Genomic DNA, 71,874 nt, shown 5'->3' with positions numbered 1-71,874 from the left:
TCTCAAGCGAGAGGGGTCACCATTTTGGTGCACGAATCCATACCACTCCAGGTAAAGTCACCAAAGACAAATTTGGACGTTACCTTGTCATTCAAGGGAACTTACTAAATGAATAAATTATCTTGGCGAACATCTATGCACCTAATACAGACGACCCTATCTTTTTTCAAAACTTATTCCTCATGTTGTCCTCTTTTCCTGGTAAATGTGTGGTGGCAGGTGATTTTAACTGTGTACTAGATCCGGTGAAAGATAGGAGCTCGGGAACCGAAGAGTCTCACACCCGTAGTAGAGTAACTATACGGCACTTTATGAAGAAATTAAACTTAATAGATATCTGGAGGGAAGAAAAGAATTCAAGAATTGACTTCTTTTTGATATCTGCAGAGTTGAGACATAAAATCAAGGAATGCTCCTTTGAGGCGATCCTAATCTCAGATCATGCTCCCAACTCATTGGTATATCAGGACGCAAAGCTTGTGAAAGATGCTAGAATTAGGCGTTGCAAACAAAAATGGTCGGCGGACCCTGGTTTGGTCTCGCTTCTGGATGAACAAATTAGCCTCTATTTTGAAATGAATAAAACAGAAACTTCTGCAACCATAAGATGGAAGGTTTTAAGGCTTTTATTGAGGGCCAAATAATTAGCATCACTAGCTCTAAAGCAAGATTGACTTTCCAAAAGGCAAAAGAGTTAGAGACAAAAATAAAGGAATTAGAAAATGAATACTATCAAACAAGGTCCCCTGAAATACACCAAAATGTACAGGGAGTGCAGAGTTATTAGGCAAATGAGTATTTTGTCCACATCATCCTCTTCATGCATGTTGTCTTACTCCAAGCTGTATAGGCTCGAAAGCCTACTACCAATTAAGCATATTAGGTGATGTGCATCTCTGTAATGAGAAGGGGTGTGGTCTAATGACATCAACACCCTATATCAGGTGTGCATAATTATTAGGCAACGTCCTTTCCTTTGGCAAAATGGGTCAAAAGAAGGACTTGACAGGCTCAGAAAAGTCAAAAATAGTGAGATATCTTGCAGAGGGATGCAGCAGTCTCAAAACTGCAAAGCTTCTGAAGCGTGATCATCGAACAATCAAGCGTTTCATTCAAAATAGTCAACAGGGTCGCAAGAAGCGTGTGGAAAAACCAAGGCGCAAAATAACTGCCCATGAACTGAGAAAAGTCAAGCGTGCAGCTGCCAAGATGCCACTTGCCACCAGTTTGGCCATATTTCAGAGCTGCAACATCACTGGAGTGCCCAAAAGCACAAGGTGTGCAATACTCAGAGACATGGCCAAGGTAAGAAAGGCTGAAAGACGACCACCACTGAACAAGACACGCAAGCTGAAACGTCAAGACTGGGCCAAGAAATATCTCAAGACTGGTTTTTCTAAGGTTTTATGGACTGATGAAATGAGAGTGAGTCTTGATGGGCCAGATGGATGGGCCCGTGGCTGGATTGGTAAAGGGCAGAGAGCTCCAGTCCGACTCAGACGCCAGCAAGGTGGAGGTGGAGTACTGGTTTGGGCTGGTATCATCAAAGATGAGCTTGTGGGGCCTTTTCGGGTTGAGGATGGAGTCAAGCTCAACTCCCAGTCCTACTGCCAGTTTCTGGAAGACACCTTCTTCAAGCAGTGGTACAGGAAGAAGTCTGCATCCTTCAAGAAAAACATGATTTTCATGCAGGACAATGCTCCATCACACGCGTCCAAGTACTCCACAGCGCGGCTGGCAAGAAAGGGTATAAAAGAAGAAAACCTAATGACATGGCCTCCTTGTTCACCTGATCTGAACCCCATTGAGAACCTGTGGTCCATCATCAAATGTGAGATTTACAAGGAGGGAAAACAGTACACCTCTCTGAACAGTGTCTGGGAGGCTGTGGTTGCTGCTGCACGCAATGTTGATGGTGAACAGATCAAAACACTGACAGAATCCATGGATGGCAGGCTTTTGAGTGTCCTTGCAAAGAAAGGTGGCTATATTGGTCGCTGATTTGTTTTTGTTTTGTTTTTGAATGTCTGAAATGTATATTTGTGAATGTGGAGATGTTATATTGGTTTCACTGGTAAAAATAAATAATTGAAATGGGCATATATTTGTTTTTTGTTAAGTTGCCTAATAATTATGCACAGTAATAGTCACCTGCACACACAGATATCCCCCTAAAACAGCTAAAACTAAAAACAAACTAAAAACTACTTCCAAAAACATTCAGCTTTTTTTCTAAAGAATTTTTATTCATCTTCAGTCATGAAAAGATGAAAAAAAAATACTGATTGAGGTCATCAGAATTCATGCATGACAGGGTTAAATGACACGTCATACATCTGTAGTAACATTAAATGACCAGTGGGTGGCAGAGTATGGAGGGACACATCAGAGTGTCAAGTTTGTTCACTTTTAAATAGGAGGTTAATAAAATCTATTACTAATTACTTTTTATTGAAGATCTTCAGTGTTAACTGTAAATGGAACGACATCATAAAGAGACTATTTTTTCCTTTCCGCTGACATAACAATAACATGGAAGAACAAAACGAGCAGCTGTGGCTCAGGAGATTGTCGGAAGGTTGGTGGTTTGATCCCCGGCTCCTGCGGTCTGGATCTATCCATGAAGCAGAATACTGAACCACTGAAGCATTTATCCGAGTGTGAATGTTAGACAAAAGCACTTAGGGACAGAAAAAAGTGCTTGTGTGATGTGTGTGAATAAGCTGAATGAGCCTCATAATAGAAAGTGCTTTGGGGCTTAAATACAGTAGGAAAGAGCTATAAGTACTAGGACCAAAATGACACACTGCTACAATGAACTCTGTGTGTAGCAGCCTAGCAAGTGTGTGAAAGTGAAGCTCGTGTGTGCATTTGCTTGTCTTGTTGGGAGATTGGGGGAAGAAAAAAGTAAAGAATGAAAGAAATAGGGGGGGGGATTGCAGTGGCTCCATTCTCTTTTGCTTCTTTTTATTCTGCTGCTGAATTCACCCTCAACCAAAAACACCTCACATTCTGTAATTCCCTCCCCCTGTTTGTGCCTCTCTCTCTCTCTCCTACTCTGCAGCAGACTACAGCACAGTCAGCTACTATGGGGACTGCAGTCTTACGCTATAGCACAAGCAGAGAGCTGGGGGTGGGGGGTTGAACGAGGTGGGGGAGTGAGAGCATATTGGGTGGAGGGTTGGTGAGAAGGGACTGAATAGCAATAATAAGCAATATAGCACTCATCTCTGATTATGTAGCACAGTAATAAACCACAGTGAGCTGTCGGTGCGATGACACGAGAGAACGAGATCGGAGATGGACCATGTAGATTGTGAAGCAGAAGACAGACAGAAATGGGCAAACCTGGCACCTTTGCAAATATAATACACATACTTAAGGACAGACGCCACAGGACAACAACTCATGCCGTCCTGCTTTTCTTTGTCAAATATCTTTGTGAAAAAACATTTAAACCTTCATCCTGAAACAAGCTAATCGGCTAACAGAAGCTGGACTTTAGCTTACCTGAGTGTTGCTGCTGCGCTGACCATCTACCTTTCAACCCAACCTTTTTGTCCCAGTGCTGGCACCAAAACTATTGACTGCAACACTTTCAAAGTCACTTCCACTGTCACACTGATGCTGTCCTAACCCCCTCAACCATGACATCAGCTTGTCTTTTTTTGTACTATCACCCCTCATTATTCAGTCACTCGTTTGCTGCCATTTACATTGCAGACCTGTCCATTTTTATGGTACTTCATGCTTCCACAGGTCCTCATTCCTGTGATATCTACATATGGACGCAACACTATGGTTAAGAAAAGATCTTGGTTCGTATGAGGTTTTTGTCTGCACAAACTGGGGTCCCCTGTATAGACACGAGGACCATCTACAGCCAGACTGCCTGCTTTTCTGCATAAAGGGCATTCTGTGTCCTGCACTTACACTGAAAGTTGCAGCATCATTCTATTTGACTGTATTTTGTGAGGACACTGGGTTGGAACAAGCCTCTCTGAACTGCAACACTTGCATAAACTGAGTGAGATCCTCTTTGACCGATACAGCAGACATGCTGATAGAAATGTTCACCTATATCACTGTTGACGTCTGATTGCTGTTTCACATGTGGATGAGGTGCTGGGCCACAGCTTGGTTACAGTTTGATTAAATTAATCCAGCAGCCTTGTCTTCAGCTTGAGAAAATAACGTCTGAAAATTATTTATTTACTGTAGTAATTTAACAAGTTTACTTGAGTTTTTCACAAAAACAACACCTGTGGTTTTTACAAATTAAATCTCACCCACTTTGGTTTGTGCACTGGTGCATTGCAGCATTTGTCAGAAGCTGATTTGCCTTAATTCTACTAAAAGTTCAGAGTATCAATCATCACAACGCAGCTCTCCTCGAAATGACTGTTGTTGCATTGACACTATAAAAACCAAGAGAATTCCATCAGATAGCTTTGCTGACATCTTATAGTTTTCTCTAATCAGCAGAACTTTCAGTAAACTTAAAGTGGGTAAAAAAGCAGCATATTTAAAATACCATACTCTAGATAGTAAAGCCCACTTTATGGTAAATAGCCTGGTTCTTATTCAGCATCCTTCTAGTCACCACTCTGTACAAAATGCATCATTTACCCAAACACTGTCTACATGTAAGTGCTTTCTGCCTCTGATAAATACACCACAGAGCAGACTGGGCTTCAGTATCTTGCCCAAGAATACTTTGGCATGCCGACTGGAGCAGCCAGGGATCACACGCTTAACCTTCCAATTAGCATGTGACCTAATCTAGTCCTGAGCTAGTACAGTTTCTCCTCTGTGTTGAAAAGCAGACTGCAGACCAGCTGCACATAAACATCTTCAAACTGCTTTGGTGCCAGCGAAAAGGTTTAACATAGTCTCACCTTCCACAAAATATTCTCATGCAACCAAGAAGCTCGTTACATATCAAAGCCAGTTCTTGTCACCATGATGTTGTGATGCTGTACTGTCAAACAAATCACTTTTTTCAATCACTGGATCTAAGAACTGCCCCAGATTCAACAGGAGGCAGTTTAGATGGAATTTAATTCAAGAATAGTGAAACCTGAAAATGAAGGTGAGCTCCTGTTCTCTCGTGGAGCCCCGTGGACTCTGTGTCCACACAAACACCAGCTGCAAGTTCAGGTTAGAAGGCCATTTGTTGTTAGTGGTCTCTTTGCGCTCCTCTTTCCTCTCTTCTCCTTCCACTTACTCCCAGCCGCAACTTGGAACAGGAACTGCCCAAAAAGACTCATTGGCTGTCCTCTGCCACCCCCCGAGGCCATCGCCACATCCTGCTGCTTCAGGGCCCAGGGCCATCCCAGGTGACCCATTGCACTCCCCCTACCACCTGTTTGACCAGCAGGTCAGCAGCTCAGGCCAATCGGGTCCCACACCACCAAGCTCACTAACAGCCTCTTCCCCTGGACCATTCAGACTGTTAACAAGCACTATCCCCCCACAGCCCACCCCTGCCCACCCACCTCACCTGAGCCATGGTCTCAGAAACCTTCATCACTCAGGCTACTCACACATGGACTCTATTTAGACCAAGTCCTTTCTCCGGACTTCTTCAAGCACTTTACAGCTATGTTGTTCTAAATGTGTGCCTTTCTCGTCTTTTTGTGTATGTCCCTCTTCATTGTAAATACTTCTCATGTTTGTTATTTATTCCTGCTGTCTGCTGTGTACATTTTATTCTGGCACCGCTGGTTTTGTTGTACATGTACAATGACCAAAAAGGGCTATTCTATTCTATTCTATTCTATTCTATTCTATTTTTGCATTCTGATATTTATCTTTCTATTAAAAGACAGCTCGGTTCTTGCTTGATTGTAAGGGCATACTTTCCTATTTTCTAGGGCCTTTGACTTCTGATTGTGATAAAACTCCTACATATACACAGCATGCTGAGATTACTGTTGTAGGTCATTGGTGTTATATAGTATAAATAAGCTACAAAGCTGATCTTCTGACTCATTATAGTCAGGACAGAACAGTTGAATCATTTTGAAGTGAGTTCCTGGGAGGCAACAACATTTAGAAACAGACAAAGCAGTTGTGAACAACATTGGAGCAAGAGCAGTACCTAACTAAAGTCTATGTAAACTACATGTACACATGTACTGAGACAAACCTCTAGGATGAAGTGTGAGGATGCACAGCTGACGTTCCTTTATTACATTTTGATCACTTTACTCATAGAGGTGACCTCTAGACTGTTGAATAATTTTCACAAAGTATGGATTGACAAGAAATAGATATGGAAAAAACATGTCTGGTGTACGATAGACATTCAGGATGGATGCACACTTGTGAAACATTTGTGAGATGGATGGGCTGATGCGCACTGAAAAAAATGCCATCAGCAGGAGCCACAATCCTCCTGCAAAATGATTCATGAGAAAGATCAAACGTACACCACTGTGGCTTTTTTTTAACCCGCAGAGAACTGAACGTCCTTTCATCCTCCAACAGTATCCGGAGAACATTTACGCGCAACAATGCGCAGTGGCCAAAACAGTGCCAAACGCATGAGTTGCAGAGCGCGCACGAGAAAAAAGGGAACACAGATTGAACGTTACACTTGCCACTCACCCGGGCATATTTGGAGGAGTAGGGATCCTCAAACAGTGCCCACATCCAGGGCTGCCACACCTCCCACCGTGTCGCCCTGCGGCCGTCCTCCTGCATGCACAGACGTTTCAGGTCGCCATCCGCTCCGCCGGTGAGTGCAGGGTCGTCCTCGGGTGGATCCGGTTCGGGGGTCTCAAAGCTGTCCAGGGCTTCTTCTGCATCACGGTGCTGTCGGTAATTCATCCAGCAGCACGCCTCCACGTCCGTCTCATCGATGCCCCAGAAGGCAAGCTCTTCCTCGAAGAGCGGCCCGCAGACATCGTTGGGGCAGTGGAGCTTGCCGGTACGGTAGTAGTTGAGGATGAAGGCGAAGGTGGCCGGGTGGCGGTCAAAGAAGAACTCGTCGGACTTGGGATCGTAGTCGAAGTTGCTGTAGGCGTCGGGCTCTGTCAGCCAAGACAAACGCGTCCCCGGCAACGTCTTTAGGGTGCTCCGGTAGGTCTCGTGTCGAATTCCACCGCAGTTGATGACGATCTTCTCGCTATCTGACGCCGAGCAAGTCATGGTGCTGGAGCATCCTTCGGTCGGTACGTCCGACTGCTGCTGCTGCGGCTACTGCCTTTCCCCATCCACCGTCGGTCCCCGATCTGTATGCTTGTGTTATACTGTACCGCCAACAAGGAGACACAAGTGAGAGAAGGAAAGGAAGGAGGAGTCAGCCTCTCTGCCTCTCTAAGAGAGAGAGGGGGGATCTGCAGGCGCGTGTATATGTACGAAAGAGAGAATGTGTGGGATGCGGATTTTATGAATCAATAGGTTTCCCCGCTGATTGACTGCCTGCCCGCGCGATTGATTTACTGAGTTCGTGTGATTCAAATCCTTTGACGATGTTGAATTCGCGACCTCCACATGAATACCTGAACATGAATACATTTGCTCTTATTCTCATCCCGTGGGTCTCTGCAGCCCGTACTTGTGCAGAGAAATCAGATGTGTTGAACTAAGCAGTAGAGAGCGAGAGCATGCACGTGATCATTTGCTTCTTTTTTTTTCCTTCTGGAAATGCTGAAATACTGATGCGCATCTAGACATTAGCATCTCTATGCCTGCTGAAACAAACCTTATTCAGGAATTTCATTTATTTAGTAGGTTTCGCTTTCCTGGTGTCCAACTTTCTACCACATCCTTAAAACTGGCTGCAGGAGAATGCACTCAGTAACATTAGTGGCACTGAATTATTGTTGCATGGCTCTTGTTTTCTCTCTAATTTACAGTTCTGACTTTGAGAGGAGGGGGTAAACCTCACTCTGGCTGACGGATCACAAACCATATATTTTTTTAAAAAAAACTTGTGTGTTTCTCTTGTTTTGGGGTTTTCCTTATTTGGAATTCTCAGCCAGGAAAATCTGAGCATCAGCCCCTTCCATACCTGAAATTCTGTTGCATTTCTATGCATCCATTTACAGTAAAAGTATGTATTCATGTACAGTAAATGAAAACATGTGTTGGAATATAACCCAGTTAGGATCGATGCCATTCTTTCCCACTTTGAAATAATTATTCTCAGTGGATTTAATTCAGTATTGTCCCTGCCAAGTCACACATGAAGAGTGGAACAAGATGATATGAATTCAGGCTGCTTTTGTCTCCTTTGTTTGTGAAGTAACCTAATTAAATTTGTACCAGTCACTTGTTCATGTCAGTTTAATCACCCACGTGGGTTTCAGCAAAGGTTTGTAATGTTTAGAACTTTGCACATTCTGAATATTCACATGTTAGCAGTTTCTTTCTTTGGTGTGATGCATGAATATCCATAGACTGCATATAAAACGGAGCCTTCTGTTCCTCGTTTCAGGTTTCAGTATTGGGGTAGATCACCAATCCATCACAGAGCTTACACACAGACAATCATTCACTCTCACATTTACAGCTATGGGCAATTTGGAATCGCTGGTTGCCCTAACCCCACTGCACGTCTTTGGACTGTGGGAGGAAGCCGGATTACCTGGAGAGAACATGCAAGCGCCACACAGAAAGGCCCAAGCAGGGTGAGGCAACAGTGCTAACCACTGCACCACCATGCTCACCATTCCAATGGACATAACTTCCAACTGTGAAAAGTAAAGCCAATGCTAACGTGCCCTAACACTGAGTTCTTTCTGCCAGCAGGAGGTGACTATTCTGGTGTCAAAGACGTGTGGTTGAGTAGAAATCCGTTTGTTCCCTTGATCTATAATAATAATAATAATGGATTGGATGTATATAGCGCTTTTCAAGGCACCCAAAGCGCTTTACAATGCCACTATTCATTCACTCTCACATTCACTGGTGGAGGCAGCTACGGTTGTAGCCACAGCTGCCCTGGGGCAGACTGACAGAAGCGAGGCTGCCATATCGCACCATCAGCCCCTCTGGCCAACACCAGTAGGCAAGTAAGGTAAAGTGTCTTGCCCAAGGACACAACGACCAGGACAGAGAGCCCAGGGATCAAACCGGCGACCTTCCGGTTACAGATACGCTTCCCAACCCCCTGAGCCACGGTCGACCTTAGTAAACACTTTGCTGAGGATTTTGTGGGGGTAAAATGGGTATTCCTCTTCACATAAAAACTTTACTAATAACTTGTAACTGACCATATCCAGTTAAGTCATAATTCACATTTTGGGAATAAAATTAAATATTTCTGAAGGAAGGCAACAGTTGTTTATTTCAGTATATATTTTGGCCTTTTTTCATGTCGTCTGGCTTTGAGAAATGCACGTTTTCTACACGGGCAGTGGTGCAGCGATTAGCACTGTTGCCTCACAGCAAGCAGGTCCAGAGTTTTATTCCACCACCCGGCTGGGTCCTTTCTGTGTGGAGTTTGCATGTTCTCCTCGTGTTTGCGTGGGTTTCCTCGGTTCTCTGGCTTCCTCCCACAGTCCACAGAAATGCAGTTAGTGGAATTAGGTTAACTGGTCATTCTAAATTGCCCATAGGGGTAATTCTGAGTGTGAATGGTTGTTTGTCTCTATGTGTTAGCCCTGTGACAGACTGGCGACCTGTTGGGAAAGGCTCCAGCGACCCTGAAATGGTGTTTTCTACATACTGCGATGGGCGTGTCCCTCTTAAAATCTAAGCCTGTGCATGTCTGAATATATTGATGGCAGATTTGGAAAATCTTTACAGTAATTCTATAACTATTTATCTTTTATGGCGTGGTCTGCTGGGGCGGCAGCATCTCTGCTGGGGACAGGAAGAGACTGAACAGGGTGATCCGAAGGGCCAGCTCTGTTCTAGGATGCCCTCTGGACCCAGTGGAGGTGGTGAGTGACAGGAGAACGGCGGCTAAGCTGTCATCCCTGATGGACAACATCTCCCACCCCATGCAGCAGACTGTGACAGCACTGAGCAGCTCCTTCAGTGGGAGACTGCGGCACCCACGGTGTGGGACGGAGAGATTTCGCAGGTCTTTCCTCCCCACTGCTGTCAGACTCCATAATAAAGACTTTAACTGATCAAGCACACACATCCACACATGTGCAATAACACTAAGTGCAATAATCCTTTCTGGCATCGTTGTATTTTTACTCAGTTGTATATAGTATTTGTATTTGTATTCTATTTTTATCTTATTGTATATTTATTTTTATTTTATTCTACTGTATATAGTATTTTATTTTATTCTATTCTGTACAGCTGTGTACTGTATTTATTCTTATTGTATTCTAATTTTTGCCTCATAACTTTTGCACTGTCCACTTCCTGCTGTGACAAAACAAATTTCCCACGTGTGGGACTAATAAAGGTTATCTTATCTTATCTTATCTTATCTTATCTTATCTTATCTTATCTTATCTTATCTTATCTTATCTTATCTTATCTTATCTTATCTTATTTCTCAGCATTGAGTGACTCCATACTGGTTTCCCTCTATTTGATCTAAAAAAATCTGTATAATTAATAAAAGTAATATTTTTGAGGGATGTTTCGTGTTCAATTAATAAACAAAAATAGTTGCTACAAAAATGTTTGATACAAAATAAATAAGTTGAATGAACATTCTCCAAATGTGGTGATTCCATAGTTTTTGACTGGGTTGTAGAACTCAGTGTGATGTTACATCGCGTCCTATAGGTGGGGCCATGCTGTGGACGTTTGAGGCACCGAGTATGTTTGCTGAAGACTCTGTGAACGATCGTTCTAGCGCTTTTACGTTCCAGGGAGTTTTATGGTCACGATAGTTTTTAAATACTTTAGCGATGCTGTAACTAACATATTAACATTAAATCTGTTCAATGTAAAATTCTGAATTATTTGTTGCAGTTTTATTAAGGACGCAAGTGATAATGCTCTCATCGTCTTTCTCTGTCTCAGCTTCATCCACACTTTTTTAATCTACTAAAACACTTGGCTCAATTAGGAAGAGCAGGAGGGACATGGTGCTGCCTCACGCCCACTTCCCTCTCTCTCTCTATCGCTGTTACTCTCCAAGACTGTCCCCCCACCACCAACGAGAGGGAGAGGGAGAGAGACAGGCCAGAAGCAGAACAAGTATTTGCTGAGATCCACAGAATGTGGAGGGAAAAGACTGCAGACCATCAGATCATTAGTGCTCTCCCATTTTCTCTCTCTCTCTTTCTCTCACACCGAGTATTCTTTCCATTCCTCTCTCCACCTTTCCTTATCATCTCCACTGCCTGTCGGCCCTCCCTCCTCTCTCCCTCAGTGCAGAGCTAATGTGCTGCGTTGGCCTGTTGAGAACAGTCTGCAGCACTGTGCTTCATTCTCCACTAATACGTCATGGAAACACACGCGTCTACAGAGCTATGCCCTCAAAATATGAAATACAGTAAACCACCCAAATACACCAGACCTAAGGTTCAAGCTCTTATCACAATCTGACCACCTCTACACAGGATGTGTTAAGGTTTTAGTACATGGACTGATATTTGATTGGTCGTGCAAACTAAACAAATGGGTTTCCTTTGCCTTACAGAAACCTGGGTACAGCAGGATGATTGTGTTCGTTTTAAACGTTCACCATCCCTGAGTCAGACTAACTGTCAGAATCCTCTAAGCACAGGCTGAGGAGGGGGTGAAGGAGCAATCTTCCGATCCAGCTTATTAATCAACCAAAGATCCAGACAGACTTTTAATTCATTTGAAAGCCTGATTCTTAGCCTTGTTCACCCCAGCTGGAAAACCAAAAAACAGTTTTATTTGTAGTTCTCTATCATTCACGTAGGCGTTACTCTGAGTTTCTGTCTAATTTCTTAGATTTTTTATCTGGTTTAGTGCTCAGCTCAGATTAAATAATTATTGTGGGTGATTTTAACATTCATGTAGATGCTAAAAATGCTGCAAGCATTCTGCAACTGAACATTTAACGTCTCCTGTCTGATCATTTCCTGATAACATTAAATTTACAATAATTGATTACACAGCAGTGGAGAGTAGACTTTATCAAAGTAGATGTCTTTCTGAAAGCGCTGTAACTAAGTTTAAGAATATAATCCACCCACTGTTATCATCTTCAATGCCCTGTACCAACACAGAGCAGAGCAGCTATCTGAACGCTACTCCAACAGAGGTCGATTATCTTGTTAATAATTTCACCTCCTCACTACGTACGACTCTGGATAATGTAGCTCCTTGAAAACTAAGGCCTCTAATCAGAAGTACCTGACTCCGTGGTATAATTCTCAAACACGTAGCCTAAAGCAGATGACTCGTAATCTGGAGAGGAAATGGCGTGTCACAAATTTAGAGGATCATCATTTAGCCTGGAGAAATAGTTTGCTGCTTTATAAGAAAGCCCTCCGCAAAGCCAGAACATCTTACTATTCATCACTGATTGAAGAAAATAAGAACAACCCCAGGTTTCTCTTCAGCTCTGTAGCCAGGCTGACAAACAATCAGAGCTCTGTTGAGCCAACCATCCCTTTAACGTTAACTAGTAATGACTTCATGAACTTCTTCACAAATAAAATTTTTATCATTAGAGAAAAAATTACCAACAATCATCCCACAGATGTAATATTATCTACAGCTACTCTTAGTACCATTGATATTAAGTTAGACTCTTTTTCTCTAATTGATCTTTCTGAGTTAACTTCAATAATTACTTCCTCCAAACCATCAACGTGTCTTTTAGACCCCATTCCTACAAAACTGCTCAAAGAAGTCCTGCCATTAATTAATGCTTCGATCTTAAATATGATCAACCTATCTCTAATAATCGGCTATGTACCACAGGCCTTCAAGCTGGCTGTAGTTAAACCTTTACTCAAAAAGCATCTCTAGACCCAGCAGTCTTAGCTAATTATAGGCCAATCTCCAACCTTCCTTTATATCAAACATCCTTGAAAGAGTAGTTGTCAAACAGCTAACAGATCATCTGCAGAGGTTTATTTGAAGAGTTTCAGTCAGGTTTCAGAGCTCATCACAGCACAGAAACAGCTTTAGTGAAGGTTACAAATGATCTTCTTATGGCCTCTGACAGTGGACTCATCTCTGTGCTTGTCCTGCTAGACATCAGTGCAGCGTTCGATACTGTCGACCATAATATCCTATTAGAGCGATTAGAACATGCTGTAGGTATTACAGGTACTGTGCTGCAGTGGTTTGTATCATATCTATCTAATAGACTCCAGTTTGTACATGTAAATGGAGAGTCCTCTTCACACACTGAGGTTAATTATGGAGTTCCACAGGGTTCAGTGCTAGGACCAATTCTGTTTACATTATACATGCTTCCCTTAGGCAGCATCATTAGAAGACATAGCATACATTTACACTGCTATGCAGAAGACACCCAGCTCTATCTGTCCATGAAGCCAGATAACACACACCAATGAGTTAAACTGCAGGAATGTCTTAAAGACATAAAGACCTGGATTGTCATGATCCTGGGTCATGTTGGCCCTGTATTCTTAGTTTTCATGTATTTTTGTATTTTGTTCTTTATTTAGGCCATGGTTCCTGGGTTGCTCTGTTAAGTTGTTTCTTATTTGATTTCCTCTTGTGACTTTTACCCCCTGTGTGCCCCTCTGTATCTGTGAGCCCTCGTCTCCCCTCCTTGTGTTTTATTCCATGTTTCCCCAGCCCGCTATGCCTGTGCTCTCCTGTCTCTCTCTCTCCTCCTGTCTGCACCTCTGTGTACTTCCTGTTTTACTTTGACAGTCTCCCGTCAGTGTTGTGTTACTCCTGCCCTGTTGTTATGATTATCTGTGTCAGCTGTGTTTCCCGTGTGCTCCCACTTCCCTCGTTAACCCTCTGTGTATTTATGTGCATGTCTCCCTCAGTTCGGTGTCGCGTTGTCAATGTCTCCTCCCCGAACTTGTGTGCTTTTCTGTGTTCCCTCGGTCCCCAGTTAGCATTCCCAGTTTAGTTCTGTTTCTGTGTGAAGCCTGCAATAAAGCAATGATTTTGAGTTCAGCTTTTTGTGTCCGTGAGTTTTGCATTTGGGTCCTCATCTGCCTCCACACAGCCAGTTCATGACATGGATGGCCACTAACTTTCTGCTTCTTAATTCAGATCAAACTGAGGTTAATGTACTCGGCCCTGAAAATCTTAGAAATATGGTATCTAAGCAGATTCTTACTCTGGATGGCATTACCTTGGCCTCCAGTAACACTGTTGGAGTCATTTTTTACCAGGACATGTCCTTCAACGCACATATTAAACAAATATGTAAGACTGCTTTCTTCCATTTGCGCAACATCTGAACCTGTGACTGAGGTTTACATTGGTGCCGAAACCCAGGCTCGCCATATCAGACTTGCAACACACACAGCCGCTCCAACTGCTCCCCCAAATGCTTGCAGAGATGGCAGAGAGCAAGCGCCAGCACAGATGGGGACCAGACAAGCATCTACCACCCCAAACTGAAGGGTTGATGGAGCAGCTCAATAAGACTTTAAACTCCATGATTCATAATTTCATTCACGGGGATAAATGCAATTGGGATCACTGGTTAGACCCTCTGTTGTTTGCAGTGCGGGAGGCACTCCGCACTTACAACAGTTTTCCCCCTTTCACTTGCTGTTCGGCAGGAAGTCGCGGGGTTGTTGGACCTGATTAAAGAACACTGAGAGGACCGTCCAGGCCCAGCTAAAAACAAGATTCGGTATGTCCTGGACCTGAGCCCAAAGCTACACACAGATTGTCACAGGAAAATTAGCTCTAGGCCCGGGAACGTCAACAGTGCCTATACAACAGAGGGACTAGACTCGGGCAATTTTCACCAGGGGCCAAAGTGCCTGTATTACTCCCTTCTTCAAGCTCAAAGTCACTCGCCAAGTGGCATGAACACTTTGTGGTTCTTTCATGATGGATGGGAGTGACATGGCAGCCAGGATGTTGCAGTCTGCTGCCACACAGAATGGTTGGTGAACATGGTGGTCCTGGAGGGGTTTTGTTGATCCTGGCAGAGGATCAGCTGGCAGTGGGGCCAGGAACTCCATGAGAACGCTTGCAACTGGCGGTGGGGAGCCAACCAGTCATGGCCCAGAGGAGGACGCTCTGTGGCATGTCTCCATCCTGGTCAGTGGCGGAGGAGCAGGGCATATTGGCATTGATTTCATTTTCCACTGCGATCTCTCTGCAGGTCCCGGCGGCTACAGGTCCTGCATTCCACTCACCAGGAGCTGCATGAGTGTTGGGGCACGAGTGCTGGAGGTGCAAGTGGCTAGGGCACCTTCGCCGAAAGCGGAACAGCTGTTGTGTGTGGTTGGCCCTATGATGCTCTCTCCTGTTCTTAGAGAGACATACAGCATATTGGTAAGGTTCCACAGGGGTCCCCACCACTTTCCAGTGCCTCATGGACCGGGTGCTGCAGCCACATGCTGCACATGCTGCCACTTACCTGGATGATGTCATCATCCACGGTGACACTTGGGCAAAGCAGGTGGCCACGGTCCGTGCAGTCCCTGAGGCTGTCAGGACTCACAGCCAACCCAAAAAAGTGTGCAGTTGAACAGAGGGAGGTAGAGTATCTGGATTACCTTGGCAGGTGCGCCCACAGGGAAAGAAAACGACGGCCATTGCATCCTGGCCGCAACCCAGGCCAATCTGTTCCCAAAATGAAGGGGTGTATCAGGCATAAGCTAATCAACGTGTTTTGCCCATTTACTTAATGTCTAATGGCACTACAAGATATTTATGAACATCCCCATGCACACATCTAACCTCCACCCACTTTGCCTGCACCACTGACCCTGGCTGAACCAGGGTTTTTGTTGCAGCCCAAGTCCACCAAAGCCTGGTGCATACCCCCTTGGCACCTTACTGGAACACCTTACATCCCTCCCAGGATAGTGTTACGGGGCCGGCGAAATGAAGTGCCCCGGTCACCTGCACCTTAAACACGAAAGTCACAGGAAAAGAAGACAGGAAAGAATGGGTTAGTAGGCCTTATCGGAGGGGGTCAGGAGGTCTCCTTGTAGCTGGGACTGGTGGATTTTCTTGGTTTACTTGATGTGTTCTCTTTATTTACAGTGCAGTTTCTCCGACAGGGCATCTTTCCAGCCACTCTCTGTCGTCTCCACACACGTTACTGCAGCACAGCTTCACTGTCCGTTCTTCCCCTGCAGGTCTCAGCGCCCTACTGAAATAGGAGGATTAGATGATTGCTGCCAGCTACACCAACCTTTCTTCCAACACCACAACCAAACCCTCTACTCCATGTCAGACCCTAAAGCAGAAAAAGTGCTGACTTTGTCTTTGCATATAGGTATATTCCACAGGAGTTCACTGGCTTTTCACCTATTGAGTTGCTATATGAGCGCGAAGTGAGAAGGCTTCAACCTTTCCAAGATGGCGGCGCGTGAACAACGCGAGGCTCAGTGTCTCTCCAAAATCTGCTATTTAGCGGTTTTTATCTACTTTTAACCGGATTATTCGTCCAGAATTGCTGTGCGTTGCTGACCTACAGCAAACAAGAGCTTCTGGACATCTGGACTCATAACTCCAACAGTTTTATCGCCGATCTCCGACTCATCCCAGAGATCTCCAGAACACCGGAGGCTGCCCACTCTCCCCGGCCAGGCGGAAGTGCACGCAGACAGCACCGAGATCGTAAACAAAGGCGAGGTAGGCGTGGAGGGCTACGGGCTTAGCTAAAGCTAACACCACACCAGCTGCCTTTACCCAGTATTTTCCTCACCAATGTCCGTTCTCTGGCAAACAAAATGGATGAGATACAGCTCTCCATCACTAACAACAGACGGATTATGGACTCAAATGTCATGTTTTTCACCGAAACATGGCTGAACAAAAGCTGTCCGGACAATGCTATCGAGTTAGCAGGACGCCACACACACCGAGCCGACAGGCTAGCAGATGACTCCGGCAAGACCAGAGGTGGAGGTTTGTGCATTTATATTAACAATGCTTGGTGCATGAACTCCACTACTACTGAGAGTCACTGCTCACCTAATGTGGAGTTTTTAATGGTCAAATGCAGACCTTATTACCTCCCCAGAGAACTCACTTCTATCATACTCACTGCCGTGTATATCCCCCCCGACGCTAATGCTAGGTTGGCCATGAAAGAACTTTCTGCAGCCATTAACAAACACCAGAATAAACACCCCGAGGCTGCTTTTATTGTTGCTGGCGACTTCAACCACACCAACTTAAAGACAGTCCTCCCCAGATTCCACCAACATGTCTCCTGCCACACCAGAGGGGACAAGACTTTAGACCATGTGTATTCCAACCTGGCTGGAGCCTACAAAGCCACACCCCTCCCCCACATTGGACAATCGGACCATCTCTCTCTGTTCCTCACACCTCGGTATTCACCACTCATCCAACGTGTGAAACCTGCTGTGAGGACAATTAAAGTGTGGCCAGAGGGGACAGACGCAGTGCTCCAGGACAGATTTAAAAACACAGACTGGAATATGTTCACCCACACAGACCTGGACCAGTACGCCTCATCTGTACTGGATTACATCTCCGAAACCACAGACAGTGTCACCACCCAGAAACGGATCACCATGTACCCCAACCAGAAGCCTTGGATGAACCGGGATGTTCGTCTCCTCCTGAAGGCCCGCAACATTGCCTTTAGGTCAGGAGATGCACACGCCTACAGCACAGCCAGGGCTAATCTAAAGAAGGGCATCAAAAAAAGCCAAACACCATTACAAAAAGAAGGTAGAAGAACACTTCTCCAACTCCAACCCCCGACGCATGTGGCAAGGACTCCAGACCATCACAGACTACAGGACCACCAAACCCTCTCCCGCATCCTCTGATGTCTCCTTCCTCAACGAGCTCAACAACTTTTATGCTCGTTTTGAGCGAGGGAACCCCACAATCACAACCAAAGCAGACGTGACGCCAGACCACCAACCTCTGACTCTCTCCCCCACCGATGTAGGAGTGGTGCTGAGCAGGATCAATGTCCACAAGGCTGCAGGTCCCGATGGCATCCCCGGGTGTGTTCTCAGAGCGTGTTCTGGGGAGCTTGCAGGAGTGCTCAGAGACATATTCAACCTGTCCTTGGCCCACGCTGTGGTACCGGCCTGCTTCAAATCCACCTCCATCGTCCCGATACCCAAAAACTCCAACCCATCTAGCCTCAATGACTACCGCCCAGTAGCCCTCACCCCCATCATCACTAAGTGCTTAGAGCAGCTGGTCCTAGCACACTTCAAATCCTGTCTCCCCCCCACCCTGGACCCCCACCAATTCGCATACCGCCAGAACAGGAGCACAGAGGATGCAGTCTCCATCGCACTGCACTCTGTCCTCTCACACCTGGACAACAACAACACCTACGCCAGAATGCTGTTTATAGACTTCAGTTCAGCATTCAATACAATCCACCCCTCACAACTCATCAGGAAACTGACAGACCTGGGCATCAGTTCCCTCATCTGCAAATGGTTACTGGACTTCCTGACCAACCGCCCCCAACATGTCCGGCTGGATAACCGCTGCTCATCTACCATCACAATGAACACCGGTGTACCACAAGGCTGTGTGATGAGCCCTTTCCGCTACTCCCTCTTCACCCACGACTGCAGACCTGCTGATGGTTCCAACACCATCATTAAGTTTGCAGATGACACCACGGTGATTGGCCTCCTCAGTGACAACGATGAGGCCGCCTACAGGGAGGAGGTGGATCGTCTGGCTGAGTGGTGCGACACAAACAACCTGCTGCTTAACACCGAGAAGACCAAGGAGCTCATCGTGGACTACAGGAGGAATGCTGACCCACATCCACCCATCCACATTAAGGGGACGGCTGTGGAGCGTGTGAGCAGCTTCAAGTTCCTGGGAGTCCACATCTCCGAGGATCTCACCTGGACGACCAACTGCTCCAAGCTGGTCAAGAAGGCTCACCAGCGCCTCTTCTTCTTGAGGACTCTGAGGAAGAACCACCTGTCCTCAGACATCCTGGTGAACTTCTATCGCTGCACCATCGAGAGCATCCTGACCAACTGTATAACAGTCTGGTACGGGAACTGCTCTGCCTCGGACCGGAAGGCGTTGCAGAGGGTCGTGAAAACTGCCCAGCGCATCGCCGGAGCACCACTTCCTGCCATAAAAGACATCTACAGGAAGCGGTGTCTGAAAAGGGCTGGGAAAATCATCAAAGACCCCAGTCACCCATCACATGGACTCTTCACCCTCCTGCCCTCTGGGAGGCGCTACAGGAGCCTCCGGACTAAGACCACCAGGTACCGGAACAGCTTCTTCCCCACAGCTGTCAGACTCCTGAACTCTGCCTCCTGACATCTGACCCACGTTAACACATGGACTGAACACACACACACCCACAATGGACAACTGTACCCTCAAACACAATAATAACATGGACTGAACCACCACTCACAACCACCAGCACTTTATATAGCCTCTGTAGAAATTATATCTCACTTATCTTAACTGCACTACTGTATAGCTCTGTGTAAATAATCATTCTGTACATACGATAATTTTTAACCCTACAACTGTTTACAACTTGCATAGTTCCCATTTCTGTATAGCTGTATATCCCAGATTCTGTAAAGTTATTTATTTCATATTCTGTATAGTTTTTCATATTTATATCCTGTTCATATCCTGTACATAGCTTGTACTCACTACAGCCTGTACATACTTATAGTTATAGAATATTCACAACATACTTCATACCGTGTACATTATAACATAATAGACCCATTTCTGTAATATACTTACATATCTATATTATTGCTAATATATATTGTAATATATCTATATCACTAAAGCACTTCTGGATGGATGCAAACTGCATTTCGTTGCCCTGTACCTGTGCATGTGCAATGACAATAAAGTCAAATTCTATTTTATTCTATTCTATTCTTCTGGATCTCTTAAGAGATTACTGGGAGAATCCCCAGCTAGGAGAGAACATAGTGGGAGAAGCTGGTGGAGATGGCAGCATTTGCACAGGACAACATAAGGTCAGCCCAAGAACATCAGACGATTTGGTATGACAAGAAGGCAGAGTCTTTAACCTGGGCCAAAAGACACTGTTATTTTATTCCACCAGTGATCATTTGACAGAAAAGATACAAGATTGTACGATGGGGATCTGTAGTTAGAGGATTACAGATCTTTATTTAAATGCTGTCGCCTAAGAGACAATATTAGATAAAAATGACAGAGATTATTTGATTTAGGAAAGTGTGGCTAAGTGCAATTATTGTGTATATGGGTGCTGATTATAGCACAGCCTGGCTCATGAGCTACTTTTTCTTTAATATTACACATCTGTTACTTACCATTTAGTCCCAAAGAGTTTAAATTTAAATTTTAGTCCCAAAAGTTTGAAAAATAAGAGTAAAACATGACAGTTTTGCTTTTCACATTCTTCACAGTTGTGTGTGCAATTTGCCATTGCAAAGAACATGCTGCATTTTTTGGGCCATGTTGGCGCTCTCCATGGTCCTCACAGTACAGAATTCCAGCTTTCAGCACACCGGACAGTGACACTACTGCTAAGCTGTCTTGATGCATGCTCAATCATCCAGACAAGTCAATTCTGTTCATTTTATCCCACTGAAGACAATATGTCCAGATGAATAGAATCAACTTCTTGGAATTTCCTTACCTGGTGTTTAGGCAAGACATTTCAGCCCATTTTGGCTAGCATGAATAGGAGTAAACGGTGCGTAAGAAGGCTGACTACAACCACCTGAGATTCAGCCTCAGATGCAGACACAACAGGATTACTCCTACAAGTCTGCAAATAAGCTCTTCAGCTAAGGGCCTCCGAGCAACTAAAATGCCCCAGAAGGCACAGCACCAGCTGCTCAATGAGTGGGTGAGACAAACAAATTTTACCACCAATGTGCTAAAATCAAAATGGAAAAGGACCCAACACAGACTTATTATGGATTTAGTTGAGAATACTGAGAAGGCTCATCTAGCACAGCACGAAACGTCTAAGACCAGGCAACAAAGGAAGTTGGACCTACTTGTTGTGCATCAGAAACCACAGCAAAATACGGAGAGTGTCCTCAGTGGCCAGGAGAGAGAACGATGCCATATCGAGGATGTGAACAAGTGGGTGAAAAATCTGTCTGAAACTCACCCAAAAACATCCTTGCAAACAGATTGAACTTTGCTGTGATGCAGAGACAAATCCCGCTAGTGAAACTGAATACAGCCACAAGAAGAGCAATTCAAAACAACAACATTGCAAATGTAGATGCAGAGCAACGTCCCCCAGCAAAGTCCCCAGCATCCAACATCGGGAGGAGAGGAGGGCACTCGCATCACTTAGTAATGACAACATCCTTCCGGCAGACAAGAGCAGGTGCACAGTTATACTAAACCAGAAAGACTATCACAAGTATTTTTGTCACTACTCAGTGACAAAAATACTTGTGAGCCCCTGAAACGAGACCCAGGAAAGTGGTTACGGGAAGAGGGTGATAGACTGTCTGAAGCAGTTAGAACAAGACAAGGCTATTGACCCGGCCTCATACCACAGGCTTTACCCAGGGGAGTCTACACCAAGTCTGTATGGTTTACCATAGATACATAAACAGGGTGCACCTTTAAGACCGATTGTCTGTATGATCAACTCGTCACCTGTAACATCTCCAAGTTTCTGGCTTCGATCTTCAACCTGTTGGTAGGAGGTTCTGAACACCACATCCAGAACACCTTGGATTTTGGAGGGAGGCAGATGAAACCATGGTCTCGTACGATGTTACTTCTCTCTTCACTTGTGTTCCAGTCACTGAGGTAGTTCATAAGAGATGACAGGATGACTCCAACCTCAGCAACAGGACCACTCTCAGCATCGACTAACTGTGTTTGCTTTTGGAACTGTGTCTTCATTCCACCTATTTCACATACAAGGGTCAGTTCTACAGGCAGAACCATGGGTTCCCCAGTTTTAAAGTTGATGCATACCATAAATGAACGCATACAGATCAGTATTTAAAGTTTGATTCTCGTCATCCACTGGAGCACAAACTGGGTGTCATCAGGACGCTACAACACAGAGCGAACACCATCCCCACAGACACAGCAGCCAGGGAAGCAGAAGAACATCAAGAAGGCCCTGAGTAAATGTGGTTATCCCAGCTGGACTAAAGAAAGCTCCAGCCGATCCAGGAGAGAAGGACAACCGCTGCCCAAGAGAAAACCTGTAGTGATCCCGTGTCAGGAGTATCAGAGCAGCTGAGACGCATTTTTTCTAAACACTGTGTCTCTGTGGCTTTTAAAATTAAAATTAAAATTGGTCCACCCCAAGGATCGGGTCCTCCGACACAGAGTAACATAGTGTACGCTGTTAAGTGCAGGAGGATTCAATTCAATATTATTCAATTCAATTTTATTTATACAGCGCCATATGACAACAACAGTCGACTCAAGGCGCTTTATATTGTAAGGTAGACCCTACAATAATACATACAGAGAAAAACAACAACAATCATATGACCCCCTATGAGCAGCACTTTGGCGACAGTGGGAAGGAAAAACTCCCTTTTAACAGGAAGAAACCTCCGGCAGAACCAGGCTCAGGGAGGGGCGGGGCCATCTGCTGTGATTGGTTGGGGTGAGAGAATGATTGCCATGAGTTACACATCGGGGAAACCAAACAACCTCTGGCTAAGTGGACAACACAGAAGAATTAATTCATCAGGCCCCTCACACCTACAGGCCAGGGAACGTTCTGGCTCCGTTCCTCTTCACAGTAACAGTAGCACTCAGTCTTTTCTGAAGACCAAAACATGGTAGACAGGTGGCACAGAGGAGAGATCAGGCGGATCAGGCAACGATCCCCCCACCCAGACACCCAAATCTTATAAAGTTTATTTTCTTCAATAAAAGTTTCCAAAACTTTGCACGTCACAGTTGCTGGTCGTTATACGACACCGTCAGCTGTCAGCGCAGTGCTAACCTGCGGGGGCTCTGGAGCCTATCCCAGCTGTCGTAGGACAGAAAAACTATTTTGAATTAATCTAATTATCACAAATGTTCCACATAAACACACAGCTGCTTCAGTGTTTACAAATGACAGTAAATGGTAAAATGTCTGTTTGGCAGCGTTTTTCTTATTGCTGGTGTTTCTTAAGTCACAGTGCATTTGGCCTCACAGGGCCATAGTGTTTTATCTGTTTTTGCTCTTAACTGGTTCTGTGAAGCACTTTGGCGTACCTCTGGTTTTTAAATGTGCTGTATAAATAAAATTGCATTTTATTGTATTGTCTGTATATGTTCTAAGTCACCCAGAGTGACTGGACTTCTTTAAAATTAACTGAAGATGTTTCACCTCTCATCTAATACCAAAGGGTGGAGAGTCCCAGATTTGAAGCCCCAGTGTGTGTCCTCCCGTCGTTGACCCACTATTCATCATGTGCCTCGTTACATGAGCCAAAGTGGGAAAAAGGCGTGGTCATTGTCAGCAGAGGTTTTGGATGAAACCATTGTGACACCTTGGCTCACCCTATCATGTGACCTACTGAGATCACCTGATGCAAGATGCAAGTGGGGTATCGGGGGGGGGATCTCAAAACTGCATTATAGCTTGATAGTTGGTGTCATAAGCCACCCATCTGTTTAAAGATGGCCGTTCACCTTTTTCTCACTGCAGTAGTCACACCCTTTTTGCACGTGCTGAGTCAAATGTCAGTCATATATATTCCACGTCTGTTTTATTCTTGTCGATATTCTTTACATTTATAATTGAGTGATTTGTTTATATTAGTGCTATTCATTAACTTTGTAAACTCTGTAACATATTGTATTGTTTAAGTAGCCAGCTTAAAATGGCGCCAAGTATGGCAGCCTTGTCGCGACAGGCAACCGCTGGTTTTTGTGTTTATTTGACTTTTCCTTTATTTTTTCCCAAGTAGAGTGTGTTAGGATGCCTGGGTCGTTGGCCCAGAGTTTTGAGTTTATTATATTATTTATCATTTCTAGTCTTTGGTTTCTTTGTTAGAGTTCTGTCTTGTGGTTTACGTCTCTGTTCCCTCTGCAGTGCCTGCCTGTGAGTCTGTCTTTAAGTTCAGTCTGTGTTATGTTTCCTGTTTTACTTTGGAGGTGCATGTCTGATGTTAATGTGTCTGGTTTTGCTTCCTTTGTCTCGTTAGGCCTGATTTGCCCCAGCTGTGTTTCCCTCCTGTTGCCCCTGATTGCTCCCTCTGTGTATTTAAGCCCTGTGTTTCAGTTTGTCGGTGTTGTGATCTACGCGTGTCTTGCTGTGTGTGCCGTCTGCCTAAGTTTACCTCGGAGTCTCAGTTTTGTTCCTTTTTGGAGTTCAGCGTTAAAGCTGTATTTAAGTTCACCTTTTGTCTCCGACTGTCTGCACTCTGCCTCAAACTGCTGCCGTCAGGGCAGCGCTGTGTGGAGGCACAGGTAGGACCCAAATGCAGACTCAAGATGGCCTGAAAGAGGCTGCTTTTATTGCTGTAGGAAACTCAAACACAACAGACAACAAAATAAACTGGAAACTAGGAGCAGGAAGTAGCAAGAAAAACAAGCAATGTGGGACAATGCACGATACACAGTCCTCTGTCGGGATGAGAAACAGGAGGGAAACACAGCTGGAACAGATCTGTGATAATGAGACTGGGAGGAAGCAAAAAATACACTGAACACAGGACAAGCGACTTTCAAAATAAAACAGGAAACAGATTTGTACACAATGAAAAGGCTGGTAATGGACAGATGCAAGGTTATTGATGGTTACACTCTCATGTGTGTATGATGTGATCAGTTTGTTTTATCAAGTTATCTACACAAGGCATTTTGTAGAGGGTAGCAGTTTGTCTTCAAATAACTGCTACCTGCACATTTTGTCTGTTTCTCAAAACAGAATTATGACTTTACTCTTGAAATTTCAACTCTAAGAAAAAGTGAATATTATATGTGGCCCTAATATGACTTTGTAATATAAATAATTTTAGAAAAAACACACAAAAGGACTATATACTAACTAGCTACAGATACAGTTATAGAACACCAGTAGCACTTTCCAAAAAGCTCGGTAATAAAGTGGTAATAGTCGTGTGATCATCTCTAAGTTATTAGCACTTAAGTACCTTTGGTAGTTTCTGTGTAACGAGCAGGAAACAGAGCTGCAACTGCAAACTAGGTTAGTCTAGTTGTCTTGAAATAAACTGACCATTATGTTAGGAGCTGGGATGTTGGGTGTTCTGTTCAGGTGGGCGTGGCCGTGATCCTCAGAGTTCCCCCAACACACCTGCGGTGTATCAGACGCCATCAGCCCGGCTACTTAAGGAGCGGCATGGCAGATTTCTGCTGTCAGATTATTGATTTAAACTCAAGTAGTAATGAGTCGGGCGTCTTTCGTGTACGACTACGATAATCGAAGTTCGCTTTGCACAGAAAAGGAAAAAACTAATTAATGATTATATCTTTTTCTGACAAAGTTGTATTTTTACTCAGTTGTATAAAGCATTTGTATTCTATTTTATCCTATTGTATATTTTATTCTATTTCTTCTACTGTATATAGTATTTTATTTTATTCTATTCTGTACAGCTGTGTACTGTATTTATTCTTATTGTATTCTAATTTTTGCGTCATAACTTTTGCACTGTCCACTTCCTGCTGTGACAAAACAAATTTCCCACGTGTGGGACTAATAAAGCTTATCTTATCTTATCTTTGTACACAAATTATAATGGTGCATTTTTTAATAGGACAGCTTTGTTGCTCAATGAACTGCCAATCACATGCTTGCTTTAACATGGTTTTTATTTATTTTTTTCAAAACTTTAAATCATTCAGTATGCAAGTGTTCAGCTCGGTGCTACTTGCTGCAGGAGAGGCTGGATCTTTGGATGGTTAGGGGTCAATCATTAAGGCGGAGCAGGGTGGTGGTGTTGTGCCCCCACCAACCCTGAACTGGACAAGCGAGAGAACATGGGTGGCATCTTATTTTTATGTACTGGACTTTGGAAACATGTGTTCCACTTTCTTTGCTACCTGAAATATTTTTATCATATTATGTATCCAGATATAACTTATGCTGCTATAGAGGGTCCTTGTCAGGGTTTCCTGTGTTTTGCATTTGGGAAAGCAATCCATCAAAGCACAAAGCTGAACTTGTGCTACACCCATAGCCAATGCACAAGAAGCCTCAGTGCCAGTCTCCTCATAGCGACAGCAGCTAAGCTACACACAGTTGGTGAACAGCTGTGCCTGTTAGCCAAAGAGTTCACAGGCATCACATGTGAGGAGAAGGCTGCCAAACAGCTTGGTGACGCTTACCAACGACACAGGTTGGTGATGAACAGGATCCATGACAGATGATAAAAGCGCACACTGAGACTACAGATGTTGCAGATATGGCCAATTTGCTTGTTTATATTGGATATGAACATCAAAGTGCAGCTCGAGAGGACTTTGTTCTGTAAGTCACTTCAGACAAGAACTACAGCTGAACACGTTTCCCAGCTCCTGAGTGCATCCGTTCAAGAGAATTGGCTGGATTGGAAAAGGTGCACTGGAGTCTACATGGATGGTGCTAAAGCCATGACAGGTCGCCACAGCGGAGTAAGCTGAATTTGGCACCAGAAATGCAGTGGACTCACTGCAGTATCCATGGTGAGGCCCTCGCAGTGAAAAAGACACCTGGAGAACTTAAGGCTGTACTAGACTCAGCTGTGGAAACTGTCAGCTTCATAAAGAGCAGGCCGATGCACTGTTTCACGTGCTCTGATGGGCATGTCCAGCTTCTGCTCCATGCAGAAGAGGGAAGGCCTGTTCTAGGCTTTTTTGAATTGCACAGAGATGATCTTACAGCACACAAGCTTCCCTTATCAGATGTCTTTGAAGACACTGTGTGGCTCAGTCATTTAAACGAGCGGTCATAAGGGTGGTAAGATGAAGCTGGGGAGGAGCTCTAACCGTCCATGCTGCTCCCTGTGAAGGTGTGCTTGCCAAGACGGCCCTGTGGCCAAACACTCACCTGTTATCAGTAACTAAATGTGTGCACTTGTAACTGATTGGGTTAGAATTGACTGGCCTGGACAGGTAGGCCTCAAAGACTGGAGCAAAAACCTGTTTGAGTGATGTTATAAAAATATGCAGGTTTTTACATCTTACAAAAGGTTTAAACGTCCACAATTTAGACTTTTTAATTGCAGGACTGAAGTGATGTAGCAGGAGCAAAAGCCAAATCAAATTACTGTAATTATTAGGTTACTTTATCACTGCATGTTCCTCTTGTGTTGTCCTCTTACATTGACTCCATCACATAAGAACATTCAGTCACGAGTTTACACTTTCCTCGATGCTTCGTTCACTTTATGCTGTTTAACAGGATTTATCATTAGACTCTTTGTGGTTCCACCATCATCTCTTTTTAATTCAAAGAAATACTTCATAACTCTGTTCATCACAATATAACTACATGTTAAAGTCAGATTGTCTGAGGTTAGTGCAGCCTCAGTGTCTCCTGCTCTTCCCACGCAGCACCAACACTGAGGCCTGTTACAATCATTTCATACGTTTTCTGATTTATGTTTGTTACATTTATTCTATTCAGCAGAATTAACTATTTGCAAAATCACATATATTCTGATTCTCAGTTATGAATTACAACATACTTAATCCATTCATCCATTTGCTTTTTTTTCTTTTTCTTTTTCTTTTTTTTAGGGTCACAGGGGGGCGGAGCCTATCCCAGCTGTCTTAGCTGTCTCCGGAGTACCCGGAGGGAACCCACACAAACATGGGGAGAACATGCCAACTCCACACAAGGATGGTGGACTTGAACTCAGGACGTTCTAGCTGTGAGGCGACAGTGCTGACCGCTGTGCAGCAAAAATGCTACTGTTATTTCTCTTATTTAAATCATGCATAACAGGCCAGACATGCATTTCTTATGGATGTTAAGTACTTTTACCTTTCTCGGGTGTAATGAGAGCCAATCCCACCTCTTTCAACAGGCTGCCAATAGTTTGCCTTTTTCCCTTTTTTATTTATTTTACAGTGACTTTTACTAAAGGTATTGTTTGTTTCTGTGTTTTCTCTTTGTTTGCTCCTGGTCTGTGGTAGTGTTTGGATTTGTATGTGTATTTGCTGAAACTTATGACTGCACCACTGTACGTCTCGGCCAGCACACTCTTGAAAAAGAGATTAATCTCAAGAGTTTTTCCTTAATAAAGGTTAAATTTAGAGAAAACGTTATGACAGATTGAGCTGTTTCATCTTTAAACCACAAAGTATTTGATTATATGTCATTATAGCATATAGTATTATCAGTGTGTCAGTGTAGTTGGATAGAGCTTTTTTTTAAATAACAACAGAAATAGTCATCTTTATGATTATTTACAGTTACATATATAATTTGGCATCTGTATGAAAATCAAACCCGTCTTGCTCAGCGCCTCTCAGGTGACTGAAATATTAACTTTAATATATTATGTTGTGTATTTTGACATTTTTCTTCATAGAGTTTGTGTCCAATAAGACAACTGTGTGCAAATATTTCTCATAAACTGCATCAAGCGCCTGTAGATTCTTACAGGGTATTTTTCTGGAGCACTCAGTGCTTTCTGAAACATGCCTAAAATCTTTCTGCCTAACATCCACAGCAGAGCGTGGTGAACAGAGCATGAGCACATTTAAACACAGTCACTCAGTTAATTAGGTTAGCTCACTGAGTAGCACTGCTCACAGTATGGAAATTACAGAGGATGATATATGTGCACACTTACTCTACATGTACAGTATGCGTGTGGACAGGATCCTTGGATGAGGCATGCATGTGTGTATTACTGTTGTGAGGATGTGTAGATACATAAAACTGCCCCTCAGCAGCTGACAGTTGCTGGGAGTCCCTCCTCTACTGCTTTCCCCTGTAAACAGGCCTTTCATTCAATTACAGCATGTCACCAGCAGATGGCGCTTTCTTCACAAAAATCTTCCTCGGTATTATCAGACGACTGCTGATTTAGCACTATAGGAGTGAAACAGAATTTACTTGAATGTCACATTATTTTGCTCTGCTATTGTGCAGAGGTTAAAGTTTGAAGCCAGGAATCTCCCAGCAGTGTGATCTGGACCAGCAGCTTTCCATGTGTTAACTCTGCAAGGAGTTTTCCTCACATCAGCGGAGGTCAGACACAGAACCCGGATGTGTGAGGGGGTTGGACTTCCTCATCACCACGTCATTCTGAGCTTCAAACCGTGCATAGAAGTTGTTCCGTGCGTCTGGTAGGGAGGCGTCACCGCGGCAGGCAGGTGTTGATGGCCTGGATGCCCTGCCACATGCACCACATGTCGCCGCTGCTCTGATGGCTCGAGACAGTTTGTATATAAACCAATGATGTTAGTCCCCCTCAGCACACACACACACACACCAGAAATTGGTTTGTTGCCTCAGGACAATAAAGTGTTTTAAGTGTAACAAAATGTCAGTAAATTTATGAGAAAACAACTAATTGGTTCAAAATTTTTATTTTAACAAACAAGCTGGTTTTCATATAAGTGTTTAGTAACAATGAAATAATAGACTGCTTTTTATAGCACTTCCTACATTCACACTCCAGTGAAGCAAACTGGGTTCAGGAATACTTTGGCACACAGACCACCAAACACAACACTAACTTTCCCATCAGCAGATGATTTGTTTATGAATGACTTGGCTGTGGCTCAGGTCTGTGCCTGGGCTAATACACCTGTGTGACACCACGCATGACGCATACATCCGTATCTGCAGTTGTACAAGTTTCTGTGTGTCTGTGTCTGACGGCTCTGCGTGGAACGACATCCTGGCTCCTTACATCACAGTGTCCTCTAAAGACACACACAGACACACACGATCTCCTAACTGTTCTTTAGACATCATTCTGGGATCTTCTCTTACTCGCTGTCACTCTCATCCATTTGACATTCCTCACCAAGGGAGTGACCCGAACTATATCAAACTCTTTCCTCCCTTAAACTGTTCTTGTGCCCATTTTCTGTTTCCACATGAAGCCAACAGCATTCTTGCTTATGTATTCTTGTTGTCCAGGTGTGAGAGTACACAGTGAAGCGCTGTGGGTACAGCATCCTGTGGGTACAGCACTGGTGAGGATCCAGTGTGGGGGAAGCATGTCTTGAGGCTTCTCGGATAAGAGGTGAAACGTCTTCAAGCAACTTAAAGAAGCCCAGACGCTTTTCTTTCCAAGCTCCTTAGACTACGATGACCTGGATGACTGAGAACCTTCACAGACATATTAGTTCACTAAGCCACTAAGTTAAGCTTAGCGAACAGAAAGTTCGGATTGGTCCCAGTAGAAACTAGAAACAACCACAGCCACAAACCACTTCAAAATTATTCTTCTGTAGGGGAAACCAATCTAAAGTCAGCTTGGCCATCGTAGCTGTGAGAGAAAGATGGCAGATATGTCTGAACATATAGTACATGTTTGAAAAAGGATAACTAAGGATAAAAATGTATGCATCAGTTGATCTGAATACCTTTTAGTTTTATATAGATGATCACTTCTATGGGCATTTTAACCCAGGAAGCACTCTCAGTCAGTCTTTCTTTCAGCTCTGAAATGTCAGTTACAAATGACAAACACATCTGTTTGAAAAACAAAAAAACACTAATCTTCCCCGATTAGTCCTGATGTCACCAGCCTGCTCACTGAGACAGGCTCCACACATGAGAAACTGCTTTACCTTTAAATCAAAGTATTATTATAATAATGTAAATGAGTAAAACTAATGTATAACCCGTCAGAAATGTATCCTGGTTTTCTACATTTAAACTAAACTCAGATATGAAAGATTTGAATACATGTGCAAGCTTCTGTTTCCACCACCAGTCACTGTGCTTGGAGGCTAAGTTCTGACTCCAGCTCTATACCTCCCTGATACAGAGCTCTGTATTTTTCTTCTTCCTGTTCTCCCAGAAACAAAACATGAAAGCCTCCCTTTAACTACACAGGAGAAAGAAAGCAGGGAGGAAGTAGGAAGAGGAAAATGTAGAGAAGAGAGGATGGATGCTCCTGATTACCTCTCCATCTGTCCCACACTTTCCCTCTGTGCAGCACAGCGTCTGTATCTGAGCTTTTACTGCAGTGTGGGGAAGTCTGCCTGCAGGGGAGTAAAACATGGGAGCGTCCCTCCCCTCCACTTCTCCTTTAACACCTGTAAGTTGTCTCTGTGCCCCCACCAGTCTCCACTGTTAGAGGCTACAAACAGTGGTGAAACATCCAAAATGTTGTTTCCTTGCTGTTTCCAAAGTCGGTACATGGATATCTGTCATTTCTCCAGTTTACCAAAAGAATCCAGCTCTCAACCCCCCAGTCACAAGTTCACTGAACTCGAGAAGATGCACCTCTCGTTTGTACACGTGTAGACCGTTGTTATGGTGACACTTATACAGACGTTGAAATGCATTACAGTTGTAACGCACTCACTCTTTCTTTTGCCACGATGGTCTTTATGTCTCTGTGTGTGATTATGGATTAAACACACCTTGTATTTTAGAGGTGGTCCGTCTCCTGCTCCCAGCTCTTGCAGATGATTACCTCACCTGTGAATACCTGTGAGTAAGACACAACGGCTCCACGTTAAGTGCTCAGCTAGTGCTAAAAGTGCCTGTCTGTTTACAGGTTTCTGTACATGAACCACAGAAGAAACACTGTAGACAAACAGCTTTGCAGTTTATACGAGGATGTTGAAGCTAGTTGAAGACTAACATCTAACCTTAGTAGAGCTTGACTGTTAGAAAAGCACTTTCTGCTAAGCGATCGTCGTTCTCACTCGGATTCATTCGTCTTGAAAAGGTGTTTTATTTTTTTCCTGCTTTACCCGCCTTTGACTTCAACACTGTGAATGACCTTCACAAAGCCTGACTAACTATTGCTCACTTAAATGGCACAGTCTGGCATCTTTGGATCCTCTTGGAGCGATTCACGACTGTGTTTTCTATGGAAACTTGTTTATTAAATCCGCGGACATCCCGACCATCAGTCCGCCTGCTCTCTCTGAAAATAACCTTGAAACAAATGTGCCATCAAGATCACAGCGAGGTGTATGAATGTGAATGCGAGACATGTGACGGAGGCAGGTGAGCCTCGCAGGTGATGCTAATCCCCCAAGAAGAGTGAATGCAAACGTCCCCTCGCTCTTACATAAAATCTCAGCGCACTCCACAGGACTTCACTGTGACCTCCTCCCGACTCAACTCTCAGGACGAGGAATGTCGCCGCATTGACGCTGCGTCACGTCCAGTTTGACCAACTGTCAGGCGTGGGTTGCGTAACGGCGTGGAAAACGCCAAGCGGAAGTTCTTAAGCCAGATATGGATTGGTGGGTGGCGCCACTACGCCAGAGCCGTTGGATGGGAGGGCTCCGCACTAAACACGTGACTAATTTGATGCTGCATTCAGGTGGTTGTCATAAAACAATACAAATGTAGCTTCATTCTCTCAAACTAAATGCAGCAGGCGGAAGCTAAAGAGAAGAAGCATCGTCTGTGTGTAACGACAGCACACAGGTAGTCCGGTAGTATACAGACTCTATGGACTGCAGTAGTGAATATAACGTCTGACTCACATGATCACAGGCCGGATTATAAACTACTGCCGTGACGGAGCATCGTGCCGTGGTCGCTTTTGTTTGGTTTCTTATTTCAACTTATCGCCGTTTCTTTGGGTGCTCAACTTAACTTAACTTGTATCCGACGTCAGTGAAGGCAACACAGCTTCCAAAGGCCACCGTGAGACGGCGTCACCCCGAGCGAGAGAGGCCGGTGTTTGTTTGTGGTGCCAGGACAAAATGCTGAATCCGCAGAGGTCTCTGTCGGAGCTCCCGAAGACGTCGACGGCCAGTCAGGTGGAGCGCGTTGTGCTGGTAAGCTGCTCAGCCGTCGCGTATATCGCACCATTGCACTAGCAAACAGCGCTGTGACTGAAAGGCTGCTGGTGCTTCGCACTGAGTCGTCTGTTCTTGCACAGAGCTGCCCACGGTAGCTGTTAGCCCCGCGCGCTGTCATGTTACTGTGACATTGTGGTTGACGGTCAGTGGGCCCATGGCAACGGCTCACTGACCGTCACCGTGAGAGCGACAGCTGAGCCCGAGCCTTCTGTTTGCTGCTGACTACCGATGACAAACTGGACCTAAACGTTTTCCCTGCAGGGCGGGGGTCGTACTGTTAAACACGGCATCAACACGCGTGTAAATGTCACAGAGTGTATCTCTACGACAGCAGGAGGGAATGATCTAATATGGCTGTGAACAGATTCAGCCATGTACTGGTAAAACCGTCTGCTTGCCAGTAACAACCAATCACAAGTGAGCTCCCAGTGTCACAGCTGGCTGACGGTCCACAGCTGGCTGACGGTCCACAGCTGGCCTGTCCTTCAGTAATGAGACGCGCACAGGAACAAAGTCTGAGCTGGACACACGGGGCAGTAACATCACAGCTAATAATGTCAACACTTTTGTGAAAGAACATTAGCAGTGTGGTTTTAATGCTTTCATACAAACCAGTAGGGTGTAAGGTCTACTGTAGCGAGCCTCTGCACTGAGCCCCACTGTGGACACGCGGCACATTACCACTGCTGCTTAGTTCCACGTCACAGCCTGTTGGAGTCATTAGTGTCCAGGATCAGACCGTTTTAAGTGGCTGAACCTGGACCATGAAACAGTGGTCTGTGTGGGGACGTTAAAGAAACAACGGCTCGTTGGCAGAACGGCTTGTCCCCTTGTAGACCGGTGCTCCCCCCAGTGGGCCACACCCCACAGTTTGTTCTAGGGTTCCCTGTGTTCATGTGGATGTTACACCGACATTAATGACACTGCTAGCCAGTTAGCTTTTTAAAACGGGCGTAAATATTCCATTCAAACCCTTCAAGTGCTCAATTTCAGTCTCACATTAGTTGAATTATTTGAAAGAGGCGAGACTACAAAAGGTCAGATAACAGACCTGACCTGACTGCTGCCTGTGTTGCAGCAGAAATCTTCCATAGAGTCAATCAGTCTAATCAGATGAAGTCAAAATACACCTTTATGGGTATTGGACACAATGTTGCAGATTATTAGGTAATCATGTAAATTACTGACATATGAGTAATTTGAAGTCTCGTATAGTTATTGATATGTATTATTGATCAATAATGGGTGGTGGCTGTAGCTCAGGAGGTAGAGCAGGTCACCTACTGATCAGAAGGTTGGAGGTTCGATCCCAGGCTCCTCCACTCTGCATGCCAAATATCCTTGGGCAAGATACTAACCCCAATTTGCTCTCCGATGTATGAATGTGTGTGAGTGTAGTTAGAAAGCACTCAGTACAGAGGTAGTGCTTGTGAGAATGGGAGTGACTGGGTGAATGAGGCATGTTGTATAGAGCGCTTTGAGTACTCCGGGAGAGTAGAAAAGTGCTGTATAAGAATCAGCCCATTTACCATCAATAATAGTAATTGTGTACGCGTGCAGGGCGAGCTGTTATCTTTGTCTCTCACTAACAGGAAACTGGTTCACTGTGTTTGGCAGGAGGAGGAGTTCAACTGGCTGCTTAAAGAAGAAGTGCACGCTGTCTTAAAGCAGCTCCAAGATGTTCTCAAGGTAAACGATGAGCTTTCATGTGTTAGAAATAGTTGCATAATTACGTGGCTGAAATGATACATGAGCTTTACCCATGGAGCTCTTTGCTGGTCACGGTAAGTCTTTGCCAGGCTGACAGCATCTGGCAGGTCACTATGACAGAGCGCTGCTGTTTTAACTGAAAGGCTGGGCAAACACAAGTGTCCTCAGCATCATAAATACACAGTCCTCTAACAGGACTCCACAGCAGAGCAGGAAGAAGCTCTCAGGTCGTTTCAGCACATGAAGAAGTCTCTGCTGTGTTCTTGTCACCAGGAGGCATCCAGACGTTTCTCCATGCCGACACCAGGCTTTGAAAATCAGCTGAAGCAGGAGAACTTCATCCTTGGCAGCTCAACGTAAATGCAGCTCACACTGCCGTACTGTTACCGTGGTAATCATTTGTGACATCACGTTACATGTAGCGCTGTCGGCATTATACGTGATAGGGTCACCTTTCACATCCACTTCCTTCTGTATTTGTTGTCCTGTGATGATTCCAAAGGTAAAAATGTGACTTTTTCCAGCAGCATGGATCAGGTGAAGGGCGTGCTGACTCTGCAGGGGGAGGTGCTGACTCAGGCTGTGAGTGTATGACGTTCTCACCAAGGCTTTTAACGACACTGCTTTAGGCTGAGCATCTTTAATGTTTGACTCTGTCTCAACAGGATATCAACCTGAAGGTTGCAAAGAGCAGCCAAGTGTTGCACTTCCAGTTTAGAGAAGACAAACAGTGGAAACTGCAACAGGTATAGAAAACAGCGCTGCACTTAATACAACACGTAGCTGCTTCTCTGACTTTACAGCTACAGAAGTTTGAGGATGAAACCTTAGAAAACAACGAGAAAGAAGGCAGCTCCTCAGCTCCCCAGTATAACGCTCACCATGAAGCAGCTAACGTGCAGGCTGCAGAGGCCGTGCACGACATGGTTCACACAGAGCAAAGCAGCAATCTCTTACTGTTTGTCAGAGTGCAGCCAGGCTGAGGCAGAGCGATGTTAGGTCAGATATTAACTACCAATGAAACCAGTCTCACGGCGTTAACGGTCACTGTAACGTTTGTGTGGGCCCTCTGCTAGCACGCGTGTAGTGTGACATCACAGAAGTATTACCTGATGCATCCATGTAACTATAAGACTGTCAGCATGTGTCTGTTCAGAGTTTAATGACAAACGTGAGCAGGACTGTGGTCAGAGGGGCGGGGCCTCTGACCAGGGAGGCCTGACCACATCACAACCAGCGAGCTTCTAACATGACTTTGAATTGAATCAACACTTTGCATTAATTATACCAAACACAGTTTGACATTCAGAGCATTATGAAAATATCACTGAGCCCAAAGCAGCCGAGCTGTGGGCAGGTGTGGGTGGAGGCAGACGCCTCGGTCTACTTTGGAAACGTGACACTGGTCACATGTTGTTCTCATGTTAGGGACATGTTATGCCACGAGCTGAAAACAAAGCAGCAGATTCTTTCACATGTCTGATGTTTGGTAACATCCAGGAGGGGACAGTGGATCCAGTTCTCCTCTCTACATGTTGGTCCCACAGCCAAAGCGTCCGTGATCGGCTGCAAACACTACGTTTGTCTTAATGTCTGAGCTCTGCAGTGATGGAAAGACCCCAAGCAGCACATTGTTTGTAGTTAGGAATAATATCTTTGTCATTGTGAGGCCGTGTTTATTTATTGAAGTTCTCTGTACAGACTTTACCAGTTATTCAGGTCCTGCTTTCATTTGCATGATTATGTTGTCAAACAGAAGATTGCTCCTCTCTGTAGTAGCTCATGGAAAAACCAAGCTGTTAAACATGTTCACAGTTAAAGCTTTACTTATTATCCGTACGAGTAGCTGCACCTGATGACTTACAGGCGACGGTCTGTAAGTCATCAGCTAGTCTATGGCGTTATTTATGTGCCACTATTCTGAGCGCACGTAAAAAAGGTTTGCAGGTGTAAGTGTTGCATTTTGAGGAGAAATTTATTTTGAGTGAAGAAAATTCATTGCTGCGTGCAGAAAATATATTTCAGTGTTTGCTGTTATCCACACACACACAACAGCAGCCCCTCTCGCTCGCTCAGTTTTTGCACTTGCGCTTGTTCGCAATGTGTTGCTCGCGCTCTCAACATTTCAAACTCCGCCCCTCTGTGTTCCTTCGCCACTGCCTCGTTTGAGTTTTGGACGAAATGGATTCTGGGATATTGCATTTCGTCATTTCGAGCTGATTGGAGACCAAAACAGCCAATCAGATATTTTTGCATCCAAGTCTGTGATTGGCTGGTTTTGTGGCACAAATATAACGGTGTACAGAAAGAGTTGAGCGCACACGGGCAAAAATGTTGAGAGCGCGAGCAACACATTGCGAGCAAGCGCAAGTACAAAAACTGAGCGAGCGAGAGGGGCTGTTGTTGTGTGTGTGTGTGTGTGTGTGTGTGTGTGTGTGTGTGTGTGTGTGTGTGTGTGTGTGTGTGTGTGTGTGTGTGTGTGTGTGTGTGTGTGTGTGTGTGTGTGTGTGTGTGGATAACAGCAAACGCTGAAATACATTTTCTGCACGCAGCAATGAATTTTCTTCACTCAAAATAAATTTCTCCTCAAAATGCAACACTTACACCTGCAAACCTTTTTTACGTGCGCTCAATTTTTTTTTACGTGCGCTCAGAATAGTGGCACAAAAATAACGCCATACTAGTCTAGCTTTTAAAAGTGAATGCAATGAAGCCGAGAGGTGATGCTGGACAGTTTTCTTCAGGAACTTGTGTTAACATATGACCCCCACCCTTCACTGGTCCTCGTTTCTGTGGCCCATCAGATCCAAGATGCCAGGAACCACGTGAACCAGGCTCTGCAGCTGCTGAGCAGCCGTGACGAGAGCTACCACTTCAAGTCTGGGGCTGAGGTCAACAAGGTGTGTCCCTGTTAGCACAGAGCTGCCACTCTGCTGATGCTGCTGATACTAACATCACGTTTGTGTTCATGCTGCAGCTCATGGATGGAGTGATGCTGCAGCTTACACGAGCTCGAAACCGCCTCACTACCCCGGCCTCCATGACGCTGCCTGAGCTGGCTGCCAGCGGTTTGATGGTAAACACGCTGCACTCAATGATCTTACTGAAGAATAACTGTGTAAAGATGCAGGTTTTAAAGAAAACATGACAGCAAGTTTAGTCAAATCAGGTTCCTCGTGAGAGCAGGGTTTCTCAGGAAGCTGTCCTGCTGTAGGTCAGTGCAGTGTAAACTGTTCCAGCCCTCTGACTCTGGGGGGAGGCTCCCGCTGACAGACGAGGGCGATCTATGGCATCAAAAGCAGTGCTGAAGTGGAACAGTCGCAGTGAGTCATAGTTAGGTCCTGTAAAAAGCCCAGTCTCAGTGCTGGGCTCTGAATCCACAACTGTTCTGTGAAACCAGCGCCCGCAGTCTGGGTTGGCGTTGACTAACCTCGGTCGACACTCACAGGATCCGAGATTAACTTCAGGTAACCTGTAGGAGCTATTTACACCTTTGCTGTCCACACTTTAGACCTGTGTAATGCAGGATATGTTATTAGAGCCACGTGGCAGTAGCCACATCAAGTATTACTCGTTATATCGTTACCCAATGAACCTGCTCGGAGCCCATGCTGCTCTGATGTTAGAGGAGAAAGGTTGGAGAAGCACTCATGGAGGTGGTGTGGGTGGAAATAAACTCCACCAGGGCAGAAATACACCAAAGCAATCTGCAGGTTGTTCCTGGCTCTGATGATGAATTTTAAAGCAGGACTTGATGAGCTCTGAGTGCTGGCTCAGTGAAGTCACTGCAGAGAAACCCAGCAGAGTAATACTGCTGAAGGTTAAACCTTCCTGTGATGTTTCAGCCTGACTGCCTCACACCGGCCTCTCTTGTTTGATCACCAGAAAATGTTCTCTCCTCCCATACCCGGGGATGTCATGGTCAACTTTTACATCAACTTAAGCAAACTGTGTCTGACTGTGTACCAGCTCCACGTGCTGCCTGCTAACACCACCAAGGTTAGACTCTGTGACACCGTGCACCCGTCTGTGGAGCCGCCCTCTGTCATGTGACCAGTGTTTGTGATCCTTCTCATATCTGCAGAATTTCAAGCCTGCTGGGAGCTCAGTGCTGCACAGCCCTGGAGCGATGTTGTAAGTCCTTCAGTCCTCTGATGAAGCTTAAACATGTTGTAGGAGGTGAAACGTTTACACAAAGAGCCATCAGTGTCATTGCAACTATTCCTGTACATGCTTATTATTAGAAAACGACATATTTCCATTACCAGATGATGCAGCCTTATTCTGTTGTGTAATATTACTGAAACCTGGCTCTATGAGTAATATTTAAATATGACTGTGGCCAAATGGCCTCTTACTCAACAGCTGGGCTCCTGCCCCATGATGCTGGCTTGGATGGAAACTGATTTACTATCTAGTTACTGGTAACACACAGTAGTGCTAAAGTGTACATGGTGGACAGTATCTAAGCTCTCTTTACATTTTGCTAACACAGTGAGCTCAACAACAACCGGTTTGAGGTGAGCCATGTTCACAAAGTGGAGTGTGTGGTGCCTTGGCTGAGCGACACGCTGGTGTTCTTCACCATATCCCTGCAGCTCTGTCAGCAGCTGAAGGACAAGGTCAGTCCCTCAAACACTCGCACATTATTAATCATGATGTGAGAGACGTGGAGGAGATGGAGCATTCATTCTGGGAGCACGTGCTGTCTGTTCGGCAGTGTTTGGAAGGTTACTTTTAAAATGAACTGTTACTCGCCACACCAACACCAGCTAGATGTTTAAATCTTCATATAAATGAGTAACAGTAGGTGGACATTAGGTAAGGCTGCACTTTTTTTGCAGCGATCTCATATAGAAAACTATCCCACGCGTATATAAAACAGGTCCGTGGCTCCGAACCGTAGTAAAGGGACCTCTGGCTGATACGTCGGGCTCGTAGCTGAAAACTAGCTTTACTTTGTTGTGTGGGTCAAGTTTGCAGTGAGAGACAGAGAGAGGCGTTGAAAGGCTGCTGCAACAGAACTTATTGTTTCAGAGGAAAACAGGAACACAGCGTACAGTCGAGTCTTAACAGCTTACTTACAGCTGGGCTCGTCAGGCTCTCTGTTTGGCTGCAGTGGTTATTATTATATTTACATGCTTCCAGCTCCCGTTTCTGCTCCGTGACAGCTCCTACTGTAACACCTGTACTGATTTTTCTGTGCCAGCATGACACCAATGTGACTAAAAATGTTCAAACATGTAAATGAAATATGAACATTTACTCTGAAAACTGAATTAAAAGCTAAAAGTGAAATAAAAACAGAAACTAATTAGAAAATATGAACTTTTAGTAACACCACCATTCAGTGTAGCGAGGCTTAGCCTAACCCCTGATGCTGATGGTTCTGGAGCTTTCATGGGGGGCGGGGGGTCTTTTTGTCACGCTTAAGTGTTTCGGATCAAACATACAAAAAGTCAGTTATGATGAAGGGCACGAACACGTCTCCACACCACTGTAACTAACCTGGGGTGAACCGAGACGTTAGCCAGGGTCACGTGACAGCTGTATGAGCAACGTTGGATAACAAAGACTTTGGGTTTGTTTCATTTACTTTAGAGAAGCAGCCTGAGTCTTTACTGTGGGAACAGATCGGGATCAAAGAGCTCTGGCTTAAATGATCACAGCACAGTTTGCCTAAACGTGTTTCTACAGTGGCGTGAAGTATTTGACCGTTTGGCAGTTTGTTTCATAAAGTGACCTTTCCTTTTGGTCTAGACAGTTCTTTGTTTTTCACCATTAAATCTGTTACAGTGAGCAGAAAGTGAAAGGAAGTGAGAACTGTTTCATCTTTGACTGAATCCCAGCTGCTTCCTTCCCTGCAGATCTCGGTTTTCTCCAGTTTCTGGAACTACAGACCTTTTTAATCCTGCAGCCCGTCATCCTCCAGGCTCCGCTCGGACTCGCACTTAGCACTCTGTTGTAAAGGAAGTGTTCATTATTTTAGCTATTTGAAATGCAGTGTGATGTCAGAGCGCTAAAGCTCCGCCCCCAGTGATGTTAGCCCAGATAGCAGACAGTCCCGTCAGTGCGTCTCAGTACTGCCGTGTGGATTCATGTCATTTGGTTCCCTTTAATAGAATTATTTATTACCCACACTCACATTCCTGATTGTGTTTGAGTTGTTTTGTAGAACACTAATTTTGTACTAAAAGTACGTTTCTTGTACTTGTTCTGTCCCAGCATGGTGATCGCTTTGAAAGCTTCCTCGTAGTAAAGTCCTGCCCTACTACTGTGGTACTGGTACTGTGGTACTGTGGTACCGTAGTACTGTAGTACTGTAGTACTGGTACACAGGTGGACACCACAAGCCTGTGACTGTGTAAAATGCTCAGAGTCAAACAGTCTGCTGCCACTAACAGCATCATCTATTCACTCTGCTGCATAGCATTAACCTCACATGCAGCAGCAGTGCTGCGTGACAGTGCCTGTGCATTACTGTTATGATGCACATGGAAAAGGCAGTTTCAGTGGCTGCCAAGCGCATCATGTTGGAGTGGGAACAGGAGGACGAATCTGTGATGAAGGTAACAGTTTTCTGTATTTTTGATGGGACCAAGAACGTAAACAAAGGAGGAAGGTCTTTGAAGAAGCTCCTGTTCTGTTTCTCCTGCCGTAGCACCTTTCTAATCTTCCCACAGGAAACAAACCTGCTCCACAGTACGTCGAGGACGGGGCTCTGCTGGAGGCTGTCATCACTGTACCAGGTCGTTTGGGGTGTAATGAGTGGCAGTTTGGACATAGATGTCAGCTGCTCAGCTCATTTTACCTGTCACTAGCTGATTGGCTGACCTGTGTATGTAGATACTGAGATGCTTCTTCACAGAGCTGAGCTCTAATTGATCCTGTTTCCAGTTTTATAAGGTGCACAATCAACAGAGGAAGTGTTGCTCTAGCTCAGCCTCTTCCTCCGAATTATTCCCTCATTCAGTATGTGGGTGTGTGGGACACAGTAAGAATCAAACGTTGTTGTAATGGGTAAAACATCTGTTAGGAGTGATATCACGAACATGCCACAGTCTCCCCCTGTGGTCTGCTTTACAGAGAACCACGCACGGCGTATATTTACACGTGTCATGGCTCCTCCAGTCTGCTTTGGTTCAGATTGTCGCGCAGTCCTGATGTGCTGTGTTTGTCTGCTTCTGCACACCGGCCTGAGCTCAGTACAGATGGCAGCACGTTTGTTTCAGAACAGCAGAAGCTGTAAGAAAACCCGACGAGCAGGATGAGCAGAAACACATTTGTGCAAACTGATGAACACAAACGTGGCTGGAGCAGGGCCCTTCATCCCTCGACCTCACATTCCCTGTTTGTTACTACATGGATTTATTTAAATAAGCTACCTGTGACATCATCTGTTGCTGTTTGTATTCGTCTTGTGTTGATTTTCTTTGAACCAAATACTATTGTAGACATGAACAAATGACTTCTTTCCACTAAGTATTAATGTATTTAAAGATGCCTGTCATGTAAAATGTGGAATGTGTGCAATTAAACTTTCGTCCTGATGAACTCTCTTTGGTGATCTTAAGATGCATGTAATAAAAAAGTCATCACTGAACTTCATTTGTATTATTGGAAATGCAGTGCCACATTGTATTTGTCACATTTCAGGTTGTCAGATTTAATATTAGACAAAAGATTCATGCAAAATTCATTTTTGTAATGATGTCCTACATTAGGGGGGGAAAGAGATCCAAACCTACCCGACCCGGTTTGTTTGTTTGTGGTAACACCAGCTGCACCTGATTTGCAATCAGAATTCTGAAACATCCATCAGTTTGTTCCATGAAGCTCAAGTTCATGTACTTGGTTATACAGCAGCACAGTGAGATGAAACACCAGGACCTTTACTTCTGAAAGGCTCAAAACAGACAAAATGATATTGGAGTTGTGCAGTCAAAATCCAGTTGTGATGCCTTGTCATTGCCAAGAATAAATGCTGAGGGAAGCAACAATGGTTGCTGACTGAAGTAGTCGCACTCGAACGTCAAGGAAGGTGGAAGGAAAGCAGATTACGCAGACATGTCAGGTTTCCAGAGGTGAGCAATTTATTTACAGTGAGCTTAATTTAATGTGTAACATGGCTCTGGTGACACAGCTCACCTCTGCTCTCTGCTGCATCTGGTAGAGACTGGCTTTAAATAGGGCCATCAATTTCCCTCCAATTGCCCAGCCAGTACCACTCACACTGAGGGATCTAAAACTACACAGATGATCTAAAACACAAAACCTCTACACACTTCTAACATGCACATTTACACAACTAAATGGCAGTATTGATGAAAAGAAAAACATTCAACAAATCCCTTTAAACCTTAACACAAACAAAAGGAAGCATCTCTATGGACAAAGAAACCCCTCCACTTGGTTTGACCTGCTGATGTCATGTGTGACATCATCAGGACTTTAAAATGAGGAAATGCCAGGTGGGCGTTTCCCCACACCTGACCCTCATGAAGACTGAAAAGACAAAGTATGAACGAATTACTTAATGTGTAACATAATAAAATATAAAGAAACATGTACTTGAGTATTTGTCTTAATTTGCAAAATGTTTGATTTGCCGGCAACAAAACGCTTCCACAAACAAACCCGGGATAGTGAGTGAAGCAAAGTTACATGACAAACAGCAAATCATAGCAAATACATAGAAACAGAATAATGTGCAAAAAAAAAAAAGGTAAACACATGTGGGACAAATGGAGAGCATTGCAACTGCTCCTCCACTTTGTCACACTGACCAGGAAAAAACAAAGCGAGCAACTTGTGTAAATCAAGGTAAAAAAAACGGTTTCCCCTCCTCGTCAACACTGACGAACCATCGAGGTCTGCAGAATGATCTGACCAATGGCTCAGACGGTTCAGAGTCTCTGAGGTCATAGTGCTGCCGGGACTGCCCTTGACCACCAGCACTGTCGGTGTCAGCGCTGGAACACGACCATGAGGAAGACCTTGATATAGTTTGGGGCACCATCTTTCTCACTAGAAGAAACAAGACTTGTCATCACTGCAGTCTCAATACTGAGAGATATTGAGATGAGATACTGCAACCACTGGCACTCCCATATTTTCATATTCTGAGACCGAACTCTATATTGCTCGTTCCCATAGAGCAGGGTTTATCAGAGCTTACCTCCAAAATATGGGAATGGACTGTCTGCAGTCCTCACACTTGCTTCAGATGTTATCAGTCCATTCATTGGACATTATTGGTTGTAATCAGCCCCACAGATAGGAGCCAGGAGAGGCCCTCTACCCCTGCTAATCGCTCAGGTTTGTTATCCATTCACACAGAGGGCCACAAAGAAAAGGACGGGAACAGCCCAGAATCCATTTTCCTGACTTCATGCAAATAAGGCAGTGCTACCAGGTAAAAGGATTGAAATGGACAGCAGTGATTTTAATGAGTGAGTTAATGTGGTGTTGATATACCAGCTTTGACATGTATTTGTAGACGTTATGTTTTCCACTGTCTTTGTGATGCTAGCTTAAAGTTACTGTGAAAGGTTCATGTATACTGTGGTTGGTACGTCTTCGTCTTGGCTGTAGCGTTCTATTGTTTCTATTTCTGTTTTCTCTAACTGTTATTACTGTAATGAGGGTCTAACAAACAATTGATCTAATTGATCTCATTATCATTTGTTTATTTACAATTAAGTGCTTCCAACTTCTAGTCACAGTTTATAGGTTGCTCGTAGTTTTTAGCTTCTACTCGTGCTTATTATGGCTTCATTTTGAGCTTATGTCATTGCCTAATTTACACAGTTAAATGGTTCTGTATAAGAAATATTCTTGACAAATCCAGAAAACAAAAGGCTCGGTGATGTCAGACATGACATCATCAGCACTTTAAAAGTCAGGAAATGCTGGATGTCTCCTACACCTGACCTCCGTTTAGTAGGATGAAGGACGAGCTCAGAGCAAAGTAATAATAGTAAGCTTAACCCTTAAACAAGAAGCAAACATTTAAACCTGAAACATAATAAAACAAGATATGACTGTGTACTGCTTTAATCTGCTGTTTTTTATTTAACTGCAACATAACACTAAAGCATCCCATGTCCCAATTGCCAGTCTTGGTAGCCGGGGTTCGGTCCACGTGGGTGGCTGGCCTCTCCCTTGGAGATAGGGTGAGAAGTTCGGCCATTCGGGAGGGGCTCAGAGTAGTAGTATCCTTGGGCAAGATACTAACCCTAAGTTGTTCTTCGATGCATCCATTGGAGTGTGAATGTAGTTAGAAAGCACTATGTATGGAGAAAGTGCTTGTGAGAATGGGTGAATGTTGTATGGAGAGTAGAAAAGCGCTAAATAAGAATCAGAGTCTATAACTGCTCACAGACTGGCTGTCAGGAAGCCGTTCGAACGCAAGCAAAACCGGGACACAATACAGAGCTATGCACAAGACGTAGACTACAAATTTATTTATTGAGCACTGTTCATAGATTAAAATCACAAAGTGTTGCACAATAAAACCAAAAATATTAATAAAATATTGACATGAAACAATGAAAACATTAATTAAAGCTTGTTTGTATAGAAATGGTGCCTGAGAGACCAATCCCCACGGGGACCAACAGTAGCCTCGGACACGAAGACCTGAGTGCTCGGGATGAAGCACGAGGTTTCAGGGATAAACTGACCAGAGCTTCACCATGTAGAGCTCAACAAGTTCAAACTGAAATTTTAAAATGAAACCTAAAATTTACTGGCAACCAATGAAGAGAAGCCAAAACTGGAGTAATATGTGGCCTCCTATTGGTGCTGCAGTGTTCTGTCTGAAGGCTCCAACGCTGATTTGTAGAAACCAGTAAAAAGACCACTGGAGTAATCCAAACGAGAAGAAATAACAGCATGAAGAATCATCCCCGGCTCAGCCTTTGACACCAGCAGCCTGACCTTAGAAATGTTTCTCATGTGATTAAAACACTTCTGAACCAGTTTGGAGACATTGAACTGTCGCTATGACGCCCAAATTTCTGAGACTCGATTGAACGGACGAGTCTAAAACACTGATGCGCTGCTTGATAACTCCAAATGATCATCATCATCATGTATGGAGGTGATTATGACAGTGAGTATCTGTTGTGTGCCCACCTTATTACTAAATTAGGCAGATCACTCTGAATTGAATCAGGACATAAAGCACGGTCTTTATGTTGCTTTATTGAACACTCTTCATCTTACAACTAGCCACTTAACGGGGCTTCCTTCGGACAACAACATCCGGTTCAAAGGTCATCACCTTAAGACATAGCCATATCAGTACATATCTTCAACCATCTTTAAAAATGGTAGAGGGATGGTTTGGGCTGCGTGTCAGGCAGTGCTGGTGGGAATCTTGTGAAGGGAAAAAGATGCCATCTAAAAGCATGCAGTGGGAACTATGGAAGAAATTACAAGAAAGCTTGATTAGGAGAGTTCAGGCTGCACTGAACTCTGGTGATATCAGCTACTGACTTTGTTAGAACTGTAAAAACTCAGCTTTCATACTGTATGTCTCTGTGTCAGAGATGTCAATAAATCACTGCACCTATTTCCATGTTTCCTGTCAAAACATAAAGAAAAGAAGACTTTTGCTCTGTACTCTGCTTTATTTGAAATGAATGGAAGAACAAAACAAAATGCTTCCAGTGGAAGGATGGCTTTGACACTGGGAAAGTATTTATGGTCTGTATCGGGCTTGCCTGTCCATATGGAGCAAAAACAGCTCTGCATCATACACTCAGGCTCCTGACATCTTTCTGCATTAGGAAACCTAATCACAGTTTATAGACAAGTCAGTGTCATTTTAGTGACAGTACCAGGTTGTTTCACAGCAGAAGTCAGCCATGTTTAGGGAAGGTCTCGTCCCTTCAGACCTCCACATTTTTATTTTCAGTACATCCAAATAAATGCAGTAGGACAGTAGTTTATCACTGAAGTCAATCAAAAGCCAACAGATAGTTGGCCTGCTCGAGGAAACCTTACTTTCTGGGTTACGTTTCATGCTGGTACTGTGGAGATCTGACTGTGGACCTATTTCACATATGCAGCCCTTGGACAGTGTCCAGGTACGTTTAAAAAGAGAGTAACAGTGAGACGAAGCCAAAGAAAGTGAATATAACAACCCACAAATAGTGTTTAGGTCGTTATATCTTTACAGAACTATTTTTTACTGAAGAAGTACCAAAACCCTGCATACATTTATTCCACCGTCGCTGGAAATCTAGTCAGCATGTAGAGGAACCTGTTTGTTTTCTATCAGACTAAATGTGTCTCTGTGTTTATGATACACTGGACGCTTTCTTATGATAAATAATGGATTTCTGTGTCCAACTAAAGAGAGACCCTTCACTGATGACGATGACGTAAACAGACAGACGTTCACAGCGCTATATACTGCCCCCTCATGGTCATCTTACAAGCAGCGTACACTATGGTTTTATATCTTCACAAATATTTTATATTTTTTATTAAGATTTGTATGTTGTGTTGTTGTTTTTTGAAACTATGGACGTAACGTCTGTCAATAAAGATAGATAGATAGATAGATAGATAGATAGATAGATAGATAGATAGATAGATAGATAGATAGATAGATAGATAGATAGATTGCTGACAGCAGCATCTTCAAACATCACCACACATCATACTGAAGTCATTCATGCAGTTTGTAGGAAACAGGCCGCTGTGTTCATTTCACAGGCGGAGGTCACGTGTTTACCTGTACATAGAGTCGCCATTGTTGTTGTTGTTTATTTGTTTGCTGTTTCTACGACGGCGTGCGCACACTGCTGCACTCGGCCTGTCATGAGTGTGTTTTAAACGTCACACAGTGATATCTGATCATGTGTAAACGGCTGGTTAGTGTGTGTTAAACTCATAATGCGCACACACACATAAGATGAGCGAACTCGGGGATGTTTCGCTTGGTTCACGGGGACAGCGACGCCCACGGAAATGACAGCAGCGTGACCAGTTCCGCTGTTGTCGCTTACGTGGAGACAGGAAGTGTCTTCCGTTGGTTTCCGGATCGGAGTCTCGGTTGATGTTGTTGTGTGTCTACCATGGCCCAGGACGCGCTTTCTCTCCGGGTGTCGGAGATCAGCGACCCGGCGCTTCTCTTTGAGTGCTATAACACTGAGGAGATCCGCGGAATCGAGCGCAAAGTCCGCGGGGAGATCGAGCAGAAGAGGGAGGAGCTGAGGCAGATGGTGGGCGAGCGGTACCGGGACCTGATCGACGCCGCCGACACGATCGGGGAGATGAAGCAGTGCTCGGAGAGCGTCGTGCAGTCCATCCAGGACATGCAGCAGTACTGCCACAGGCTGAAGCAGGGCAGAGCCAGCGTGGCCAGCTGCAGAGTGGAGGTGAGCCAAACGCCGTGTGTCGACGCATGCGCCTTAGTAGTACTTTACAACGTCATGAAGATCTACCGTAACCTCACCTACAAACGCGGCAGACTCGCAGCTGCTCAGGAAAGGTGAGGCTGCTGAACCACCTGAACACAGCTTCGTCACAGAGCAGTGTGTGGTTCATTCCAGCCTGTTCAACACCGCTGCTACATGCAGCACACAAGCACCATCAGGCAGAACAGATGGATGCAGACACACAACAGTGCAGAAGTGACCTGGTGTGTGTGTCCAGTCACTGAGTGTTCAGGAGTGTGATGGCCTGGGGGAAGAAACTATTCTGTAGTCTGGCAGTGAGGGCAGCAGGGTGAAGAGTGTGTGTCTGTGGGGTGTGTGGTCCTCCACGATGCTGGTGGCTTTGCAGTGTGATAAGTGTCTGTGATGGAGGGAAGAGCGGCTCCAGTGATCTTCCCAGCTGTTCTCACGATCCACTGTACTGCGGTGCAGTTACCATACAGACAGTGAGGCAGCTGCTCAGGAGAAAAGGCTTCAGAGACTTGGAGCTGTTTATTGTCATTGTGCAGTTTCTGGACCACAAAGGTGCTGAAGTAAGAAGAAGAGAAACCAATATACAACGAAGGTGGAAAATAAATAAATAAATAGAATAAAATAAAAAGCAGTGTGTATGTATAGATATGTGAGTGGAACTATATACATGGTGTATGTGTAGGAAACACTGAAACAGACTGGGACCAGAATAAGTGCACAGAACATGGAGAGACTGAGATATTGCACACAGATGATCAGCAGCAGTGTCGGGGTGGATGTGTTGGGGAAGTCCTTACACACTCTTCTGGACTTCATCAGTCAAAGTTCAACACTTGGTTGAAATGACGTCTAAACTGCGTGTTTCCTTCTAAAGCTTCTCCTGAGTTCAGAGAACGAACGCTTTCACATGTGCACAAACTGCTTTTGCAGCAACTGTTTGAAGCTGATGACGTTGTGACGGAGACGCACTGTGTGTCCTGTTGCAGAGCCAGACACCGTGGCAGCTAAAGTTCTACACCATGGCCTCCCAGATCAAGCTGCTTTTGGAGATCCCGGAGCGGATTTGGAGTGCCATGGAGGCATCTCACTACCTCCGAGCCACGCAGCTCTACCTGATGTGCTGCCACCTGCACCATCTGCTGCAGCTGGAGGCCACTGCAGCAGGCCTCTACAGCTCCGTCCTTGTCCGATTTCCCATCCTAATCCGACAGGTTGCCACCACCGAACACTTCAGGTTTGTATCACAATTCCTGCTTAACGGAAACTTGAAATCGAAACTCCGTGGCTGGAAACTAAAATAGTGCACTTGTAGTAGCTGAGAGTAAGCGTCTTCTTGCAGGGCAGCCATTCTGCTGGACAGCAGGGCTCTGCTGAGGGGCCGTGCAGTGTCGGACCAGGCCATCGCTGAAGCCTTGGTGTCCATCATGCTGCTTGAAGACAGCTCTCCTCGGCAGGCTCTGGCTGACTTCTTGTTGGCCCGGAAATCATCCATACATCAGCTGCTGAACCAACCGCAGCATGGTATGCTCTATAGTTTCCTTCTGTGGTAAAGCGTGACAAATGTTTGATTTGATAAAGAAAAAGCCTTCGAGGCTTCTGTTAGTCCATGAACCTGTGCTTTTCTGCAGGTGCAGGGATCAAGTCCCAGGTGTGCAGCCTCGTGGAGCTGCTGGTCACCACTCTGTTTCAGGCCTATGCCATCTTCTACCTCCCCCCAGAGGGCAGCCCCAGGCCAGGGGATGAAGCTTTGAGCTGTGGCATGCTCTTCTCTGTCCTGGACAACGTCACATCTACGAGTCCTGCAGGTAAACAGCTGAGACAGGACACGTCGGGGTCTTTGTGTTCAGGTTAATAAGAATAAGCTTTGCTTCAGAGCAAGAATTTGCTGGCTTTCATCTCCTGGGTGAGCATGGCCATGTCTCCCCGTGCCTCACAGGAGCAGCTGACTCTAAACTGTCTGTGGATGTGACGCAGATGCTGAATACAACACTGTATGACTGTATTGTGCGTGTAGTCTGAGCTGCTGTAAGTGTGCAGTAAGAGCACCGCGCCTGTCCGCTCTGAAACACTCAGTCTGAGAAACTAACAGCCCCCTTTTTCCAATGTTCCCCATCTGTGTCCTCAGCTAAGGACAGAAGGGTGTTGCAGGAAGATGTGAGTACAGGCAGCTGGTTAAAGTATCTGCCTGCGTCCATCTCAGAGTTTCAACCTGTCCTTCGCACCCTGGCTCAGCCAATCCAGAGGGAGCACCTGCAAGACACTCTTCAACAGTGGATCGATACGTAAGGCCACTGAATGTCTGCTGTTTCCTTTCTTTCAGTTTCAGTGTTGTTTGCATAGAAAAATGTGCTAATAGTAGCATTCCAGCTCTGCCTCTGTGCTGTCAGGAGTGACTTGTGATCACTTTGAGCTGATAGAAGGGAGCGATCACCCCGAGGCGGAGTCCAGCTCACAGAAGTGGCGGCGGGAGTCCTCGGGGTAGCATACGTGATCCAGCACAGCCTTGCAGACTTCCTTAAAGCTGCCTCCCCGAGCAGCAGAGGGAGCCGACGCGCTGCATTTTATCCTCGGCCACTTACACACCGCTGCAGTGGCCTTAAACATGTCCGGAGATGACTGTGGGTCCTCCACCTGGGGACCAGTGAGGGTGGAGCCATGAACAACGTCATGATCGTTGGCTCAAGGACAAAGTTTTAGGTTTAGACACGAGGAGCAGGAGGGTCAGTGTTTAACGTGGTTCATTACAGGATCATTATCTGCTGATCTTCATTTTAGTTTCAGTTTGTGAGACGATGAGTGGAAGACCAGATGAAGTTTACTGGTTTGGAGTCGTCGACGTGAAAACTGGATCTATCTGTGACCGTGTGATGACTGGCGTCCAGGCAGGTGGTGCTCAGCAGCCGTGTAGAAGAGAACTGCTGACTTACATTCGATCCACTGCAGATGTGTGCACCTCGACTGCTGTGGGACACAATGAAGACCAGTGTCTGTGGTCCAATCATGTCTTACACTGCAGGACAACAAACATGAAGCTGGAAGTGCATGAAGCTCCGACCAGAGACGGAACAAACAACACAAAGATGAGGGAGCGTCTCATCCCACCACCTGTCACATGTGCTCACCACTCGCACATCTATTTATTCACTACTCCTTATTGTTATCGTTATTATTCTCATGTCATGGTCCAGTGTAATTAAATTACTTTTCCACTGAAAAAGTAGAGTAACTGATTACTGTTCATTTTTAGGTATTTTAATTACAGTTACTTACAATGTGCTTGTGTTACATTGTAAAATAATTAAACTGGCTGAACATCGTTATTTAATTTCAATCATTTATCTTCTAAAGGTAGAAGTAAACTCTGCTCTGTAACATGGCTGAGGCGCAGCTGCGCGTCATTCCACACCAGTTTGCTGCACGGTCGTTTTCTACAGCGGAAGCTGTCGGACTGAAGCGAGTGGCTGTTTCATGACGTGGACATGTTCCCGTCTCTTCACTTTTCTGAAACAAGCAGACAAGAACATTACAGTGATATGTAAAAACTATCAGCTGCTGTTAACAGCAGGAGTAACCTGCTGAAGCGCCTGACACAGAGCATAGACGAAGACTTCTGAGCGATCCTTCATCATCCATGGATAACACTGCTGAGCAGGACCTGGTTTTACTTCAGCAGCACCGACGGTGACTGCAGGCGACACTGGAAGAGATGCTGCTGCTGCAGAGTCTCCGTCTTTAAAATAATTTATTATTTAAAGAGTTTAATTTCTATTGTTTGCCACTCAAGGTTTTATTGGGATTTTAAGAAGTATTTAGTTAAATTACTTATTGAGTAATTAAGTTACTTTTCAGACACAGTAATTAGATAAGTATTTTAAATACACTGTTGATTAAGTAATTGGTAATTAATTACTTAAAGTAACTTACCCACACTGGTTATTTCTGGCCTGTTTGCAAAGCTCACCTTGATGTTATCGAGTGCAGGGCGTGTGTTTCATGAAGGCTACATGATCATTTCCAGTCTCTCCAAATGTGTTGTTTCCAGCTGTAAGGAGGACATCTGCCATGGTGTTGGAAGCCTTTTGGTCTACGTCAAGAGCCTGAAGGGGCTGGCAGCCATCAGAGACGCTGTTTGGGACCTTCTGTCAGCAGACTCCATCAGTCGGCACTGGAGCACCGTCTGTCAGCGTCTGCTGGAGCACCCCCTCACCGTCTGGGAGGACATCTTGCAGCAGCTTTTCCTCCAGCGGCTGCAGGTTGCTGTTCTTCTATCTTTAGCTTTATAGGTTCATTTTCAGGGCCCACTTAGTCTGTATACTTGCTAATGACGGGGGATAAACATGCAGTTATTGTAACACTTTTATTGTTTCTTTCGACTCTTCAAGGTCATCACTAAAGAGGAAACTGAAGCCATCTCAGTGCTGTCTATCCAGCTCCTTACATCCGCCGTCAGGGATCTGCAGACCCAGAGCGTCCATTCGTCTTCAGGTGCCCACAGCAGCCATGGGGCCCAGTATGAGGTAGATGTCTCCTCCTTCTTGTGGTTGGAGTCTCCAGGGGACCTGCTGAACGACGCAGGCTGGTTCAGTGTGAGCCAGCGGGGCCAGCAGCAGCACAGGAGTGGCCTGGCCATGAAGACGCAGGCACTCACACCTTGTGTTCAGAACTTCTGCTCTTCCATTGATGCAAAGCTGAAAGCCAGACTGGATGATCTCCAGCACTACCTCCCCTCCCAGGACGTGGGTAGGTCCACTGGGAGTGTTGTGGGGGTTTCCTTGTGTTTCAGCTGACAGATTGATGGTGTATTTATCCTGATTTAATGTGATATTGAGAAAGACCAGTGAAAAGCTCAGGCTTTTATCTTTGTTGAAGTTTTGGAACCAACTCTAGATTCTTTCATTTCTCGTGGAATAACAGGAAGTGACATCACCTGACCATGAAACTGGGTGATGTCAGCTATCCGATCCCTTTTGAATGTCTGAAACTGTACTTGGCAGGACTGATGGAGCACATCTGTCTGCACTTCAGTCACGTCTTTGATCTGATGCAGTGCTGAAAACCACAGAAGCGTTTGGAGCTAAATCTGAGGGTTTCATACTCTTTGGACTGTATAAACATACGAATGGCCACTATTGGACCACTGAAATATTGAAAGTACTGACAGTTGTTAATGTGTCGTGCTTTGCAGGCTCTGACTCCACTTTGGCCACTGTCCCTTCCTCTGCTGATCAGCCATCGTCATCCTCATTTAACCGCTTCATCGACTCCGCAGCAGTGGAGGCGGCGCTGCGTGACGGCTGTTTGGCCTGTGTTCACCACATTCTGTCCTTCATCCGATCACAGCTGGCTGCGGCCTCGCCAGACTCCAGGCCCACCTGCCTCAGTTCAGTTCTATTCATGGCCAGGCTGAGCCAGTCTATGGGCAAACTGTGCCCCAACCTGAAGCATTGCATCCTGGGAAAGCAGTGTGGTTTTGACAGCACAGCCAAAGGGACCCCCAGGCAAGGCAAGAAGCTGGGCAAAGCCACGGCCGCTGCAGAGGTCAGGCCTTCCCAGGACAAGTGGGAGGAGCTGAAGGAGGAGCTTCTTGGCTGCAGTATGGAGGCCTACCGCATCTGGAGCGCCGCTCTTTCTAAAGTCAGACACAGTCACAAGTGTACATGTAAACTTGACATGTGGTTAGTGTCGGTTTATGGGGAGGTTTGTAGAAATCTGATAGAGCAGTAGAATCACATCACGTCACATAGCGTCCAGCTGTGGTTAAACTGGTTTATAAAGGTTGAGTGAAAGTGTATTATCTGACTGAACTGTTGAGCAGACGGGTGGAGGGACACTAACTAAACCAGTGATCATGCTGCTGTTGGCTGTGAAACCTGTCTGTTTGCTAATGTTTTAGTTTCAACAGACGTATGTGGGAGGGTCAAAGGTCTACAGCTATGACTCTGGTGTTGTCTGAAGACCTGCTCGGCTCTGTGTTGCAGGGGCTGTTGGAGAAGTTTGGCATGGTGCTTCATGCTGAGTCTGCAGGCACCATCTTAGCTACAGCAACTAACTGGGAGGATCTGGAAATCCAGGAGGAGGCCGAGTCTGGAAGCAGCGTTACATCCAAGATCCGTCTTCCAGTACAGGTCAGGAGGACATCTGATACAAACTGGAAGGACCCAGAATCCATCCTGAGGTCTGATGGCAACCTTTTGTTTCTGGTGTCTTCTGTAGCCAACGTGGTTTGTGCAGTCCCTGCTGTTCCAGCTGTGTGTGGAAATAAACAGGGTGGGAGGCCACGCCCTTCCTCGCTCCACCCTCCAGGAGTTTCTGCAGACCTGTTTGACTGAAGTCCTGCACCATTACCACAGCCTGACACAGACCAGCAGCACGGTAACTGGGACCTGTCTGGTAGATAGTTGGATTATTCCTCGACCTGATGATTTCCTGTGTTCTGAGAAAAGTCTGAGAATAATCTTCATGATGATCACAGACGAGCAGAGCGTCACGGCTCTGTAGGAGGAAAAGAAGGGAATCATGCTAGCAGGACCTGGTGTATGGCTACAGACAGCCAGAAATATTCAATGAGAGACTAATGAAGAGCTAAGTACACACATACTTAAGTAGAAGTACAGATACTAGTGTTCAGAAATACTCCAGTAAAAACTGAAGCACTGATTCTACTTCTTTACTCGATTAAAGGTGAAAAGTACAGGTTGTGAAATGTGCTCACAGTAAGAAAGTAAAAGGTTTGTATTGTTGTACAAAGCTGACGGAGCTGTGCTGCATCAGTTCAGTAACAGTGTAAGAAAGTAGATTGGAAACAAGCTTTTAGTCAACAGTTAAATTGTAATAAATGTACTCAGCTTGGTTAGGTAGAGTCTGAGTGGGAAAGGACAACGCTGAGAGGGTGACTTTCCCCCACATCGGTGGGATCAGCACATGAACCCTGAGATTCGCTGTAAGGACTCAGCGTGGGGAGAGCTCACACAGGTCTCTGCTGTGGGCTCTATTTTCTTAGTGGTCAGGCTGTGATCAGCTGATCTGAAGTTTACGGCTCTTTGTAGATTTACAGAAGCAGCTGTTTCATCAGCTGTACGGACGTGTGCTGCTCATGCTGCCTTTATACTGGCTGGTGTCAAGTTGGAGTGAATCCAGTGAGTGGATCTCAGCATCATGAGCTTAACTCTGACCGTGATCATCAGTCACACACTGTTCTTTACTTTAAATCATCACAGCAAACTAACCTGTTTATCCTGCTTTGAACTGCACCTTCCTTCATGCAGTACCACAGTCAGCCTACCTTACCATGGACATGAATGAACCTACTATCACGTGTACAGAATGATGTCTGATTAACAACGAGAGGAGTTTCATGGCTCTGCTCGTGGTCAGGGCGTCAGTGCAAACTACCATTATAATGTCTTTAATGTTGTTAATACAAAAAAGGAAGTAGGAAGTGTTACGACACAAAGAAACTAGTGCTGTCAGCGTTACCGGGTTAACGCGTCATAACTGGCAAATCCCTGTTAACGAGTTAACACAGATTAGTCCGGGTTACTTGGTGTCAACGCCACATTAACGCGTTAATGCGCTAAAAGAAACCTTATTTGAACCGAAGAGATCAGAGGTCCAATGTGATATTAGAATCACACCCTATAGGCCTGTTCACCACTCAGGCATAACTCATGACCACTGACAGGTGAAGTGAATGTCACTGACCATCTCTTCATCATGCCGTCTTTTACTGGGTGTGACATGTTAGGGAGCAAGTCGACGTTTGGGCCTCGAAGTTGGTGTTTTAGCAGGAAAATGGGCAGACATAGAGTCCAGGTAGTGATGCTAGATAACTGAGTCAGAGCATCCTGTGGGGGCTCCAGTCTGCAGTGGTCAGAACAATGGTGGACAGGCTAACTGGAGAGCGTGGTCTGATCAAATAGACAAGCTCTGTAGGTCACATTGGCAAAGGTGTAATGCTTGCTCTGATAGGAACTGTGTTTTTAATGGGGCTGCAGATCTGTCAGGGTGCCCATGCTGGACCACGGTGCAGTGGAGGAAGATCGCCTGGTCTGATCAGTCGTGTTCTCTCTTACATGACGTGGCTGCTCGGGTGTTTGCGTGGCAAGCTTGCAGATGCAGTATAATCCTTTAGGTCAGTGGTTCCCAAACTTCTTTTGCTTCTTTTGTTTTTACAGCAAAAATCTAGTCTTTGGCTTAGAATGAAGTTGGTTTGGAAACATATTCAGCGATGCTTCATCTCCTGCTTTGTGTTTGTGTGGGAGCCCGTGCTAGCAGTGTCCAAGCGTTGTTGTTGTTGTTGTTTTTTTCCTGTTTCATACCCCCCCCCCCCCCCACAATGGCTCTGCGCCCCCCTAGGGGGCGGGCCCCACACTTTGGGAAGGTCTGCTTTCGGTAATGTCCTGCTGGGTCCTGCATGTGGATGCGTGCCACCTACCAGTTGTTACAGACCATGTTTCATGGTGTATGCCATGATTGCTATGGCCTCTTTCAGCAGGAACATGCAACATCAGACAGAGCAGGAATGGTTTGAGGAAAACAATATAGCTTTGAGGGGTTGACTGGACCTCCATATTCCTTAGATCTCAGTCCAGTCTATGTGAGAGAGAATCTCTTGGTTCCAAAGCACACCTTCAGGGCTCTACTGGAGCACAATGCAGCAACAAAAGGGAACTACACAATATTAGGCAGGTGGTCATAAGGTTATGACTGATTAGTGTATTTTGTCAATGCAACTGTCAAAACGATTGCAGTGAGAAACTGATCTGATGGCAAAGGAGCACAGAAACATAAGGGCGTGGTTAGCACTTTAAATGTATTTTCTATGGTTGTGCCTCCCTTCTCCTTCAGGATGCTGTATTCCCCATGACGCAGAACAGAGCCCTGCAGTTCCTGTTTGACCTCCGTTACCTGAGCGCTACTCTGGGGAGCAGACTGGAAGAACTGAAGAACTCCCGACCACAGCAAGACCCAAGGTATCAATTCACATCCAAAATATGTGTCATGGGCTGTTTGTGCACAGTCTGCAAACACCCGAGGAAGCTTGGAAACTGTAATCCTGTAATACTGTAGTGCAGCACGAGCCAGAGGTGTTCACGGGTTCATATGGTTGTGTCCAGAATCAGGGACTGAATCCTGCGACGTGAGTGGCTGTTCAATTGGTAGGTCTCGCCCAGGGGTGTCAAACTCAATCGCACAGGGGGCCAAAACTGAAGGCACACTTTAGGTCGCAGGCCAAACAAGATAAAGATTTATTGAACACTAAAACAATGTTTTTTAAACATAAATATGAATAAAAACAGACAGGAATATGATTCCAGATTAAATAAACTTAAAAAAAGAAACTTTAAATATTTTGCTCTTCATAAAAATATATCCTGTCAAAATGATGCAAGTTAGAAATATGAACATGCTGCCAAACCCCCAGAAAAAGTAAATGAGAGCAAACACAAGGTTGGAGCCGCATGTAGACGAGCTGGGCGCTGCTGCAGGAGTGGAGCTAATAAACTGTGCGGGCCATTCAGTGTCTTTCCCTGAGTGCATCGTTACACTGCAGCTGCATCTGAATCTGCACAGGTGCAGCTCAGCAAAGTGCGCTGACTTGGTTCAACGTTACTGCAACAGAGAAAGTGAGGCAGGCTGCACTGGTGCATTAGTGACAGCTTCACTTGAAACGCCTTCACCGCATCACACATGTCCATGAACTGACAGGTTTCCTTGCTGAGCTCAAAAACTCTGTTGAGAACTTTTCCCCAACTCAGCCGGCGGAGCTCTGCATGAAGGAATGTCGGCAAACTCTGAATCTATTTCCCACATAAAAGACTGAAACTGACGGTGATTTAAACTTTTAGCTCAGGTAAAATGTACGGTCTGCATCACGGTGACCATTACATGCTCCATTTTTAGGACTTTACCACACAGCCTTTCCTGGTGTGTGATGCAGTGATGTGCTGTTAACTCACCGGTACATTTCTCCTGCATCTTTACTGCATCCTGCTGACTACTCCACTTTTTTTGGACACAACCCCCTGACTTTGGACACAGCCCCCTAACTTTGGACACATCCCCCACACACCCCTGACGTTAGACACAGCCCCCTGACGTTGGACACAGCCCCCACACCCCCCTGACGTTAGACACAGCCCCCTGACTTTGGACACAGCCCCCTGACTTTGGACACAGCTCCCTGACTTTGGACACAGCCCCCTGACTTTGGACAAAGCCCCCACACCCCCTGACATTAGACACAGCCCCCTGACGTTGGACACAGCTCCCTGACTTTGGACACAGCCCCCTGACTTTGGACAAAGCCCCCACACCCCCTGACATTAGACACAGCCCCCTGACGTTGGACACAGCCCCCTGACGTTGGACACAGCCCCCACAGCCCCCTGACGTTAGACACAGCCCCCTGACGTTGGACACAGCCCCCACAGCCCCCTGACGTTGGACACAGCCCCCTGACGTTGGACACAGCCCCCACACCCCCCTGACATTAGACACAGCCCCCTGACGTTGGACACAGCCCCCTGACGTTGGACACAGCTCCCTGACTTTGGACACAGCCCCCTGACTTTGGACAAAGCCCCCACACCCCCTGACATTAGACACAGCCCCCTGACGTTGGACACAGCCCCCTGACGTTGGACACAGCCCCCACAGCCCCCTGACGTTAGACACAGCCCCCTGACGTTGGACACAGCCCCCACAGCCCCCTGACGTTGGACACAGCCCCCTGACGTTGGACACAGCCCCCACACCCCCCTGACGTTAGACACAGCCCCCTGACTTTAGAAAAAGCCCCCTGACGTTGGACACAGCCCCCACAGCCCCCTGACATTAGACACAGCCCCCTGACGTTGGACACAGCCCCCACAGCCCTCTGACATTAGACACAGCCCCCTGACGTTGGACACAGCCCCCTGACGTTGGACACAGCCCCCACAGCCCCCTGACGTTGGACACACCCCCCTGACGTTAGACACACCCCCCTGACGTTAGACACAGCCCCCACACCTCCCTGACGTTAGACACACCTCCCTGACGTTAGACACACCCCCCTGACGTTGGACACAGCCCCCACACCCCCCTGACGTTGGACACAGCCCCTGACGTTAGACACAGCCCCCTGACGTTGGACACACCCCCCTGACGTTAGACACACCCCCCTGACGTTAGACACAGCCCCCTGACATTGGACACAGCCCCCACACCTCCCTGACGTTAGACACAGCCCCCTGACGTTGGACACAGCCCCCTGACTTTGGAAAAAGCCCCCTGACGTTGGACACAGCCCCCTGACGTTGGACATACCCCCACACCCCCCTGACGTTAGACACACCCCCCTGACGTTAGACACACCCCCCTGACGTTAGACACAGCCCCCTGACATTGGACACAGCCCCCACACCTCCCTGACGTTAGACACACCTCCCTGACGTTAGACACACACCCCTGACGTTGGACACAGCCCCTGACATTGGACACAGCCCCCACACCTCCCTGACGTTAGACACACCTCCCTGACGTTGGACACAGCCCCCTGACGTTGGACACAGCTCCCTGACGTTAGACACACCTCCCTGACGTTAGACACACACCCCTGACGTTGGACACAGCCCCTGACGTTGGACACAGCCCCTGACATTGGACACAGCCCCCACACCTCCCTGACGTTAGACACACCTCCCTGACTTTGGACACAGCCCCCTGACGTTGGACACAGCTCCCTGACGTTAGACACACCTCCCTGACGTTAGACACACACCCCTGACGTTGGACACAGCCCCTGACGTTGGACACAGCCCCTGACATTGGACACAGCCCCCACACCTCCCTGACGTTAGACACACACCCCTGACGTTGGACACACACCCCTGACGTTGGACACAGCCCCTGACATTGGACACAGCCCCCACACCTCCCTGACGTTAGACACACACCCCTGACGTTAGACACACACCCCTGACGTTGGACACAGCCCCTGACATTGGACACAGCCCCCACACCTCCCTGACGTTAGACACACCTCCCTGACGTTAGACACACACCCCTGACGTTGGACACAGCCCCCTGACGTTAGACACACCTCCCTGACGTTAGACACACACCCCTGATGTTGGACACAGCCCCTGACGTTGGACACAGCCCCCACACCCCCCTGACGTTAGACACACCTCCCTGACGTTGGACACAGCCCCCTGACGTTAGACACACCCCCCTGACGTTAGACACACACCCCTGACGTTGGACACAGCCCCCACACCCCCCTGACGTTCAACACAGCCCCCTGACGTTGGACACAGCCCCCTGACTTTGGACACAGCCCCCTGACGTTGGACACAGCCCCCTGACGTTGGACACACCCCCCTGACGTTAGACACAGCCCCCTGACATTGGACACAGCTCCCACACCTCCCTGACGTTAGACACACCTCCCTGACGTTAGACACACACCCCTGACGTTGGACACAGCCCCCACAGCCCCCTGACGTTGGACACAGCCCCCTGACGTTGGACATACCCCCACACCCCCTGACGTTGGACACACCCCCCTGACGTTGGACACACACCCCTGACGTTAGACACACCCCCCTGACGTTAGACACAGCCCCCTGACATTGGACACAGCCCCCACACCTCCCTGACGTTAGACACACACCCCTGACATTGGACACAGCCCCTGACGTTGGACACAGCCCCCACACCCCCCTGACGTTCGACACACCTCCCTGACGTTAGACACACACCCCTGACGTTGGACACAGCCCCTGACGTTGGACACAGCCCCTGACATTGGACACAGCCCCCACACCCCCCTGACGTTCGACACACCTCCCTGACGTTAGACACACACCCCTGACGTTAGACACAGCCCCTGACATTGGACACAGCCCCCACACCTCCCTGACGTTAGACACACCTCCCTGACGTTGGACACAGCCCCCTGACGTTGGACACACCTCCCTGACGTTAGACACACCTCCCTGACGTTGGACACAGCCCCTGACGTTGGACACAGCCCCCACACCCCCTGACATTAGACACAGCCCCCTGACGTTGGACACAGCCCCCTGACGTTGGACACAGCTCCCTGACTTTGGACACAGCCCCCTGACTTTGGACAAAGCCCCCACACCCCCTGACATTAGACACAGCCCCCTGACGTTGGACACAGCCCCCTGACGTTGGACACAGCCCCCACAGCCCCCTGACGTTGGACACAGCCCCCTGACGTTGGACACAGCCCCCACACCCCCCTGACGTTAGACACAGCCCCCTGACTTTAGAAAAAGCCCCCTGACGTTGGACACAGCCCCCACAGCCCCCTGACATTAGACACAGCCCCCTGACGTTGGACACAGCCCCCACAGCCCTCTGACATTAGACACAGCCCCCTGACGTTGGACACAGCCCCCTGACGTTGGACACAGCCCCCACACCCCCCTGACGTTAGACACAGCCCCCTGACTTTAGAAAAAGCCCCCTGACGTTGGACACAGCCCCACAGCCCCCTGACGTTAGACACAGCCCCCTGACGTTGGACACAGCCCCCACACCCCCCTGACGTTAGACACAGCCCCCTGACGTTGGACACAGCCCCACAGCCCCCTGACGTTAGACACAGCCCCCTGACGTTGGACACAGGCCCCTGACGTTGGACACACCCCCTGACGTTAGACACACCCCCCTGACGTTAGACACAGCCCCCTGACATTGGACACAGCCCCCACACCTCCCTGACGTTAGACACACCCCCCTGACGTTGGACACAGCCCCCACACCCCCCCTGACGTTGGACACAGCCCCTGACGTTAGACACACCCCCCTGACGTTGGACACAGCCCCCTGACATTGGACACAGCCCCCACACCTCCCTGACGTTAGACACACCTCCCTGACGTTGGACACAGCCCCCTGACGTTGGACACAGCTCCCTGACGTTAGACACACCTCCCTGACGTTAGACACACCTCCCTGACGTTGGACACAGCCCCCTGACGTTGGACACAGCTCCCTGACGTTAGACACACCTCCCTGACGTTAGACACACACCCCTGACGTTGGACACAGCCCCTGACGTTGGACACAGCCCCTGACATTGGACACAGCCCCCACACCTCCCTGACGTTAGACACACCTCCCTGACTTTGGACACAGCCCCCTGACGTTGGACACAGCTCCCTGACGTTAGACACACCTCCCTGACGTTAGACACACACCCCTGACGTTGGACACAGCCCCCACACCTCCCTGACGTTGGACACAGCCCCCACACCTCCCTGACGTTAGACACACACCCCTGACGTTGGACACACACCCCTGACGTTGGACACAGCCCCTGACATTGGACACAGCCCCCACACCTCCCTGACGTTAGACACACCTCCCTGACGTTGGACACAGCCCCCTGACGTTGGACACAGCTCCCTGACGTTAGACACACCTCCCTGACGTTAGACACACACCCCTGATGTTGGACACAGCCCCTGACGTTGGACACAGCCCCCACACCCCCCTGACGTTAGACACACCTCCCTGACGTTAGACACACACCCCTGACGTTGGACACAGCCCCTGACGTTGGACACAGCCCCCTGACGTTGGACACAGCCCCCACACCTCCCTGACGTTAGACACACACCCCTGACGTTGGACACACACCCCTGACGTTGGACACAGCCCCTGACATTGGACACAGCCCCCACACCTCCCTGACCTTAGACACACCTCCCTGACGTTGGACACAGCCCCCTGACGTTGGACACAGCTCCCTGACGTTAGACACACCTCCCTGACGTTAGACACACACCCCTGACGTTGGACACAGCCCCCTGACGTTAGACACACCTCCCTGACGTTAGACACACACCCCTGACGTTGGACACAGCCCCTGACGTTGGACACAGCCCCCACACCCCCCTGACGTTGGACACAGCCCCCTGACGTTGGACACAGCCCCCTGACTTTGGACACAGCCCCCTGACGTTGGACACAGTCCCCTGACTTTGGACAAAGCCCCCACACCCCCTGACTTTAGACACAGCCCCCTGACGTTGGACAGCCCCCTGATGTTGGACACAGTCCCCTGACTTTGGACAAAGCCCCCACACCCCCTGACGTTGGACACAGCCCCTGACGTTGGACACAACCCCCACACCCCCCTGACTTTAGACACAGCCCCCTGACGTTGGACACACATCCCTGACCTTGGACACAGCCCCCTGACTTTAGACACAGCCCCCTGACGTTGGACACAACCCCCTGACTTTAGACACAGCCCCCTGACTTTGGACACACATCCCTGACCTTGGACACAGCCCCCTGACTTTAGACACAGCCCCCTGACGTTGGACACAACCCCCACACCCCCCTGACTTTAGACACAGCCCCCTGACTGCCTTCGGTGGTCAGTAAGATTAGAAGGAGTCCATTTGCATTTATCGACAGTGGAGTGTTAAATAACTGCAAACGTTGTGCTGTATGTCTTACAGATTCCATGAAACCTGTGATTGGCTGGAGAGCTTCATTGACCCCTTTGACCTGGACGTGTTTACACCTCACCTGAACGCCAGCCTCAACCGACTGTCTCAAAGGACCTTGGTACTTCCAGCTATGCTTAAATGAGTCAAAGATAAACAATGCTATTTTTGTAACAGGCAGTTCATTTGGACAACACATTTATATCGGACACATACATTAAGAGACACACATTCTCATTTAATGGTCAAAGGAGCTTGGAAAGAAAAGCGTCTGGACTTCTTTAAGTTGCTTGAAGACGTTTCACCTCTCAGCCGAGAAGCTTCTTCAGTTCTAAGGTCAAATGGTGGAGAGTCCCAGATATAAACCTAGTGGGAGTTTCCCCCCACAGAGGGACAAAAGGACCCCCTGATGATCCTCTAATCGCCTGAGCCAAGGTGTGAAACTGGGTGTGGGTCCCAATCAGCCAGAGTTTCGGGTGAGTTCATTGTGAAACCTGGCCCCACCTTATCATGCGAATTCCTGAGGTCAGATGGCCCAGGATGTGAGTGGGCGTTAAGGCGTCTGGGAAGGATCTCAAAACTGGATTATAGATGGCAGAGAGTTGGTGTCGTAAACCCCCGCCTCTGTTCAAAGATGGTCGCTCACAGTGGACATAGATGCTTCTTTCACTCCTCTTTCAAACCATCTGTCCTCTCTGTCCAAAATGTGAACATTGGCATCCTCAAAGAGTGACCTTTGACCTTTAGATGCAGATGAACTGCTGAGTCTTGTCCTGTGGAGGTGGCTCTTCTGTGTTGTGCCATGCGCTTGTGAAGTGGCTGTTTGGTCTCTCCGATGTAGAGGTCTGAGCATTCCTCGCTGCACTGTACAGCATACACCACATTGTTAAGTCTGTGTTTTGGCGTTTTGTCTTTCGGGTGAACCAGTTTCTGTCTGAGCGTGTTGCTGGGTCTGAAATACACTGGGATGTCATGCTTGGAGAAAACTCTCCTGAGTTTCTCTGATACACCGGCTACATAGGGGATGACAATGTTGTTGCGTCTGTCCTTCTTATCAACTTAAAGAAGTCCAGACGCTTTTCTTTGCAAGCTCCTTTGACTACGATGACCTGGATGACTGAGAACCTTCACAGACATACTCATTTAATGGTTTTTCTACTATTTCCATTGTAGGTTCTCACTGAAGCCATCAAAACTCTGAATAAACACAACATAAAATTATGTATTAAACAAAAAAGTGTGAAATAACTCAGATTCTTCCAAACAGCCCCTTTGCTTTGATTCCTGCTTTGCTCTCTCGGCGTCTCCATGAGCTTCATGAGGTCGTCTCCTGAAATGGTTTCCAACAGTCTTGAAGGAGTTCAGAGATGCTGAGCACTTGTTGGTCCTTTGCCTTCCCTTTGCGCTGCATCTCATCCCAAACCATCTCCACTGGGTTTAGGTCAGGTGACTGTGGAGGCAGCAGGATTCCTGAGAGTAATGAGATGAATGTATCCTTAGCAGCAGAGGTGACTCCTGATCTTCTTTTCCTGGGCTGGTGCTCATAGAGCAGGGCGATATGCCCAAAAATATTTATCACGATATGCATTTGAAAATTTGCAATAACGATATAACTGACGATATAATTGACACTAGACAAAATACTTTACAACTCCTCAACTTTATTAGTGCAAAAAAACCCATCAATGTATTTTCACTTAAACAAGCAGCTGTTTTTTATGTGCATTAAAGTTATATAAAAATGTAACAGTGCAAATTCCTCGCTGACAGTTTAACCAAAAGGCATTTCCAGTGGAAACTGGCCGACACATCCTCAGCATAACCATGTATAACATCCACAGAACTTAAAAAGAGGTTATACACACACAATACGGTAACATTATGTTGAAGCACAGTACGTATCACTCCGCGAGGCTCCGCCTACGATAGCCGTAACGCTCCAACAATCCATCGAGCGGTGCGGCTTCGTAGCTCAGCAAAGTCGCACTGAAACATCTGACATATTTTCGAGCGCCGTGCACATAAAATCGTTTCGAGGTCAGTAAACACAACCAGAGTTCATACATAAGGCACACGGGATTATAAGGGGCTCTGTCGACTTTCAGAAAAATCAAAGGATGATTTTAAGTGCGCCGTATTTTCCAAACAACACGGTAATAACGACGGCCCGCTAGCATGCGCTACCAAAAATAGTGCTTTGTTGTGTATCTGAGGGACGAAAGCTAAACCAGTTCCACACCAGTGAAGCTGCAGCATTTTTACAAACCAGTTCTGGTTCATCTGTTTCATTCAACGATCCACTTTCGCTCTTCTCATTCTGCGTCGCCGCCATGTGCGCATGTAAACAAAGGCACTGCGCGTTTTACCCATATTCTATCGCGATATTTCATTTTCCTATCGTTGCCCAACATTACACCGGTATTACCGTGAACAGTATGATATAGCCCAGCCCTAGGTCGTCATGTGAGACAGTTTCATCATCAACTATCAGTACTTGATAGTTTTTGTGACTGCACTTGGAGACACTTTCAAAGTTTTAGCAATGTTCTGGACTGACTGACCTTCAGTTCATAAAGTAATGATGGACTGTTGTTTCTCTTTACTGAGATGATTGCTTCTTTCCATAATATGAATTCTGACAGTTGTCTTCAAAGGCTGATTCGGTTCATCTGGACGTTTTCAGTGGGAGAAACGTTTCGTCATCATCCAGGTGACTTCTTCAGTTCAGCTGACTGCAGGTTGACAGCAGCTGACCTGCCAGCCCATTGTTCCTTCAGTGGGCTGCTTTAGTCATTATATGTCCTGTTTATAAGACTGGAAACCTGCAGTCAGCTGAGACTGAAGAAGTCACCTGGATGATGACGAAACGTTTCTCCCACTGAAAACATCCAGATGAACTGAATCAGCCTTTGGAGATTTACTTACCTGGGTTGTTGAGCATCAAGAGGTTTAACAGTTGTCAAACAGAGCTGTCAGCTGTGCACCAACCTGACGTCTGAACAACACAACTGATGGTCCCAACCCTATCAAGAAGGCAACAAATTCCCCCAATGAACCCTGACAGGCTCACCTGTGAGGTGAAACAATGTCACGTGACTACATCATGAAGCTCAGTGAGAGCAGGCCGAGGGTTTGCAGAGCTGTCAACAAAGCAAAGGATGGCTACTCTAAAATATAAATTATTATATAAAAAAATTTTTCTTTGTTACATGCGTCCATATATGCTGCTTCATATATTTGATGTCTTCAGTTTGTATCTACAATGTAGAAAGAAGTAAAAATAAAGACAAACCATTAAATGAGAAGGTGTGTCCACACTTTCACTGGTAGCGTATACAAAGACAACACTTAGTCTGAGTCACTGCAAGTACACAAGTGCATGGAAGACTGTGCAAAGGAACCGAGTGACATGAACACATCCATCGTCACATCCAAACAGAAAAGCTTCACGCAAGTCGAGTTGCTCGAGATTCACAGAATTTACAGAAAATGTTACATTTTTGTGATTTATATCATTGTCAGGATGATAAATGTCTTATATCAGGATATGAGAGTGTCACGATATCTCCTGATGTACTTCTGAAGATTATTGTCCAAAGTCAGTGAACATGTCTTCTGTGTTGTGTTTGCTGTCTGAATGGATCCTATGAGCCACTCATCTAATGCTGTCCTAATTATTTCCTTGTCAGTTTATAAGGAGTCTTTTTGTTTTTCCTCCAGGTCCTGCTGGGGCTCCTGACAGGCTCAGAGAAGCAGTTTGCTTTGCGAAGCAGCAGTTTGAACTCCCAGGATCCTTACAACATACTGCCGCTAGCCAGCAGCCAGATCAGGTCAGAATTTAGTTACTAATAGTTACTAAATGAAAAAGAAAGTAATGGGTAAGTAAAATCTGATGGTATAGTTTCACTTTCATCTCTTTAATGATCAATAAGATGGGATCGTCACGTGACATAGGCGTGAGAATAAACATGGCGGAAGGCTCTGTAAGCTGTGTCAAGCAGAGGCCAGGGCAGCCTGATCCTCAGCTATCGAAGCTATCTGGTGAGGAAAGAGCCTGAGCCAGTGCGTGAGGTTGAGCGATACCAGTTAGACTTCCTTGTGCTCACCCTAATGCACAGCTTGGGCTCTGCAACCAGTCTCCTGCAGAGGAGCTGGAATCTGTTCCAGTTTGAATTGCCAGGAGGGTATTCCTGTACCCGCCGGTTTGCTGCCTGTACATTTGGGTTTTTACCTGTGAACAGGAAGGCTGCTTCCCTGCCTCCAGGTTGGGGAGTGGGTCTTAACCGTTGTTTGTGTTTGTGCGGTTAATAATTCAGTTCAGAACACTTAGCCTTCTTGAATGCACTGGATGGAGTGCTGGAGGGTACTACGTCTGGCGTCTCCATCGTCCCACTACAAGACCTCAGTGCACATGTGGGCAAAGACAGTCGGGGTTGTGACTGGGAGGAGTGGCCGGCATGATCTGAAGCCAAGTGGTCATCAATTATTCCACACTGAACACCATGTTCAAGAATAAAGATGTCCGTCAGCGCATGTGGCACCAACGCACCCTAGGCTACAGTTCAGTGATCAGTTTTGTAGTTGTGTCATCATGTCTGTGGCTGTGAACATATGTTCTGGTGAAGAAAGGAGTTGATCCGTCAGCTTCTCACCAGCTGGTGGTGGACAGGCCTGGCACACCTGAAAGTATAGTGAGGATGCACTGGGAGCACCTGGCAGAGGCCCTGGTCCACAAAACCTTCAACTCCTGTGTGCAGAAGTACTTTGGCAGCTTTCCGAGGGAGGCTGGGGACACTGAATCTGAGTGGACTATGTTCTGATGAAGCTGCTGGACGGTGCTGAGGCTACAACATCATCGGTGACTGTTGTGCTGGTAATCCCTGCGAAGGGAGGCAAAAAGAATGATTCCTATCAGGCTTGGTTAGCCTAGAGTTGGGTGGCAGCTGAGGGGTGCTAACAGGCCGAGCAGAACACAGCCTGAGTAGTAACTGAAGCAAAGACTCACTGGTAGGAGTTCAGTGAGTCCTTGGAAACAAAAATCAGTCTGCCTCAGAGTGATTCTGGGAAAGCTTCAGCTGACTCAGGGAAGCAGTGTTGACTCATACATGTAGTGAGTGTGGCCTTCGCTGCTGAATTTACCTGAGGGTATAGTTGGGGGATGGAAGGAATATTTTGAGGACCTCCTTAATCTCATGGTATCTGGCCAGGAGCAGGTCAGTCTCTGTACAGCCGTTGGGAGTGTTTGGTGCAGTATGTGACTGATACTGTTGATAACCGTTATGGACAGAAGTTAGGTGTGGTGCAGGGGAGGCCTCAGAAGCTTATCTCTAATGTCTGTGGGTCTGTTGGCTTGGCAGGTGGTGCTGACATTCAGATAGTGGGCTGCAGAGAGCCAGCAACACCACCAGGATGATGAACACAGAGAGGAAAAGAAACAGATGTTGACAAAAGCAGCTTTTCAACTGGTCTGCTGGTTTTACACAATTATGACTTCAGCGGTTCAACTGTTAGTTTAGATTTCCTTGTTTTCCCCAATAGCAGAAAAATGTGGTGCTGGTGACCAACGTACCACTGCACTGTTCAACTGGCCAAACTGGAAATACTCTGTTTGTGTGTCTGACAGGTTCGGGCTGCTGCCTCTCAGCGTGTCAAATGTGCAGAAATCCAAGGCAGCTTCCAGAAGCTCTGAAGCTCCTCAGCAGCTGGTGGTGAGTTCAGAGTCTGTCAGAGTTCTTGTTTGGGACATTTCCCCTCTGTGATGTTATTTACTGGCAGCCACACGATGACTTTACGTCTCTGTTTTACTGTGCTTATCTAAATGTCCTGTGTCACGCCCTTTGCCTTCCCAGCATTTCTAAGTTCAAGCAAACCAGTGTCAAACCAGTGTGTTCATCACTGTGTGTTTGGATTCTGCTGGTGAACAGCCACGTTACAACAGAATACTGCCACCAACAACCTAAAGTAAAGTTAAAGTACAAGCGCTACATGTGAAATAACAGCCAGTTTATTAAATAGAGTAAAACATCACCCAAAACATTTTTACCACTGAGCTGTGAAAGAGTGAAAGGGTGACGTCATCACTGCGCCCGCTGTGGACAGCCTGCACACCCAAGTTTGTCAAAGCTGAGAGTGAGATGACTCAGGATTTTCATACTGTAGCTGTAATCATTGAAAGTCTTGGACAAATTAGAATTTCAGTAACTTACTGAAATTCTCACTTACTCATCAGGGGGTCCTTTGTCCCTCTGTGGGGGGAAACTCCCACAGGGCTTAAATCTGGGACTCTCCACCATTTGACCTTAGAACTGAAGAAGCTTTTCTGATGAGAGGTGAAACGTCTTCAAGCAACTCAAAGAAGTCCAGACGCTTTTCTTTCCAAGCTCCTTAGACTACCATGACCTGGATGACTGAGAACCTTCACAGGCATTTCATATGACCGTATTATCTTTAACATTTCCAGTGTTGGAATCATTCATGGCCAGAAATAATTCCAGGTCTGGACTCTCTTCCATTCTCCTCATTCATAAAGTTGCTTCGTGGTAAAACGTTAGGAGCTTTCAGATGGCAGCCCTTCTCTGACTCTGCTGAAGGTCTGAGCAGAGTCGGGCTCCTGTTTCAGAGCAGCTCTTTTGCCAGGTGCTTGTCTTCAGATGCCCCGTGACCTGTTTCTCCTTCCTCCTCCAGGCTCCTCAGTCCTTCACAGCAGGCAGTGATGACAGCTTCCGGCCAGGCAGCCTTTTCAGGCAGCTCGCTGATCAGGATGAAGACACAGCAGCGACTTCTTTATTTAAGCTTAACTGGCTCTCTGGGATGGGCAAATAATTCTCAGCTGGCTGCTTTGTTACAGTGACATGTACAGTAAATACTCCTTTTGTGTGTTGACAAAATGCCTCCTGTGTGATGTGTAAATGTTGTGTAAGCACTGACGTGTGTTGGCTGACTGGTGATCAGAGCAGCGATACTCTGGTTGAATGTGTGCATACACAAGCAGCATCGTTCAGGCACTCTGTGTTCCTGAAAGGAAACTGTGTGTGACAGGGTGGATGCTTCCTCTGTAGTGCTTTTCTACTCTTCACACTTTCTTTATGCTCCTTCTACCAAAGTGCTTTTCACATTCACACACACTCATACTCTGATGGATGCATCGGAGAGCAGCTTAGGCTGTGGCTGGTTGGTGGGGTAGGCTGTCCTTTTCACTCTGGACTGAAACATGTTTAACACACTGTGGTTTGTGACATACAGACTGATGCAGTCAGCTTCTATCACAGGATGTCTCCACAGCTACATTTGTATGAGTATGTGAACATGCTGACACGAAGCATTATCCCTGCAAACACTCCAGCGATCAGCTGACACATTCTGTACTGGGTTCTACATTTTCTCTGGGTGTTAATATGTCAGGTTGTATTTTATGTATGTATTCAGTTCAGATAGAGATGGCTGGTTGCCATGATGGCAGAAAGCAGGTTGACTTTATCATTATTGCCTCAGAGTAATCACCAGTGTGAAACACATTCTGGTGTTTGTGCAGCACTGTGGTGATTAGTGCTGTCACCTCACATCAAACAGGTTGTGGGTTTGAATCCGTGCCTGCATGGACTCTGAACGTGTGTTAATCATGAGTTCTTATTGGTTGTTGGGTAAGTATTGTAATGCTAAATGTGTCTTGTGGTTAAATGTTGCTTGTGTCTCTCACCAAAATAAACTCAGCCAAACCTTCTGACGGTGACGTTGTTGATTGGCGAGTTTCTAGTTTGCAAAGCTGCTGGATGACGTTGGGACCACACTGCAAAAGTAGCACATGAAGCAAAACCCTCAGACAGGTCCGTGTCGCAGGAACAGCGTGGTGCAGATACTTGGTGTCAAAGAAAGTGTCACCAACACCGGCCCCCACCGTTCAGTTAATAGTTTTTCCATCGATCCTTTTCACAGTTATAAGATGGATCTGTGCTGCTCACCTTTGGCTGGATAACAAGGAGGGCGCTGAACACACTGCAGGCTGTGATTCGGTGCATCTGCAGGGTATTCACAGCACCTCACTCATGTTTACAACCTTATTTCAAATACATTAACTCCACATTGTACACTCAGTACCTCGTAATGATGACATGAAAAAAGTTGTTGCATGAAATAAAAAGAACAGTGAGTAGTGTTTGAGTATTCATAGCCTTCACCATGACACGAGCTCAGGTGTGTCGGTCAGGGCTGGTGCCAGGGGAGTGCTAGCTGCCACAGATGATACCTGTCTGATTGTTCGGCCCCTGTTTCAGTGGTGTGCTGGGACGTTACACACACTCCTGTCTAAGATCTCATAGACAGTGCATGTCAGAGCA

At 46.3% G+C, this 71,874-nt stretch overlaps 3 protein-coding genes across 5 annotated transcripts in view; 2 read left to right on the top strand and 1 right to left on the bottom strand.

The window, feature by feature from the left end:
* Positions 1-7,258, bottom strand: part of LOC146670757 (voltage-gated potassium channel KCNC1-like) — a 102,678-nt gene extending 95,420 nt beyond the window's left edge. Inside the window, exon 1 of the mRNA XM_085402828.1 lies at positions 6,613-7,258. Within this exon, the coding sequence (XP_085258954.1) occupies positions 6,613-7,155 (543 nt within the window). The 5' untranslated portion in view covers positions 7,156-7,258. The remainder of the gene's footprint in view (positions 1-6,612) is intronic.
* Positions 7,259-32,474: 25,216 nt separating this feature from the next.
* Positions 32,475-42,241, top strand: rogdi (rogdi atypical leucine zipper). Of its 3 annotated transcripts, XM_085402820.1 has the most exons (12): positions 32,475-32,548; positions 32,742-32,904; positions 34,546-34,617; positions 34,912-34,994; positions 35,163-35,220; positions 35,304-35,384; positions 37,443-37,538; positions 37,616-37,714; positions 38,524-38,637; positions 38,723-38,772; positions 39,134-39,260; positions 40,506-42,241. In XM_085402820.1, exons 1-12 carry the CDS (start codon positions 32,490-32,492, stop codon positions 40,545-40,547), a joined length of 1,044 nt encoding a protein of 347 aa, XP_085258946.1. In that variant the 5' UTR covers positions 32,475-32,489; the 3' UTR covers positions 40,548-42,241. The 3 variants fall into 3 exon arrangements, with proteins under 3 accessions (XP_085258946.1, XP_085258944.1, XP_085258943.1); XM_085402818.1 differs by lacking the exon at positions 32,475-32,548 and having other exon boundaries at positions 32,576-32,904; positions 34,521-34,617; XM_085402817.1 differs by lacking the exon at positions 32,475-32,548 and having other exon boundaries at positions 32,582-32,904; positions 35,166-35,220.
* Positions 42,242-47,651: 5,410 nt separating this feature from the next.
* cog1 (component of oligomeric golgi complex 1) lies at positions 47,652-71,264 on the top strand. The gene is made up of 15 exons (XM_085402815.1): positions 47,652-48,032; positions 49,049-49,296; positions 49,402-49,583; positions 49,691-49,867; positions 50,188-50,344; positions 52,105-52,315; positions 52,445-52,802; positions 53,248-53,696; positions 54,041-54,187; positions 54,276-54,434; positions 56,910-57,034; positions 63,554-63,662; positions 67,262-67,371; positions 69,165-69,249; positions 70,226-71,264. The coding sequence occupies exons 1-15, from the start codon at positions 47,730-47,732 to the stop codon at positions 70,361-70,363; spliced, it is 2,958 nt and encodes a 985-aa protein (XP_085258941.1). The 5' UTR covers positions 47,652-47,729; the 3' UTR covers positions 70,364-71,264.
* The last annotated feature ends 610 nt before the right edge of the window (positions 71,265-71,874 follow it).

The sequence above is a fragment of the Rhamphochromis longiceps genome, linkage group LG4 (assembly GCF_057381845.1).
Source record: "Rhamphochromis longiceps isolate RC_006_pf linkage group LG4, R_longiceps_female_GT1.1, whole genome shotgun sequence".
Classification (NCBI taxonomy): domain Eukaryota; kingdom Metazoa; phylum Chordata; class Actinopteri; order Cichliformes; family Cichlidae; genus Rhamphochromis; species Rhamphochromis longiceps.
The sequence above is the reverse complement of the archived record's forward strand: the minus strand, read 5'-3'. Positions and strand labels throughout refer to the sequence as shown.

Coding starts and splice junctions, on each gene's coding strand:
- rogdi (XM_085402820.1), top strand. CDS start 32,490: ATGCAGCAGGCGGAAGCTAAAGAGAAGAAGCATCGTCTGTGTGTAACG. Junction 34,995..35,162: donor TTCATCCTTGGCAGCTCAAC/GTAAATGCAGCT, acceptor GACTTTTTCCAG/CAGCATGGATCAGGTGAAGG. Junction 37,539..37,615: donor CTGGGGCTGAGGTCAACAAG/GTGTGTCCCTGT, acceptor TTCATGCTGCAG/CTCATGGATGGAGTGATGCT.
- cog1 (XM_085402815.1), top strand. CDS start 47,730: ATGGCCCAGGACGCGCTTTCTCTCCGGGTGTCGGAGATCAGCGACCCG. Junction 49,584..49,690: donor GCTGAACCAACCGCAGCATG/GTATGCTCTATA, acceptor GCTTTTCTGCAG/GTGCAGGGATCAAGTCCCAG. Junction 69,250..70,225: donor AAGCTCCTCAGCAGCTGGTG/GTGAGTTCAGAG, acceptor TTCCTCCTCCAG/GCTCCTCAGTCCTTCACAGC.